General features: G+C 48.9%; 1 protein-coding gene, 1 long non-coding RNA gene and 5 other non-coding genes across 7 annotated transcripts; all 7 read right to left on the reverse strand.

The window, feature by feature from the left end:
- Positions 1–32,822: 32,822 nt before the first annotated feature.
- Positions 32,823–34,978, reverse strand: LOC127581518 (histone H2B.v1-like). Its single transcript, XM_052035977.1, is given in 4 exon segments — positions 32,823–32,975; positions 32,977–33,157; positions 34,149–34,582; positions 34,973–34,978. Coding segments are annotated over 4 exon segments (774 nt in total).
- A 3,937-nt stretch (positions 34,979–38,915) lies between these two features.
- LOC127581387 (uncharacterized) lies at positions 38,916–46,602 on the reverse strand. Its single transcript, XR_007957949.1, has 3 exons — positions 46,473–46,602; positions 45,830–45,910; positions 38,916–40,141 (listed from the first exon to the last, which is right to left on the reverse strand). It is a non-coding gene; the product is annotated as an uncharacterized LOC127581387 (long non-coding RNA).
- Positions 46,603–49,525: 2,923 nt separating this feature from the next.
- Positions 49,526–49,597, reverse strand: trnam-cau (transfer RNA methionine (anticodon CAU)). Its single transcript has one exon. It is a non-coding gene; the product is annotated as a tRNA-Met (tRNA).
- A 909-nt stretch (positions 49,598–50,506) lies between these two features.
- trnan-guu (transfer RNA asparagine (anticodon GUU)) lies at positions 50,507–50,580 on the reverse strand. Its single transcript has one exon. It is a non-coding gene; the product is annotated as a tRNA-Asn (tRNA).
- Positions 50,581–50,974: 394 nt separating this feature from the next.
- On the reverse strand, positions 50,975–51,055 carry trnas-aga (transfer RNA serine (anticodon AGA)). Its single transcript has one exon. It is a non-coding gene; the product is annotated as a tRNA-Ser (tRNA).
- Positions 51,056–59,182: 8,127 nt separating this feature from the next.
- Positions 59,183–59,254, reverse strand: trnam-cau (transfer RNA methionine (anticodon CAU)). The gene has a single exon. It is a non-coding gene; the product is annotated as a tRNA-Met (tRNA).
- Positions 59,255–60,664: 1,410 nt separating this feature from the next.
- On the reverse strand, positions 60,665–60,746 carry trnas-aga (transfer RNA serine (anticodon AGA)). Its single transcript has one exon. It is a non-coding gene; the product is annotated as a tRNA-Ser (tRNA).
- Between the last annotated feature and the right edge of the window lie 11,343 nt (positions 60,747–72,089).

A 72,089-nucleotide genomic window follows, 5' to 3' on the forward strand; every position in this document is an offset into this window, starting at 1 on the left:
GGTAAAAAGACCTGCCGCACACAACTCCTTTGATTTTCCCACCTCTCATCTTGAAAACATTTAACCTTGTATCAGACATTTCGTCCCTAGGTAAAAGGGATCTCATGATCTCATGATCTGTTATCAGTTCTCCCCTCAACCTCCGACGCTCCAGATAAACCAACCCAAGTTTGTCCAACTTCTCCCAACAACACATGCCCTCTATTCCAAGCAGCATCCTGGAACTTTGGCACGAGCTTCAAAGACTTCACATCCTTCCTGTAACTGGACGATCAGAACTGAATGCAGCACTCCAGATGCGGCCTGAACAGAGCTACAAACAGCAGCGAGATAACATCCCGACTCTTGGACCCAGTGCCTTGGCTAATGGAGGTAAACATTCCACACGCCTTACTTGCCAACCTGTGCAGCCACTTTCAGAGAGCTGTGGCTATCCAACACAAGATCCCTCTGTCTATCACCACTGCTGAGGGTCTTGTCATTAACAGTGTACTGTCACTTTATATTTGATCTCCAAAAGTGCAACACCTATCATGTGGCCGGATTAAACTCCACCTGCCAATTCTCCGCCCATATTTGCAAATGACCTATATCCCACTGTACCATTTTTCAATCTTCAACAGAATCCACAACACCACCAATCTCTGTATCGTCTGCGAACTTGCTAACTCTCCCATCCACATTATCATCCAGGTTGTTTTGATATATCACAAACAGCGGAGGTCCCAGTATGGTACCCAGGGAACATCAATAGTTACAGAACAGCAACCAGAATAAGACCCATCGATCAGTACCCTCTGTATTCTATGGGCAAACCACTTCTGAGTCCGAGTGGCCAAGTCACGGTGGAAGTCACGCATATTCACAATCAGAATCAATTTATGTTCACCTTCTAAAATGCCGTGAAATGTGTTGTTTTGACGCAGCGGTACAAAGGCATAAAACCATGAGAACTATTCAATAAATATATCGTACAAAATAAACAACAATCAGGTAGTGTTCATGGATCGTTCAGAAATCTGATGGTCTCGGGGAAGAAGTCGTTCCTGGATCGTTGAGTGAGGGTCTTCATACTTCCTGATGCAAGGAAAGGAAATGCTATTTCTCAGATGGTAAGGCTCCGCAGTGATTCTTGAGGCACCGAAGTCGTCGATGGTGGGGTGGGGTGTTGTTATTCCGGTGATGGAGCTGGCTGACTCAACAACCCTCTGCAGCCTCTTTTTAACCTGTGCATTGGATCGTCCGTACCAGCAGTCAGAATGCTCTGTTCGCTCATCATCGAAATTTACGAGACCACAGAACCATAGAAACATAGAACCATAGAACCTGACAGCACAGAAAACGGGGCATTCGGATATTCTATTCTTTGCCGAAACTTTATTCCGCTCGTACCATTGACCTGCACCCAGTCCATAACCCTCCAGACCTCTCCCATCCATTTATCTATCCAATTTATTCTTAAAACTTAAGAGTCAGCCCGCATTTACCACGTCAGATGGCAGTTCATTCCACACTCCTACCACTCTGAGTGAATAAGTACTTCCTAATGCTCCCCCAAACCATTCGCCTTTCACCCTAAAGCCATGTCCTCTCGTACTTATCTCTGTTATTCTAAGTGGAAAGAGCCAACTCGCATTTACTCTGTCTATACCCCTCATAATTTTGTAAACCTCCATCAAATCTCCCCTCATTCTTCTACTCTCCAAGGAATAAAGTCCTAAAATGTTCAATCTTCCGTGTATCTCAACTCCTGAAGACCCGGTAACATACTAGTAAAACTTCTCTGCACTCTATCAATCTTAATGATATCCTTCCTATAGTTAGATGACCAGAACTCCACACAATACTTCAAATTTGGCCTCGCCAATGTCTTATACAACCTAACCAAAACATCCTAACTCCCATACTCCTATACTCAAAGCTTTCAGAGGGATCTGGACCAACTGGAAAAATGGGTCAGAAAATGGCAGATGCAATGTAACGCAGACAAGTGTGAGATGTTGCATTGCGGAAGGCAAAATCAAGGTGGGACAAACACAATAAATGGTAGGGCACTGTGGAGTGCGGAGGAACAAAGCGATCAGGGAGTTCAGATACATAATTCCTTGAAAATGGCGTCACAGGTAGACAGGGTTGCAAAGAAAGCTTTTTGGCATCCTGGCATTCATAAATGAAAGAATTGAGTATAGGAGTTGGGACGTTATTTGGAGGGTGAGAGGGGCTTTGGAGAGAGTGCAGAAGAGGTTCAAAGCCCTATCGCTCCCCTGCTCTCCCACACAACACATCCCCCTCCTCTCCCACCTCCCACTCCCCCACACACTCTGACACCCCTCCCCTCCGAGCTCCAGCTCTTCCTTCCCCAATTCCGCTCCCCAACCCCATCTTTTCCTATCCCCTCCCCACCACACTCCCCTCCCCAAACACCCTCCCCCTCTTATTCCCATCCCCACCATTTCAACACCTCCCCTCCCAAACCACAACCACTCTCCACTCCCACCTCCCTCTCCTATTCCCCTTCACTCCCTCCCATTCCCTTCCCCTCCCCACCATCCCATCCTTCTCCCTCCACCACCTCCTTCATCCAGAGCGACCACAGCCCTCCCCGGTATACACAGCTCACCCCGATCTCCCGCGGACAAGCAACTCTCCCCTGAGGTCTCCCCCTTCTCTCCGCTTGTTCGGAGGTGAAGGGTTATTACTCTGGCAGGTGGTCGGTGATCCGTGCTGGGATCCACTGTCTATGATGTATATAAATGACCTGGGTGGGTGGTCAGTAAGTTCGCAGACGGGCACAGTACAGGCAGAAGAGGTTTCGTTTAATTCAGCACCGTGTCAGCACTGTGGGCCGAAGGGCCTGTTGCTGTGATGTCCTGTTGTGGGTTTTCTCTGCGGTTTCCCTGCGCTCATTGTCAATGCGGCGGACCATCACTGGGTGTCAGTTTTGTCCACAAGTCAGGAGACCCTGTGATTGCGGAAGAACAACACCGGGTGGGAGTGTAGCCCACAAATGGGAGCTGAATCCAGCGACGAGGAGGGGTGCAGGGAAGGTAGGGGGTGACAGAGAAAGGGAGGGATGGAGGGGAAGGAGGGGTGACGGAGACGGGGATAGGAGTAGGGGAGGGAGGGGTGACGGCGAGGGGTGTAGGGGAGGGAGGGGGTGTCGGAGACGGGGAGGAGTGCAGGGAAGGGAGGGAGGGGCTCCCAGAGACGGGGAGTGGGGATCCGATGGGTTTGGAACTGGGACGCCGTGGGGTTGGGCACCGGGATGGACGGAGGAATCTAGCCGCCGAGGTCTCCCTCCCAACACTCAACCTACAACAGAGAAGGTCCTGAGAAGCCCGGCGTTCCTGACCCGCTCCTGTTTATTTCGGCACCTGCTGGGTGGCGTGGCGGGTGGGTGAGGGTGGAGGTTTGTGAGGACCCAGCTCTCCCATCACTGAGACTCCACGATTTGTCTGTCCTGCGAGTACCCCACCCTTCCCACTGGGAGACACCTCACATACGTTTAACCATTCACCCACTGAGAGAAGCCTCACACAACGAGTGATCCACACCCAACGAGACACCCTATACCCCTCACCCAACGGGACAACCCCCACCCAACGATTGACGCTTCACCCCTCACCCAGTAGGAGAACCTTCACCCAATGGGAGAACCTTCACTCCTCACCCAACGGAGAGCCCTTTATCCAACGGTCAACGCTTCACCCCTCACCCTACGGAAGACTCTTCAGCCAGTGGGAACCCTTCACCCAATGGGAGATTCCTCACCCCTCCCCAATGGGAGACCCTTCACCGAATCGGAGACCTTTTACCCCTCACCTAATTGGAGACTCCTCAACGTTCACCCAACTGGAGACCCTTCATCCCTCACTCAACGGACAAAACATTCACCCAACGGAAGACCCCTCACCCAACACAAACGGGGAGACGCCCCCCTGCTGTGGGACCCTACTTCACATCGCTTCCTTGGCCACTGGAGACGGTAGATGCCGGAATCAACCTCTGCCTCACTGTGCCCATCTCCGTACACCTCCCCCAGACCGAACACCTTTCAGTCCACCCGCCAGCCAAATGATTCTCGGCGCTATCCGTGAACGAATGCCCCCAGCCCTGCAGACTCAGCTAGGTTCACGGATGGGATCCTCGCTGCGGCCTCTCAGACCCCGAGCACGTCAGCCCAGTGACCTTGGTGGGGGGAGGAGGGAGTTCACAGTTCAACATGGGGGGAGAGAGGTGGAGAGAGAGGGAAGAGAGAGAGGGGAGGGAGAGATGGAGAGAGAGGGGGATAATCGGGCCAGAGAGGTGGGAGAGAGAGAGGGAGACAGTGGGGAGAGAGGGGGAGAGTATGGAGAAAGGGAGAGAGAGGGAGAGATAGGGGACATAGAGAGGAGGAGAGAAGGGGCCAGGTGAGAGGAGAGAGGGGGAGAAAGAGAGTGAAGGAGGAGGTGGAGGGGGGAGAGAGAGGGGGAGGGAGAGGGAAGATAGACGGGGAGAGAAAGGGGAGAGAGAAGGGAGAGAGGAGGAGGGTTAAAGGGGGGAAAGGGGGAGAAACGGGGAGGGGGAGATATGTGAGAGAGGCAGGGAAAGTGGGGGAGAGAGTTGGAGAGACCGGCAGGGGAGAGGGGGGCTGAGGGAGAGAGGGAGAGAGAGGAAGAGAAGGAGGAGAGGGGAGAGAGGTGGAGGGGAGAGGAGGAGGGATAGAGAGAGAGGGGAGAGTGGGGATAGAGGAGAAGGTGGAGAGATGGGGAGAGAGAGGGCTGGTGGAGAGGGCGGAGAAGGGGAGAGAAGGCGGAGAGAGAGAATGAGTGCAGGGGAAGAGAAAGAGGGGAGAAGAGGGGAGGGAGAGGGAGAGAGAAGAGAGGGGCGGAGAGATAGGAGGAGAGAGAGGGACAGGGGAGAGAGGTGGTAGAAAGGTGGAGGGAGAGATTGGGGGAAAGAGGGGTGGAGAGAGAGACGGGAGGACAGAGGGAGTTGATCCTAGGACATTGCGAGGCCCACATAAGTTACTATCCCCCACCATCCTCGGATTCTCCGACAAGCGCAGAGGGGGCAGGAAGCGGGCCGAAGCCCCTGCCTCAAGGGAAGAGGGGATGATGCTAATTCCCACGAACCCCTCCCTTCCCAACACCAGGCTCTCACCACTGACCTCCACCTCTATCACAGATCCAGCCCCACTCTTTTTCCGATGGGGGGAGCAGGCCGATGGCCCCTATGTAGCCACTGAGACTCTCCCGTCGGATCAGGTGACCCCAGAGCATGGACTGTCCGCAGTTATAGGTCACAGGGCAGAGTTCAGGGGGCGTCCGGAGAGTGACAAGTGAGGGGAATACGGAGACGTGGGTGTAGTGTTCATGGGGGGGGGCGGCGGGGGGAGAAGCAGTCGCAGAGGGAGGGGCGCGCAACAGCTCCTACCCTGGACACAGCCCATTGAGGGGCATCAGCTGCTTGTGTTCTCCCTGTATGAAGCTCCTGACTAGGCAGATGATGTGAGATCGTGCTGTGTACCGGGGTAGACACACGAGACCAACACCCCGTCCTCCTGCGGGAGGTGTGTGGATGGTGGAGCGAGAGAGCGCGGGGTCAGTCGGATACAGGGATAACCAGCCCGGCACAGCAACACCCCACGACACACAAAAACACCCACAACACCCCAGCCTCCAACACCTCCCACAAGACGCCAACACCTCCACAACTGCCCACAACACCACAACACAACCAACACCACCTAAAGCACCAACCTCCAACACCGCCCACAACACCCCAACACTTCCCAAGAACACCCCACAACACCACAACATCCAACACCGCACACACCACACAAAATACCCCGGCACCTCTAACACCTCCCACAACACTCGAATACCTCCCACAAAACGGCAACACCCCATCACCGCCAGCAACACCCCAACACCTCCAGCAGCGCCCACAATACCCCAACATCCAGCGCCGCCCACAACAACACAACACCTCCAGCACTGCTCATAAATCCCCAAAACGAGTGGGGGCGGAACAGTAACGTAGCAGTTAGCGCGACGCTATTACAGCGCCAGCGATCGGGGTTCGATTCCCGTCGCTGTCTATAAGTTTTACGTTCTCCCGTGTCTGCCTGGGTTTCTTCCAGGTGCCCCAGTTTCCTCACACATTCTAAAGACGTACGGATAGGTTAACATCGGTTTAAAATGGGCGGCGCGATCTCGTTGGGCCGGAAGGGCCTGTTACTACGCTGCAAATAAATAAATAAATAGCTGGATAAATAAATGAATAGATGGACTTCCAACACCGCCCACAACACCCCAAGACCTCCAACACCGCCACACCTCCATCACAGCTCACAACACACCAGCATCTAACACAGTATATCACAGTACAAGCCCTTCGGCCCACCATGTTATGCCGACCTTTGATGGTGAATCAGATCTATCTAAACCTTCCCCGCGTCATTGCCCTCCATTTCCCAATCATTAATGTGACTAAATAAGAATATCTTTAAGGTCCCCAATGTATCCGACCCACAACATCCACGCATCTACCATTCTCTGTGTAATAAATAATCACCTTGGAGAATATGGATGCAAGTGACCGTATTGATGATGTAGGTCGATGTTCGTCGAGGGCATTAGTACATTCATATCATCCTGGAAAATATTTTGGCTTACAGTCAGACCGTCGCAAATGGAAGAACTAAAGTTGGTAGATCTCAGACAGCAACGTGCCAATGTCTATAAATAATAATTTCTCCCGATATGTATTTGGTTCACATTTTCTATCTATTTGTTCTGCACTAATGGAAGTAATTCAATAATCATGTGAGCATGGACGACAACTGATCCTGACCCCCCCCCCCCCCCCAGCCTCACTCCTTCTTTCACCCGCTTCATTGCTCGAGTGGAAAGAATTCGTGACCAGAAATATAGAACAGAGTTAATTTTATTTCACGTGGACAAGTACAAATATAATTCGACGCATAACTTTGAGAATTCAACATTTATTGACTAAGCTTATGATCGATTGCTGATAGTTTGAAACACATATATAATAGTCCGTTTCAACAAAAGGATCTCCCTTGTTGTCAGATCGAAGGTTCTGAAATGCTTAATTTTATTAATTTAATAATTAGATTGATGGGATAATTGATCACGTTTCTCATCTTCTCTGGAAACTTACTGTGAGTCACAGCGTAAATTTACGTGTTAGTGCAACAACTGAGCAGCTGCAGCATGAATGCAATGAAGAGAAAGTCATTAGTTGCGAGGTGCTGAACCATGTAAATTTAAGATGCATGCAAAGTGTGGGCTCCATAATGGAACGTAACTGACTGAAGAGTACAACAATAAATTTCCTTCTGTTCTCCATTTGTAGATTGTTCCGTTTCTCCCCAGTGCTCAAAACGCGGAGTTCTATTCGGCCTCTACTTGCCAGTAATATAAGTCTGACTGTTAGGAGATTGAACAAAAGCAACAAGGAGTTAACGTAAATTCGACCATGTGGAATACGGTCCACGTGGATGAACTAAAGAACTTCTATTTCCAAGCACACCCGCGTGGAACGTTGTCCACCGGATACCCCTGGTCAAACACCAAATATCTGGGAATGCTCATTATGCAGCTCAGCACACTCAATATAACCTATCACCAGAGCTGCTCGTTTCTCGGTGTAGTGGTTGACTTTCAGCTTCTCACAAGAAATTGCCACAAATCGATCAAAGCCGAATATCACCGTGAACCAGACAGAAATTCTGTGGCTGCTCCGTGCAGGGCAGCGTTAAGAGGGCACACAGGTGTGAGGTTTAAGAATGTGAGTGTGAAATAATTATTCCCAATGATCAATAAAATGACACGACGAAACCAGCCGAGAGGTCTGCCGCCGCCATGGCATGGCCACGAGGTGACTACCAACGCATTTAGAGAGACCGTATTTTCCTCGCAAGAGAATGGCAATCGCCACCAGACCCCCTGAGAGGAGGAGACAAAGAAATTGAGATTTAAACAGAAAAGTGGTTCCGCCGTTTGAGTTCAAATTAGCTTGACTAAATAATAACGATGTTTTATCGACGGAACAGTGGTATTGGTATTGATTTATTATTGTCACTTGTACCGAGGTACAGTGAAAAGCTTGTCTTACAAACCGATCGTAGAGGTCAATTCATTACGCAGTGCTGTTACATTGAGTTAGTAAAAAATGCATTGATGTAGTACAGGTAAAACAATAACAGTACAGGGTAAACTGTCACAGCTGCAGACAAAGTGCAGTGCAATAAGGTGCAAGATCACAACAAGGTACATCGTGAGGTCATAGTCCATCTCATTGTATAAGGGAACCGTTCAATAGTTTCAGAGGGGCTGACTTGTTTCAGAGGGGTGGAATAACAACCAAGACGATAGAACTATTCGTCCACATATCCCCCATCAGCTTCAGACACCAAAGAAAATTCGAGGAGGAAATTCGAGTGGATGAGTGGCTTGATGATTTCAGGATCGTAGCGACGATTAATCCGAAATTAACTGGTTACATATCGAACAGCAGAAACGCCTTGCGCCTGAGGACAAGGCAGAGTCAAAGGTTTCAAGGCATTGGGCCTGGTGAAAGTATAAACGAGATTTGGCTGTGTCCCAAGGACACGACTGAATCAACGTGTACTTTCTGATGGCGGAACAGAAGCTGCACGTCAGGAAACGTAGTTCTTCGTCGCTAGTGAGTAAATTTGTAACGACTGCATACACGGGAACATTCCAAAGTTCACACGTTCGTTGCTGTTTTAAATACAAAATATTCTCCTCCGTGTCGTTGAAACTTCATGTATTAAGCAGATTTTGCCCAGCAACCCCGTTCCAAAATCTTCTCCGGAAACAAATAACTTTGGATGTGCAATTACTGTTTTAATATTATAAAGCACTGTTGCTCTTTTTTAACGATCTTTCCGGACATGCGTCCTTTAACATCTTTCTGTGGCAACGAGATTTTACATTATTACATTAGAATTTACATTAGTTGACTTAACATCCTTCCGAATGGATGTATGGCCGTTAACAATCCAAGTTAACTGCCTGAACAAAACGGTACTTTTGGGATCTCGAATAACCTCAACAGCAACGCCGGCTATGCAAATAGCAATAGCTGTATGTGCAACACGCTATATTGCTAGAGTTAGGTTTGTAAGCACCTAGCACATTTATGCCATGGAGATTTTGTATCTTTCAGTTGTTCCCCATTGTGATCTCTGCAGTGTCTTCTTGTATGCAAAATTCTCATCGGATGTCGATTGAAATCGATTAAAAGCAGTGTTCTCTAAAGCAGAGTTTCGAAACTTTTGAGCCATCATATCGTGAAACATGTCGGGAGGTCAGCACTGAGGAATTTCCATAATGGCACGGTGTATATAGTGAGATTTCAAACCCAATCGCAGCACATGGAAAGCTTCACTCTGACGCATCTGCAACTAGTGACCACTGTATATTTGCAAATATGGGGAGATAAACTTAAGCAGAATTTGAGATTGACAAACCATTCACTCCACCATACCTTATTGTTACATCTGGCGATTGCATTAGGCACCTGTTTAGTTTGGTAAGGACATGCGTGGATTCAGTCTTATGGGATGGCACTGGTGATGTCGTTGGGAAATTCCATGGGTAATAAAGAGAGATCAGTCCGCTGGGGTGTCTCTTCATTCGGCCATTGCAACATATCCTGAAATGCTATTTGCTCAGATCATCGACGGGGAGTCCGGGGTTTGTTTTGATCTCTTTATCTGCAAATGAACTCCACCTGTTTGCAAAATAAACGGGCTAAACTGCTCTACGCAGCTTCATTCTGTTCATACATCACGGGGAGAAGGCGCTAGATTTTAGTTTGTTTCGTGGGTTTCAGAACTTATGTTACCTTTATTTTGGGCTACACAATTGAATAATGTGCCCTTCAGGGGTTAAGAGAAGATTCTCGAGAGGTTATTGATGGTCTCAGATGTTGAACTGCGCAGTTGGATTTGGGATGCTGCTGTCATGGGCAAAAACAGGTTGATATAAAAAGATGTTACCGGTGGCGTGAGTTGTGGATTCAAACATGGGAACCAGAGTGCGAGCAGGATACCAGCACAGGCAAGTAGTTGCATGTTACCAAATATAGGAAATAAACACTTCGGGGTACTTACAGGAATGACAATGTTATGGGGAGATGCAGAGCAGTTGAGGTAATAACTACTTTTAGCGTACGGTAACAGGCCTTACATGCCCAACGAACCCACGTCGCCTAATGACACCCTTGTTAACTGACTAGCCCGTACGTCTTTGGAATGTGGAAGGAAACCGCAGCAACCGGAGGCAACACACGCAGTCATGGGGAGAACGTAAAACTCCTCACAGACAGCGGCCGGAATTGAACGCCGATTGCTGGCGCTGTAATGGCGTTGCGTTAATCTCGCCACTACCGTGAGTAAGTCTGACAAAGCCTCAGTAAGTCTGACAAAAAAGGTGATGACATGAATGCAGTGGTGAAGGACGATGTTACATCAGAAGCACAAAATGTAGATCCCGCTAAGAAGGTGATGAGCAATTGTGAGGTTAAGCATTCATTATGGACGCACAGTACTGACCTTACGCTACAGGACGGGGAGGGTTTACATGGGTGCATAAAACAAAATCACAAGACTATTTGCGGGACAGGAGGGCATAACTTTTAAGGAGAGGATGGATAGGCTGGGACAATATATCCCTGGCACGAACTAGGAAGAGGGGTGACAATATTGAGGTTGATAAGATTACGAGGAGCCAAGATGAGGTGAATGCTCACATTGTGCTTTTTCCCCAGCCAGGTTCTTCTAAAACTAGAGGACGAAGGTTTAAGGTGAGAGCAGAAGAAAAATAAAGAGAACCTGAGAGGCAACCTTTACACAGAGCTGGTGGGCAAGTGTATGGAGCCTCCAGAGGACGTGGTAGAGGCAGGTTGAATTGCAATGCTTAAATTAAATTTGGACATTTGGAAAGGTTTCGAGGGATATGTGCAAAACGAAGGAGAACGGTACTCCACCAGGCAGGCATCTTAGTCGGCGGTATGAATTGGGCGGGGGAGCCTGTTTCTGTGCTGTGTGACTCCATGACTCCATGAAACATTCAGATAAAATGATAAATTCAGAATCAGAATCAGCATCAGAATCAGGTTCATTATAACTGACACATGTTGTGAACTTTGTTTTGCGGCAGCAGCAAAACATAGCAATTGCTCTGAGTTACAGAAATAAATAAGTAGTGCAAAAGAGGAATAGCGAGGTAGTGTTGGTAGGTTCATGGGCCGTTCAGAAATCTGGTGGCGGAGGGAAAGAAGCTGTTCCTGAAACGCTGAGTGGGGGTCTTCAGGCTACCGTATCTCCTTCCCGATGGTAGTAAAGTAAGGTGGCATGTCCTAGATGGTGAGGGTCCTTAATCATGGATGCCGCCGCCTTGAGGCACGGCCTGTTGACGATGTCTTCCATAGTGGGGAAGGTAGTGCCTGTAATGGAGCTGGCTGAGTCAACAACATTCTGCAGCCTCTTTAGATCCTGCATATTTGAGCCTCATAACAGGCAGGGATGCAACCAGTCAGAAGGTTCTCCAACGTACATCTGTCGAAATTAGCAAGTCTTTGATGACATACTCAATCTCATCAAACTTCTAATGAAGTAGAGCCGCTGGCATGCCTTCTTCGTGATTGCATCATAGTGTTGGGCCCAAGAAATATTCTCTGAGATGTTGACACCCAGGAACGTGAAGTTGCTCACGTTTTCCACCGCTGACCACTCAGTGAAAATTGGTGTGCTTTCTCCCGACTTCCACTTCCTGAAGTCCAAAATAATTTCCTTGGTCTTGGCGACGTTGCGAGGTCGGCGTTGCGACACCACTGAACCAGCCAGTCTACCTCAATCTTGTATTCTTCCTCATCGCAATCGGATATTCTGCGAACAGCAGTGGTGTCATCAGCCAATTTATGGATGACGTCTGAGCTGTGCCTAGCCACACAGTCATGAGCGAAGAGAGAGTAGAACCGTAGGCTAAGCGCTCATCCTTGAGGTGATGCTGCATTGATTCTCAGCGTGGAGAAGATGTTACTCCAGATCCTCATTGACTGTGGTCTTCCCGTAAAGAATTCGAAGATCAATTTGCAGAAGGAGGTCCAGAAGCCCAGAGTTTGCAGCTTGTTGATTAGTATCGCGGAGATGATGGCGTTCAACCTCGTGACGTAATCGATAAACAGCAGCCTGACGTATGTTTTCCTGTTGTCTCGGGTTCCAAAGCTCCGAGGAAAGCTGGTGAGATTGTGTCCGCTGTAGACCTGTTGTGGCGGTAGGGAAATTGCAGCGGGTCTAGGTCCGTGCTCATGCAGGAGGTAATTTTCACCATGACCAACCTTTCAAAACATTTCATTACATTAGATGTGAGTGCTACCGAGCGATAGTCATTGAGGCAGTTCACCCGTCTCTTCCTGGGCACCGGTATGATTGATGCCCTTTTGAAACAGGTAGGATCCTACGACTCTGGCAGTGTAATGTTTCAGATGTCCTTGAACACTCCATCCAGTATATCGGCGCAGATTTTTAGTACCCAGGCTAGGTAAACCGTCAAGGCCTGACACCTTGCGAGAGTTCACCCTCTTGAAGGATATTCTGACGTCGGCCTCTCAGACAGAGATCACAGCATCTCCAGATTCTGTGGGTATTCGCACAGGTGTAGTGTTACATGCATAAGAAGTGTTGAGCACATCAGGTGGTGACACATCATTGCTATTTATGCTGTTTGGTTTCACCTTACAGGAAGCAATGGCATGCAACGACTATCACAGCTGTCATGCGTCCGACTGTGTCTCTAAATTCACACGGAATCGGATTTTCGCTCTCAAGATGGCCGTCTGTAGGTTGTACCTGGACTTCTTTCAGGGTCTCCGGTTTTGAACGCCACAGATCTGACCCTCAGCAGACTGCGAATCCCCTGATTCATCTCGGCCTTCTGGTTTGGGAAAACTCTGTATGTTCTCGACGGCACTCACTCATTCAGGCAGGTCTTGATGAAGTCTACGATGACCTTGAGTTATTCTTTCATATCCGAAGACGAATCCCTTAAGATGGTCCAGTCCACTGATTCAAAGCAGTCCTGTAAACGCTCCTCCGCCTCCTTTGACCATACCTTCGTAGTCCTCACCGCTGGTGCTGCGGTCCTCCGTCTCTGCCGATATGTCGGGAGTACAAGTACATCGAGGTGATCGGGTTTGCCAAAGGGCGGGTGCGGGATGGCACAGCAGGCGTTTTTATTGTTGGTGCAGCTGCTATCGAGTGAGTTGGATCATCTGGTTCCACAGGTGACGTGTTGGTGTTAGTTGGTCAGAGAATTCTTCAAGCTGGCCTGGTTAATGTCCCCCGTCCTGATCGGAAGGCATCAGGGTGCGCTGTCTCGTGACTGTTGATCACGATGCTCTGCTCCTCCAGTGCCAAACTTGACGTTTGACAGGGGTAGAATGTACACCGCTACCAGGAGGCGGCGGAGAAAATTCTCGACAGATAAAACGAATGACACTTCATCAGCAGATGTTTCAGGTCGAGGGAGCAGGACTAATACAAAGCAGCCACGTCTGTTCGCCACGATGAATTAATCATGAAACAAACGCCGCCTGCCTCTGCCTTTACCTGATGGCACCGTTCCAACCATGCGGTGGATGGGTGAAGCTTTCAGGCTGGAACGCTGTGTCTGAAGTGCGGGGAGTGAGCCATTACTCTGTGAAGGACTAACAACGGCCCCTGGTGTCTCTCTGGAACTGCAGTATTTCTTTGAGATCCTCCATTTTATTTTGCAGGGACTGCAAGTTAGCCAGGAGGATAGTGTGTGTGTGGGTGTGTGTGTGTGGGGGGGGGATGTGTCTTTGGACTCCGCGTGGACATTTTACTTGCAGTCCTGCCCTGAAGCCCCGTCTTTCGAAACAATTAAGTCGTTCCCTGAACATTCAGCTGCTGCACTCATTCCCTGCGTGGTCTGCAGTCCCGAGTCTGTCACTTCTTGACATATCGAGTTTTCTTTTAAACGACTAGAAAAAATGTTGTTTCCTGCAGCGTCCGGAGTATTTTGTAATACCCTTGGGAGCTGCACACAAAAAGACGCCTCTTTCCGGCTCAATCTTTCTTGTTAGGAGAATTCTGGTACTTGGGCGCCATTTACCTGGATTTTTCTTCCAAGTCCCATCACAGCATGGACAGATTGTATATATGGGTGATGATCCATCCTACCTTGGTCAAATTGCTGGAATTCTAACCGATAGCAAAATCAAGTAGAAGATGCTCTCTGATACCTTCCTGATAATAATTAGGTATAAACATCCAAAAGTGAGGACATGGTACCTCTGCGAGTCTTGACTGCATAGAGGATGAACATCCGTCATAAGGCGAAGGTCAACATGACGCATTCAGTGGCCATGGGCTTATATGGCTGCGGTAATGCTTAGCATCCAAAAAGTTGCCATTGAACTTGAAACATATTTAAGCTGGGGAACTCAGTGACAAGGTGAGAGTGGTTTATTACATGCATGGATTAAGAGGGCGCGTGAGATATGGGCAATGTGTACCAATGAATCTGTGAGTGCAACCATGGGCAACGTCATTACATGGAAAAGTCCAAAATGTCAGATGCTGGAGTACTGAAATGAAAATTGACACAGAATTCTCTGTCAGTAATTATAAGGTATAAGTGACCCTGGCATTGTCGTTAGATCATCCAGTATACTGAACGGTCTTAATCCCGAGGGTAGGAAGTCTAAAATAGAAAGGAAGTTCGCGATATTCTGTTATTATTTCTCTTAGTCTGCAATCCTAGGTGTTGATGCAATGTGGTTAAGTATGTGAGTGCAACTAATGTCCATGAGCATTGATGTAATTATCTCAGAGGAAACCTCTCTCCTCTATAAAAACAGAACTTGTTGTGATGTGTCAGTTCAGAGTGGCTGCCGACTTTGTGGTTTCCAGAGCAACAGAAGTCACTGCGTCTTACAGAAATGGAGCACGAGATAATCATTCCGTCAGCGTGAATTTATTACTCTCTTCTTGCAGGCGTCGGTGTACCCGGTAAACCTCTGTCCCTCAGCTTCAGTGTGGAATTTATTGTTAGCTGTGTTACGTCCCGTCTCTTGTATTTCTCTTCATCGATATATTTTGGACCAATTTCTCCCGTTGCTCGCGCTGCAACTCACTAAACTCAGCTGAACCATGCAATATTTTTAGCCTCTGTTCCGTCTTGTAAAGGATTTTTATATATTTAGTCTTCAAATATTGTAGTGTTGTGCGAATTAATGGCCATGCCTTGAAACTGATAGGTGAGATCAAGCCACCGAAACCTGTGAACGAGTTACTTTTGGGTATATTCTCTATTTGATATTTGTAGTGACTGGTCGCGACAAATATCGAGAGGACGGCATTGTCCAAATTTCGGTTCCCAATAACATACCTCACTTCATCTGTGATACTATAACGTCTGGTGGCGGGTAACTGTTTTGCAACATTTATAAATATCGCCGCTGCTTCAGAACTGTTGAATGTTGTTTCACCTCCCACTTTCACCTCGCCTTCGTTAATATATCGGTGCGGATAAAAACGTTTGTATTTTCTGAGACTGAATCAAGTTGTTTTCTCGAGACGTTTAGTTATCTGAATTTCATAATGAATAGAGACATGCCTCATCATTTACTGCCGTATGTTTATTGCACACATTTCAAAGAAAATGAGAAAAGAATGTGCACGGGTGCTCGTTTCGTAGTTTTTATAAACACTACCATGACATGGATTAGAACACGATACAGCCTGAGAAATGATCACAATTCACCAGGCTGGTGAACGCATTGCAGACTCCAAGAATTGCTACGTTCGATATTCAGATAGAAAATGCGTAGAGACAGAGTGAAAATCTATCAAATGAAGGTGTCTTAAAACGACAGTTGGAAGAAGACAGCGGGATGGAGGGCGGGAGTTGGATGGTAGTAAAGTGGAGGCTCATGGACTGGTCATCCCCTCATTGACACAAGGTTCTGGTGCAGATCTGCTGAGGGGATGTGATTTAAAGAAGATATTAAGAGAATGTGACTTTATACAGGTCTTATAATACCGGGGATTTAAGGAAGTTCGGAATCTCCTCTGAGTGAATTATGTTTTCTTGCTGTTCGAAAACATACACTTGTTGAGTGGAATCACTGACTCCCTTAGAATAAGGAACGCAGTGCGTTGAAATAGCATGAGCTCACCGACCCTCATTTACTTTATTCTAAACTGAACGTCTTATGTCCCCTTGGTTCAATATCAATTCCAGATTTTCCATTAGCAATCATATGTATCAATTGCTGGATTAGCGGCGACGGAGTTGATTATAAATTATTTAAAACTTACTGTATATCGCAGTGATTTATAAACGTAGGTTCGCAGCCGTTATTCATGTGAGATATGCACAGAATGGAAGTTTGTTTCTGCTTCCGGGGAGTACTGCTGAAAATTGACGAGAATTGGTTCAGAAGTATATTCTTGACAGATTTGTACAACTTCGATTTTCAGTGTGATCGATAGATAGATAGATAGATAGATAGATAGATAGATAGATAGATAGATAGATAGATAGATAGATAGATAGATAGATAGATAGATAGATAGATAGATAGATAGATAGATAGATAGATAGATAGATAGATAGATAGATAGATAGATAGATAGATAGATAGATAGATAGATAGATAGATAGATAGATAGATAGATAGATAGATAGATAGATAGACAGATAGATAGACAGATAGATGGATAGAGAACGTCAGTAAAGAGGGAGAGATCCTCACTGTTTGCGGATGAGGAGGAAATACCAATAGAACCGTGAAAGACTGGGATACGACTATTCCTTGGCAGGAGGCTGGTCACGTAGTGTAGCGGTTAGCAGGTTCAGTTCCGGACTCTGTCTGCAAGCAGTTTGTACGTTCTCGCAGAATGGCAGTGTGGGTTTCCTCCGGTTACACCGGTCCCCACCCCCCACGTTCCAGAGACGTACGGGTTAAGAAGTTGTGGTATGCTCTGTTGGCGCCAGAAGCGTGGCGACCCTTGCGGGCTGCCCATCGAACAGCTATGCAAAAAGGTGCATTTCGCTATGTGTTTAGATATATGTATGACTAATAAAGATATCATATCTTATCATTATTAATCGTTATTCTGCTTTGATGGATCCGTTAATTTCCCAGTATAACAAATACATAAATTTAAGGCCGCAGCTAAACCAAGGAAAGACGTGATTCCTTGTTGTGTTCCTCATTCATTTTCTGAGGTTGTTTAGGTTTGAACATCCATTGCATCCAATGAGCGATTTTTGGAATCAAACACAAAGTAACAGAGTTCCTGGTTGTCTTTAGCAACTGTGAATTTGGTTGCAGCGATGTCTGAATTACTTGGTCTCTCACAATGTGCGGCTGAGCTGCAGGCTTCGTTGCAAATTTCGTATTCCCCGTTCCTGCTATAGATTCTTCGTCTTATCCGTGACTTCGGTGAACGATGTTTTCCAATCCCTCTGCTGCTTACTCACATTTCCAGTCTCACTCAATGTAATAGCCTCCAGTTATCTTTTTCAGCTCTCAGCCATCTTAATCCGGAAGGTAAAACGCCTTCCCCACACGGTCGGTTGCCCCCGTATCTGGTCGTTCCACCTCCCCGTTGAACCGTTCATTCTTCCTCGGTCTCAACAAAAATCGTAATGTATTCCTTCAGATCTTTCACCGCTTACGACCATTAAGCGTTCATTCTATCTGACCAATGGATCCAGATATCTGTATTCTTTCGTGTGGTGCTGACTTCATTTTCAATGTCTGCATTTATTGTCAGGCCCTAAATGCCCCTGACCTGAACAGACGGTGAGGAGTCTACCACGTTGTTGAGTCTGAAATCACACGTACGCACACAAGTAACAAGGGCCGATTTACATACCCGAAAAAACATAACGGTATCAGCCATTTATTTCGGTAAAACAACAGATGTTTGGTCTTAAGTGACGTTAAAGGAAAGGTACAGCTTTAATTAAGAGTTTGCATTTTACTTCCTGGTCCACAACGCGAGAATTCAAAATCGCAACTCTGAATACGGTTAAAAAGGTACCCCTGCAGAATTATTGAGCTTAGATATCCGCAATCAATATCGCTTTCTCGCTTGATGATCGCACCTGTTGTCTGGAAGCACTCACAGACTTAGTCCAGCATCAAATGCAGCAGTAATGCTGAGAAATATCCCAGTTCCCTTTGAAATGTTGTTTTGTCGCAGGATGCGGTCAGCAACATTTTTCTGTTTCAACTTCTCTCTCTTACAGTTAACCTTGTGGCAATTGTGATTCTGTCCAGAGGAAAATGCGGGCTCTCCAAATGCATCACTCTTTACTTAGTGTTCATGGCAGCGGCTGATCTCCTGGTTGTTTTCTACAGTCCCATATTGAACTGGATTGTTGTGATTTATTTCCCGGATTCATTCCTGCGCATCACTCCAGTGTGCAGTATCATCGGGGTCTTGATCTCGGCAACAACGTTGGCGTCCGTCTGGCTGACCGTCGCCTTCACCTTTGATCGGTTTGTGGCAATTTGTTGTGAGAAGTTGAAAACCAAATATTGCACCGCGAGAACGGCGACTGTGGTTATCGGGACAGTGAGTGTGTTGGGGAGTGTGGAGAGTGTTCCCTGGTATTTTGTATATGTGCCCAGCTTTATAGTTAACAGTGTTCCATGGGGTTGTAGCTTTGCCGTTGCTTTCTTTACTTCTCCTGCATGAGGTGCGTTTGAGTTGTTTCATATAATCCTGACTCCCTGTATCCCTTTATTCTTGATCTTATTGCTTAACGCCCTCACAATCAGACGTATTGTAGTGGCTAGTAGAGTCCGCGGGGGGCTCCTGGGCCGCAGCAATGGAGAGAATGACAAGGACCCGGAGAGGGAGAACCGAAAGAAATCCATCATTTTACTCCTCAATATAACCGGCAGTTTCATATTATTGTGGGTAGCAACGGTTGTCTATAACTTGTACGCACGAATTGCAGACATTCAGTTCAACTGTTCTCTTTCTGATCCGCTTTATCTCACAGAACAGATATCGGTTATGCTACAGATTCTCAGTTCGTGCACCAACACGTGTATTTATGTCCTGACCCAGAGAAAATTTATAAAGGAACTAACAGACGTGGTGATGTATCCTATGAGCTATGTTGGTAAATTAATTAAACAATAAAATATGCCAAAGATTCTTTTAAAGACCCATTTTATTTGATTATCATCTGCACTATTCTGTTGGAGTCCGGAAGTAATCATAACCCCCACTGTGTTTGTTATTGAACTTCTGACCGCGGGAAACGGTGTTAAAGAACTCGCATGATTGCAACAAAATTACCACAATACGTTTACAACGAATTTATATCCTGTCACTCGTCTTCGTTGCTCTGGAGAGTACAAGAATGAGAACACCCCAAGCAACTGATAACACAATGCAGAGAGTGAGAGAGAGGGTGGGAGAGAGAGAGAGAGAGAAGGTGAGAGAGAAGGAGAGAGGGATAGTAGGAGAGAGGGAGAGAGAGAGAGGAAGAGTGAGTAAGAAACAGAGGGAGAGAGAAGAGAAGCGAATAAAAGTCTGGATCCATACGAGTTTAAGATTAAAATAAGTGTTGAAGTATGAATGGTATCCTCAGGATTCACCACGACGTATCCGACATTCAGTCAGATCAGGACGGTTCTTTTATCTTAACACCACTTTCATCCATGAGTCCCCTTGATCCCCTAAATATCTTACATTTATCCGTCCCTCCCTTGATTATTGTGAACCACTGATGTCCCATAACTCACCAAAGGACTGAATTTGAAAGATTCACTGGGTGATACTAATCTCTGATCGGAATGTCAGACTGGTTATTGTAGAGCTGTGAGCCCTCCTGCTCGGATCTCAATCCAGCCGTGTGAGATATGAATTCCGCATCCACGATATTAAGCCAAGTTTAAAGTAAATGCGTATCAGCAATACTAGCTCTCATTCTCCTTAAATCCAGGACCAGTTGGATGGATCACTCCTTGCATGAGAGACACGCGCTGCCGGAACCAATACAGTGAAAATTAGCTCCCTTCCCCTTGTAAAAGGTAGGTCTTTCCTCAAATAGGGGAAACTAGCATTAAACTCATCATTCCACATGTCATCACGCCAGTGCTCTATATAACTGGAGTAAGATCCCCCTACTCTCTGAGGTAAATACTTTGCAATAGATGTTAATGAATATATCGAGTGAGTCCAAATTAATTCCTGAACTTGTCAAAGTGTGTACGGTGTTTCATATGTTTTAATATCTATTTCCCTCCACAGATGCTGTCTGACCCGTTGAGTTCATCCAGCACTTTGTGTGTTGCTCCAGATTCCATCATCTGCAGTCTCTTTTGTCTTCAATCTGCTGGAGGAATTCAACGTGTCTGGCAGCATCTGCGAGCGGAAAGGAATGGTCGATGTTCTATGTCGAAGGCCTGCATCAGGAGTCGTGTTGGGTTGTTGGGAACTGACACAGGGTTTCGACTGGAAGCGTCAACAGTTCCTTTCCCAATCAGATTCTGATGGACCCGCTGAGTTCCTCCAGCAGATTGTTTGTTGCAGTAGCTTCAGAAACAAGGTAACAACCCCCTCCGTGTTTCTCCCGCTAGGCATAAATCATTGCCACTGAAATTCCACGACAGCAATCGCCCCCTCCCGTGTATGCTCCCCCATTCAAGTTGTTGGTTGATCATCCAAGTTCACTTCCCTGTTCCATCTCGTCACCTCCCTCAGGAAAACGTCAGTGGGTAGAATTCACTCAGACTCGCACTGAATAGTCAAAGCCCAAAAAAAAACCAAATGATGCACAACATTAGACATAATAAGTTCCAAGGACGTTGCTTTATGAAACTCGCTCACCCTGGTGAAAGGGAAGGGAAAATATGGAATCCCGGATTCTGCCTCAATGGTTTGGATCAGGTGGTCACAGCCTTATGGTGAAAACACAGAATATGATGAAAACACACAGCAGGTCGGCAGCATCTGTGGAGAGAGAAAGAGAGGTAACGTTTCAGGTTGGAAGCTGAAGGATCTTCGAAGTAAAACGTTAAATCAGTTTCCCCACAGATGCTGCGAAACCTTCTGAATGTTTCAGAATTTTCCGTTCTTGCTTCAGATTTCCTGCTTCTGTAGTTTGTTATCCTTTCACGGAAAAAAAATATCCAAGTTTGCTAATGATATAAAACTGCTTGTCAGTGCGGTTTGTGAAGAGGATTCGGAGCGGGTTCAGGGGGATATCGACAGGCGAAGGGAAAGGGCGACGATATGGCGGATGAGATGCAACGTGGGAAACTCTGAGGTGATCTTAAGAAACTGTATCCGATCCCGAGGCCTCGTTAACATAGTCCTGTTGATGTTATTGTTTAAAAGTTGGAACTCTTCCAGTGCAGAAGGGCCAGCAGCTCACTTTGTCTCTGTGAAAATAAACTTTTGACTTTGCAAACACATCAGCTGCGGATTTTCTTATTTTTCGTGTTTGCAGGTGCGCACCAAAAATTCATAACTCTCTTCACCGGGATTCAGTGGTTGGTGATTTCACGGCTCCAGTTTACGGGAGTGACTGCGATCACAAGGCTGTGCTCCGGGCTGATTCCAATCATCAGCTTTGTGTACTTTCTCGGATACCCTCTGGATTTGGATACATCTCCTACAGAGAAAATCCACCCCAAACTTTTGCAAACCTCTGAGTCTCCATCCTCCGAGGATCATTAACCGAGTCTATAAAGTTTCTCCTGAGAACTGAGGTGCTTAAGTCAAGGCTACGTCCTGTTAAATGCCCCCCTAACCCACGTCTTTGCCCTGTCGCTCCATGTTTTCCACGGGAACAACCCTATTTTTATAAATGATGGATCACCCGTATCATTCCCCATCCTCACATTGTGTTGACGAAGTTATAGATTCCCCCAGTCGTAAAATGCGCAGTTGGAGAACCATCGTCAAGATGAAGACAAATTAAAGAGGGTGGTTTCGATCCATCGACCTGTGGGTTATGGGACATGCACACTCCCGCTGCACCGCTCTGCTTTTGGGGACACCTCGTGTTATGTAGCTCTGTTTTGAATGTTGCTTCTTCCCTTCATTCCTTTTATTTATCATTTTCTCCTCCAACATCATATTCTTTCCCTTGCTGCTTTCTTTCTTCCCGGACTTAATTCCTTCTTTCTTCTTATACTTTCTCTTTCTCCCCTGCATGTTTCTTACTTTTTTGTGCCAACTCTTTTCTGTGCCATCTCTGTGCGCCCTTTGCTTCGAAGCGGTCAGATACCTGGTTCCCGACAAGTCAGCAATAAGTGTTACATAATTTATTTAACCCACTTTCTGCTTTTTTTTGGTGTTAACGGAAATGTTTCAAGGGCAGTGAACGTCTTACATGCAGTCGAATGTCACTGTCTCCCACAGGTCATAGTGCTGTGTGCAGGTGACGTGAGACTAAGGCATAAAGTGTGTGCGCAACGTCGGAGGTGGTTTCTCCCTGTCTGCTCTCAGCCGCTCGGAATTTCACAGCGGCTCCGTGAGATTTCCATCACTGGTGAAAATTCATGTCCACGAGTGTGGTGCTGTAGGGGATTGAACCCGGGGCCTCATACACGCGAAGCATGAGCTCTCCCACTGAGCTATGTCCACGACAGAAGTGAGAAGCTTTAGAAGTAAACACCCGTATATCTACCGCTGAGTACAGAACACAGAAATTGAAACACAGAGAATAGGAACTTGTGCACCAATCAGAATGTTCATGGTTGATCTTCCAAGTAAAATACGCTGTTCCGTTCTCTCCCCACATCCCGTCATAACATCCGTAGGCAGAAATCATTTAGATTCAAACTGAAAGATAAAAGACCCCCGAAAAAGTATATGGAGTTATAACATTTGCGCTATTGGACCAGGTAAGTCAGTTAGTACAAAGGCAGTTGACTCTCGATCACTTTTGTATCGGGAGATATTTATGTCCCCTTCCCAAATATATTCATGGGTTGAGGGAAAGGCAGAGCGAGCGCGGTGAGGGTCAGTGTTGTCCCGCGACGCACATACCACTGAACTGTATATTTTAAGGCGAGTATAAGTCCTGGCTCGAGTCTTGGATCTAAGGTGGTTTGAGTTAGTTTATAAAATGTTAGGGCTGCGGAGGATTAGGCGCATATTTCCACCAAACATAACGCCACACGTCAGCCTCAAATAAAAACAACAGAGGACGGTGGAAACGCTCAGCAGGTCGTCCATCGTCGGCGGGGAGAAATTTCCAGTGAACGTTTCAAGTCGGTGACCTGTCACTGGAGCGGTTAAGACTCAAAATCAATTATCACAGGTCCAATGACAAATGACGCTACAACATCAAACGCGACGATTCCAGAAGCTCAAAACACAGTCGGATGAGTTCCAAGGAGATTGCATCATGAAATCCGTACATTTGACTAGAAGGGAAGAGGGACATCGGGGGGTCCTGGGTTTCAGACCCCGCAGGGAGGGCTCCAACTGGAGCCAGTGAAGCAGCAGCCTGGCTACAGAGAGCGCAGTGTAGGCCTGAGAGGGCTCGATCCAACAAACCGAAAGTACTGACCGATTGCACCACAGAGACACCCTGAAGGAAGCGGGAATAAAACAGCCATTCCCGGTTGGGAGGCGGTGACCAATGACTGATGCTGGGACCCGGCTTTTCATAATCTGCATCTATGGTTTGGATCGGAGGTTACCAACAATATCCGAGAGAAAATGGTGGGAAAGCTCAGTTCCACAGACTCAGAATCGACTAAGGAAATCACCCCCATTGAGAGACCGCATGTTTCAAATGGTCTCGATCAGTGAAAGATCCTCCCACATGTGGGAACCTTCGCTTCATTTCCCAAGAATTCTGTATGTTATAACAAATTAACTTCTCGATCTCCTGAGCTCCAGTTCTGTTGGAGCGAGTGTCACCCTCACATTCAAACTAACAACCTCACATAGTGATACCGAGAACTATGCATAGTAATTCATTACAGACCTGCCCAATAATCTCAAACAGTGTCAGTCTGAAAGCTGCATTACCTATCAAGAGCGCAGCGTTCGATCAATAAATTATTCTCTGATAAATATTGGGGCAGAGATAGAGTGTGTAGTCGGGACATCTTCCCCTTTGCAGTGTGTGCAAAATCCGACGGAAAGGAGTAGGATATGAGTAAAGTGTTTAGAATGGATCTGAGGGATATTTTCATTCACACAGAATACTATCAAACATTTAACATTTATCCGGACGAGAAGGAAAATGGGCAAGTCATAGATGGTTACAGACCGAGTGTTTATCAATGAGATTAGTGCAGATGGATAACCAATTGTCTACATGGACGTGATGAGCTCAAGGGCCTGTATCTGAGCTGCGTGACTCTATGACTCTCGATGTACCTCTCTAGTATTATCAGAATCATTAAACTGACACTGTGCATAATGAATTTTAGAAACAGCCAGAGGTAGCTGAATATGATTGTGCTAAATGAAGTTTGAGCAACAAATGGAGATAATTGTACAAGCGAGCCAATTACAGAATTATGGAACAACAAGCAATGAATTCTACGAATACCACACTGTCAAACTGTTCCAGAGACTGACAGGTACAGAATTAACCGCACACTCTCACACTGTACCAGAGACTGACAGGTACAGAATGAACCCCACACTCTGACATTGTTCCAGAGGCTGACAGGCACAGAATGAACCTCACATTCTCACACTGTGCCTGAGACTGACTGGTAGAAATAATAAGATCCTCTTTTCATAAGCGCATTATCAGTTTTTTTACCCTCTGTGGCGACTCACCGTCTAGTCGGGCGAACCGGCTCGGCAGTCGGGTCGCGCGGCGTCGGAGCGACGAGGCCCAAGATGGCGGCGGGTCTCGTCTTTCCGAGCGACGGGGAGAACCCGCGCGCGGGAAAGTCTTGATGACGTAGGACTTACGTCATTGCCGGTTGTTTTGTGCGGGAACAGTCTCCCTTAAAGGGCCCGCGCAAGGCGGGAAAATAAACCAGTTCGTGTTTGGCAATCCTCCGACTAGCGTCTTGTTTTATTCCGCGGTAGCAACAGCTACATTGGTGACCCCGACGGTCCAAACGGCTTTTGGACCCGCGCAATGGACGACAGCGCAGCAGCCAACGCAGTGGACCTCAAGCTGCCCACCTTTTGGACATTTCGGCCCAGCGTCTGGTTTGACCAGGCCGAAGCGCAATACCACCTTCGGCAGATCACCTCCGACTCCACGAAGTACTACCATGTGGTTATCTCTCTGGACCAAGAGACAGCTGCCCAGGTTGGAGACTTCATCCAGTCGCCTCCGGAAGAAGAAAATTACCCGGCTTTCAAAGACCTTTTGATTAGGACCTTCGGCCTCTCCCGTCGTGAGCGCGCCGCCCGCCTGCTTCATCTGGATGGCCTGGGGGACAGATCCCCATCCGCCCTAATGAATGAGATGCTGGCATTGGCCGAGGTTCACAAACCATGCCTGTTGTTCGAACAGGCCTTCCTCGAACAGCTCCACGATGACATCCACTTATTGTTAGCTGACGCCGACTTCAGCAACCCCCGTGAGTTGGCCGCCCGGGCAGATGTCCTGTGGAGGGCCAAGCGCGAGAGCGGTTCGTCTGTCAGTCAAATCACCAGGCCGCGAGCCCAACGCCCGCCTCGCCCGGCTCCAGCAACCGAGCAGCCACGCCCCAGGAACGCAGAGGACGACACGGGTGACCGGCTGTGCTTCTACCATCAGAGGTGGGGTGTGGAGGCCCGTCGATGCCGCCCACCCTACATGTTTCAGGGAAACGCCAGGGCCAGCCGCCGCTGATGGCTACGGCGGCTGGCCGCCGACAGAGCCTCCTCTTCGTTCAGGACAAGAAATCTGGACGGCGTTTCCTCGTTGATACTGGAGCGGAGGTCAGTATTTTGCCCCCGACCGGCCGCGACACTCGTGACAGGCCACCAGGTCCTCTACTCAATGCCGCCAACGGTACAACGCTACGGTCTTTCGGCACCCGTACACTTCAATTACAATTTGGCGGCAGCCGTTTTACCTGGACCTTTACACTTGCCACCGTCGCCCGACCACTCCGAGGAGCCGATTTCCTTCGGGCCCACAACCTGTTAGTCCACCTGAGAAGGAAGCGGTTCGTCCACTATAGCACTCTCCAGACCTATCCCCTGGGAGAAATCAGCCCACCAGCCCCGCGCCTGGACTCCATTTCCCTTTCTGGCGACGATTTCGCCAAGCTCCTAGCCGAATTCCCATCGATTTTGGCACCTTCGTTTACAAATTCTAGGCCCAAACACGGGGTAGGACACCACATCATTACTACAGGGCCACCCCTTCATGCCCGAGCACGACAATTACCTCCAGACAAACTCCGTCTGGCAAAGGAAGAGTTCAGTCACATGGTGGAGCTGGGGATTGTTCGCAGGTCAGACAGCCCCTGGGCCTCCCCCCTGCGCATGGTCCCCAAAGCCACCGGAGGGTGGAGGCCCTGCGGCGACTACCGCAGGCTGAATGACACCACCACCCCGGACCGCTATCCCATCCCTCACATCCAGGACTTCGCAGCGAACTTACACGGGGCCCGCATCTTTTCCAAAGTGGACCTCGTTAGGGGATACCACCAAATCCCGGTCCATCCGGATGACGTCCCCAACACTGCGATTATCACCCCATTCGGACTGTTCGAATTCCTTCGGATGCCGTTCGGCCTTAAGAACGCCGCGCAGACCTTCCAGCGGCTGATGGACGCGGTAGGCCGAGACCTGGACTTCGTGTTCATTTACTTAGACGACATACTGATCGCCAGCCGTAACTCCCAGGAACACCTTTCCCTCCTCTGCCAGCTGTATTCCCGCCTCCGCGTTTTCGGCCTCACAATCAACCCGTCCAAGTGCCAATTCGGACTTGAGTCTATCGATTTCCTCAGCCACAAAATCACCAGCGACGGGGCAACACCGCTACCCGCCAAGGTGGACGCCATCCGCCATTTTACCCGCCCCGACACAGTCAAAGGCCTACAGGAATTCCTTGGGATGGTCAATTTTTACCATCGGTTCATCTCTGCAGCAGCCCGTATCATGCGCCCTCTGTTCTCGCTGCTGGCTGGTAAGGGCAAGGACATCACCTGGACTGACGAGGCTGCGGCTGCTTTCGTTAAGGCCAAAGACGCCCTGGCAGACGCCACCATGCTTGTACACCCCAGGACTGACGTCCCGACTACCCTCGCGGTAGACGCGTCCAACACCGCGGTGGGTGGGGTACTTGAACAGCTACTCGAAGACCGCTGGCAACCCTTGGCATTTTTCAGCAAGCACCTTAGACCGCCCGAACTGAAGTACAGCGCTTTTGATCGGGAACTTCTAACACTGTATCTGGCGGTCCGGCATTTCCGATACTTTCGAGAAGGCAGGCCTTTCACCGCTTTCACCGATCATAAGCCTCTGTCCTTTGTCTTCTCCAAAGTCTCCGATCCCTGGTCAGCTCGTCAGCAGATACATTTATCCTACATTTCCGAATTCACAACTGACATCCAACATGTCTCCGGAAAGGATAATGTCGTTGCTGATGCACTTTCCAGACCAACCATCCACAACCTATACTTGGGTGTCGACTACACGGCCCTAGCTGACGCACAGCAAGCCGACGACGAACTGCCCAGCTACATAACCGCAGTTTCGGGACTGCAGATCCGAGCTTTCTTGGTTGGTACAGGTCAGCTGACCCTACTTTGCGACGTTGCGACTGGTCAGCCCCGCCCTATAGTCCCTGCAGCCTGGCGAAGACGCGTTTTTGACTCGGTACATGGGTTGGCGCACCCGTCCGTCAGATCTACTGCCCGACTGGTCGCCAGCAAGTTTGTCTGGCATGGCCTGCGCAAACAGGTCAGTGAGTGGGCCAGGACTTGTCCGCACTGCCAGACGACAAACATTCAGCGACACACCAAGTTCCCACCACAGCAGTTCGAGCCTACCCGTAGGAGGTTCGACCACATACTCTGATGGCAACGTCCAGCTGACTAGGATGCCGTGTGGCCACGGGGCCAGGCCCATCCTTCACAACAGCCAGGACAGGTAGAACCTTGGTACGTAGTGACACTTGCTGCCCACGTAATTGTGTTCCACGCAGAGCCTGATGCAGCCACAGACGAAGGTGGTCATCAGCATAAGGGCGACATTGGGGACACCTTTATCCCCATTGTCCAGGGACTTGTGCATGGTGACCCGTCGGACCCGCTCCATCCTGGATCCCCAGACGAACCGGAAAATGGCACGGCTGATTTCAGCACCACACAGCATACTATTATAATCACAATTAGTCCCACAGCTCCATGCAGCAGGTATGATGCCCACAACCCTCCTAGTAGCCACCCCGACCAACTTGTCCGTCCTGTGAATCCCTGCCTAAAGCTATCTACTTGCTTATGAATGCCCTGAATGGCATGGGAGATGTAATACACATCTCTCATGTTGGTGATACATTTGTCCTCAACAATGGCACATACTCCTCCTTGCAGAGCCAACTGGTAGTCCACAGCATACCGGGTCTGCTGGGCATAAAGTTGAAGTTCTGCCAGTTCCCGGTTCACTGCCTTCAGGCCCTCCATAGTACTGTTACCCAGTGCAGCTAGTCCACAAATAAGGTAGTTCCGGATTTTTTGAGGCTATAGTTCCTGCCGAAGCCTCCAGAGAGAGAGTACTCAGGAATCCATAGCCTAACGATGTTAAGGGAGATCCCAATGACATAGTCCTCACTAACTGACCGTACCACGTCTTAGTCGGACATGAGCCTTCTGGGGGCAGGGGACCGTGACTAGCTCGATCGTTCCCATTGCAAACCGGGGTGGCTGTGGTGTAAGTGCCATTAAAGAGGAACACATACCCTTCTTTAGCCCGGTAGCAGGTTACATTACCCAATTGCTGTGGACTGGGCATTTGAGAATACCAAGAGATCCCAGCAACATTTCTCCAATGCTTCCTCAGGTAATTCTCCCTGGTTAGCCATTCTAAAGAGACATTAGACAATCTCATGTGGGTCCCGTTCCCTTCTCCACAAACCCATCGCTCTCCTGAAAGTGACGTAACACACCAAGTGGCAGCGCACTGACAGCTAAATCATCCCCCCTTAAACCCACAGTTCCCCTCTGTACTGGTAGTGGTGGCACATGCTATCGTGTGCTGTACAATCGCTAGCCCACAAACCCACCCTTTGCCGGTGAAGCAGTGGGAGAAGGACTGGTAGTGGGTTGTACTACTAGGTCCTGTTACTCTTCCTTGCAAGCATTTACCCGGCAGCACCCTCCTGTAAGTTCTCGTCTGCCCAGCACACTTTGTTTTTGAAAATTCATACTTCAAGAGGGCCCTGGGGCTCCAGCTTGGTCTGGCTACAAAAAGGCCTTCCACTGACTCTGCCAAGAGGTAACAAACGGTGTGATTCCCATATAGCTGCATATGTATTTTGTAAAACAAATTATCCTCTAACGCCCACACAAGAGTACTGGTAATGGTAAGGATTCCGAATTTAAGAAGTATTATCTTTCCTCCAGTGGCCATCGTTTACAGTCACTCAGATGAATCCAGTGTTCCTGGCCTTTTACTTTCAGAGCTGTCAGTGTTTGGAGTAGTATCTGGTAGGGGCCTTTCCACCGAGGTCCCAGTTTAGGGTGCTCCCAATCCCGTATCAGTACCGAGTCTCCGATTTCCAGGTCAGGCAATTCCGTGTTCTGCCCTTCAGATGGTTTAAAGGCACTCTCCACCTGCGAATGAAGAAACTTTAAAGAGGATGTAAGTTGTCTGAAATACCTTTGTAGTTCATCCCCCATGATATTAAGGTCAACTTGTGTGGGGGGTTGGGTGGCAGCGTCCCATGGGGTTCTTCCCGGACACCCATAGACGATTTCAGCAGCCGATACCCCTTTATCCGAGTGGGGGGGGGGGTGATTCTCATATGGTATAATGCTAAGGGAAGAACCTTCAGCCAGTTTAGACCTGTCTCTGACACTAATTTGGTTAGTTTATTCTTAAGGGTGCTGTTAGCTCTCTCTACTACACCTGCTGACTGAGGGTGGTAGGTGCAGTGGAACTGCTGTTCGATATGCAGTGACTCGCACAATTCCTTATTTATCTTCCCTGTGAAGTGGGGGCCATTGCAGAACTTATCGGTCGGGGTACCCCAAACCTCTGTAAGCAATAACTTTACCACAGTTGAGGCCTTATTGTTGGCGGTTGGAAAAACTTCAATCCATCTACTAAATGCATCAACAATAATAAGACAGTACTTGTAACAATGTACACGCACTAATTCAATAAGGTCGAGTTGTATGCATTCAAAAGGACCACCTGGCAAGGGGGTTTTGCCTGGGGTGCACTTCACCCCTTTCCCAGTGTTGGTTTGTTGGCATATCAAACACGACCGTAGTTTGCCTTGTGCTGCTTCCTCCAATCTGGGGTGCCACCAGGAACGTAATGAAATGTTACTCATTCCCTCCTTGCCAAAGTGGGTGTCAGAATGTAGGCAATCAATAAACATTGATAACAAAGAATCAGGTATACATACTTGACCGACTGAAGTAACCCAGAGGCCGTGCGCCTTCCACATTTGTTTTTCTAAGTCAGGGGCGTCCCCCTGTAAGTGCTGCACAGTGACCATATCTGGGGTGCCCGGCGTTGCTATCTTTAGCTTGCAAACAACTGCTTGTTTTTACACAGTGGAAATGATTTTAGACCCTGGCGTGCTGCCAATTTCGCTTCTGTATCTGCCCTGTTATTGCCCTGGGTTACTGGGGAGGCATCTGAAATGTGAGAGGAGCATCTAATGATGGCCAATTTGTTTGGGAGGAGGATGGCTTGGAGGAGGTTCTTTACATAAACCGCATTCTGTATGGGGCTACCTGTAGAGGTCAGAAATCCCCTGTGTGCCCAGAGTTGGCGAAAATCATGGGCAACTCCAAAAGCATAGCGGGAGTCAGTGAAGACATTAGCTACTTTGTCCTTGGCTAAAATGCAAGCTCGGGTCAGGGCAAAGAGTTCTGCTTTTTGGGCAGAGACTGGGGGCTGCAGAGATTCAGATTCCATACTCTTTCCACTATGTCGTTTCCCACGGCATAGCCACAAAGGCAGGTACCCTGTTCAGAAACGTAGGAACTACCGTCGACGTACAGGTTTAAGTCGGCTGACTGGATGGCCTTATCTGAAAGGTTTGGACAGGGTGCAGTTAAAAAGTGGTTACGCATTAGACAGTCATGAGGTCGGTCCGCAAGATCCTCAGCTGGGGCCTCCAGGAAGGTGGCAGGATTAACAGTCGTACAGTAGACAAAAGTGAGGAGTGGGTTATTCAGGAGTGCTACCTCATTTTTGTTTAAGCGGCCCTGGGTAAGGTGTTGCGTCTGGTGAGAGGTTAAGAGTGCCGTTACGGTATGGGAGGAATAAAATAAATGCAGGGTTATATTGGAGGCTGCTGTTACTAGGGAATAAATGGCTGGAAGCATTTGTGAGCACGGTGGGTCCCCTCGCAACTGGGTCCAGCCGAGTGGAGTAGTATGCCACCGGTCTTTTCCTATCCCCATGGAAATGAGTAAGGATGGCTGTAGCGCAGTCCTCTAGGACATTCACAAAGACCTGAAATGGGCGATCATACAAAGGGCGTCCCAGGGCCGGGGCGCTGGCAAGGGCCTGTTTGAGGCTATCAAAGGCCTCCCCTTTGTTCTTTCATAAGTTCAAAGGGTCCCACAGACTGGCTTGAGGCCAAGGGTGTGAGGTGCTTAGTAAGGAACGCCACGTTAGGTAGCCACTGCCTGCAGATATTTACTAACCCTAAGAAGGCGCACTACCCTATGAAGTAGTGGGCGGTGGGGTGGCAATGATGGGTGCAATACGTTCGGGAGTGAGACACCGCTCAGTAGCACAAGAAGGGGCCCAGAAATTTCACCTGGCGCTGGGTTCGTTTTACTTTCTGTGGAGATGACGCCGGCGCATAACCTCGCTGCTCTTAAATTCAGTGCCCCGACCAATGAAGGCCAAAATCCCATGTGGCTTCTTAACCACGCTATCTCTTTGTCTCAAGCATCATAGAACGTGTACACCAAGGTGCCTGTTCCACAACACTCCCTCGGATTACACGATGTGTAATCGTGCCCTCCCAACATGTAGCCCAGCACATTTATCAGGATTAAACTCTACCTGCCATATCTCTGCCCATCTCACCAACACATTGACCTGTGGCTTCAGACTACCCTCCACACCATCAATAACACCACGAATATTCACATCATCTGCAAACTTACTGATTGCGGTTCCTTCATCGACTTCCAAACCATTCACCTGTGTCACAGACAGCAAGGGCCTCGGTACCAAGGACAACAAACGGCTCTTTCACCGACCACCATCCCGGCAGAAGAAAGAGCCGCCCCTCCCGTTCATTGTCCTGCTACCGTCAGCGGCGACGACACCCTGCGGGGCTGCGGAGCCTCACTGGAAACGGTGCCGGGAGTCACTGCTGTTCAGCTAGTCTGGGCCCCGTTCTCATGTCCGGTATCGCGACTGGAGTTGGTTACAGTAAAATACATTTAAATGCTATTTTTTCTCAATTTGCTCTGCACACGATACACAGAACTTAAATAGATTGTATGTCACCCATTAACTCTAGAGTGCCGTTTATAATTTCACACACAGCTCCCTTCCCCACACTCATCCCACCAGCTGATCAGCCCTTACACGGACACCGTGAGTGGCTCTGAAAAGAGCCTTTGGGTCACCGTGTTCACTTTCTGTCTCTTCACTTGCTGGCGCCGCCGGTTTTCTTGGGCAACAGCACGGCCTGGATATTGGGCAGCACCCCGCCCTGAGCGATGGTCACCCCTCCCAGCAGCTTGTTGAGCTCCTCGTCGTTGCGGACGGCCAGCTGCAGGTGGCTGGGGATGATAAGGGTACTTATTGTTGACCCGGGCCGCGTTGCCGGCCAGGTCCAGGATTTCAGCCGTCAGATGCTCGAGCACAGCAGCCAGATAGACAGGAGCTCCGGCACCCACCCGCTCAGCATAGTTGCCCTTCCTCAGGAGCCTGTGAACACGGCCCACAGGGAACTGCAGTCCGGCCCGGGACGAGCGAGACTTGGCCTTGGACAGAGCTTTGTCCAGACATTTCCACAATCTCAGCAAGTGTATCCCAGAGAATGAGGGAATCCTCCCGCACTTGTCCTGCTTGTACCTGCTGGGGGAATGCAGTGGGGCGCTTCTGATTGGTGGAACAGCGCCTAATATTACTGGTGGAAGGAATAACCCAATCAGAGAGCGGTCGTATTCACCAATGAACAGAGGGCAGCTGGAGAAGCGCGGAAAATAACTGTCAATTGGCCAAAATAAATTGAAATTTGAAAAGCCCGCCAAAAACTCCTTTGTTCAACGACAATCTAAAATCAAATTATAAAAGTGTATATGTGGAACCTGTCTCCATATCTTCTCCCGTCACTGAGACCCAGCACGTTTACATGACACTGTAATTCTAAATGATATTCCGAGAGTTTCTGGGAATTTAATTCTCTGATTTCTTTCAACTTGTAACTGATCGATTATCAGCTTCTGTGAGCGGCCGGTCACTCTGTGAGCAGTATCGGGGTTTGGACGGGTCTCTTCTTACAAACTGCGGCGGAGTCGAGCCTGGAGTTTAAGAAGTTGTTCTGTGCAAGAACCTATTGTGGTCTCGAATAGAAATAGGATGCAGAGCAGTGACAGCGAATGGGACAGAAGTTAATAAACCGCATTCCCCGTGAGAATTAAACCATTAACAACGGCAATTGTCCGCTCTTCATACAATCAACGACCAACAACCTACGGGAAAGAAGTTGGTAAAGGTTCTGCATTACTGCAGTGGGGTGGGATGGAATTTAACTGAGACTCCGGAATTATACGGCACAGCACAACCTGAAATTCTGATTAACACGAAGACAATTAGAATTAGCTCCCAAAGAAGAAATTGCCAGAATAATTCTGTTGTAATTTAGTGTCTAAATATTTGTATAACTTTCATGGAAACTGTGGGTGACTCTTAAAATAGCCGTTGGGTTTTTGGTTTGGTCTGTCAGCAATTTGTGGAGCTTCACTTGGAGCTGGTGTACTTGGTCACCGCCTTGGTCCCTTCCGACACGGCGTGCTTGGCCAGCTCCCCGGGCAGCAGTAGGTGCACGGCCGTCTGGATCTCCTGGGAGGTGATGGTCGACCGCTTGTTGTAATGGGCCAGGCGGGAAGCCTCGCCCGCGATGCGCTCGAAAATATCGCTGCCGAACGAGTTCATGATGCAATTGACCTTGGAGGAGATGCCGGTGTCGGGATTAACCTGCTTCATCACTTTGTAGATGTAGATGGAGTAACTCTCCTTCCTCGCCCTCTTGCGGTTCTTGCCCGCAGGTTTGGGCAAGGCTTTCTTGGTGACTTTCTTAGGAGCGGATTTCTGCGGCTCGGCTGTTTCTTCAGTCGGTTTCAGAGCCAGAAATAAGCGGAACCAGCTCGGAGCGCGGATTAAATAGGCAGCCTCCCCGCCCTATGCTAATGAGGGATGGGGAACCAGGAGTTTCCATTGGCTGTTTAGAGAGACTAATCACCCACAGACAGATCTTTTGATTGGATATCTGCGGGAACAAATCACAATGCCGCTCTCCACCAATCAGAAGCCGCCCCACTGCCCAGTGTTGGGTCCGGGTAACACTGCGGACTGGGAACTGGCGCCGGTCTGGGGCAGTTGTTGCTGCCGGTTAATGCGCCAGCAAGGGCGGAGGACAGAGGGAGGGTATTGGGGGGAAATTGAAAGGGAAAATGTAAAAAGCAAACCCGAACATGTTTATTTCATGAACAAGGGCTGCAGGGACCGAAGCTGAGAGATGTTCCGTGAGGCACGTTTCTGTGTAAATTTGCAGGTCAGAGTCGAGTTTACTGTCATCTGCACAAGTCCATGTGTGCACAGGTGTAATGAAAAGCTTAACTGCAGCAGCATCACAGACACGACATTCACAAGAAAAACGTCAAGTAAATATTGTCCACAATTACACAAGAAATTATACAAACAGAACAAAATGAAGCAAAGACCACTGTGGTGTAAAGTGGCCATAGTGCTGCCGTACTGAGATAGTGATAGTGATCAGGATTGTGTAAGTTGGTTCAAGAACTGAATGGTTCATAGGAAGCTGCTGTTCTTAAACCTGGTGGTGTGGGACTTCAGGCGTCTGTACCTCCTGCCCGATGGGAGCTGGTGGTTGTCCATTCAAATGTGAGGAATGACCACACCCAAGAAATTAGAGGTCTCTCAGTGTAACTTCAGTTGTGGGGAAATTTTCGAAATCGATTCCAAAGGACACTGTTAACTCCATTCAGAAAGGCAGAGATTAACCTGGGTCAGGTAATGGGTGAATTCGCTGAGGTGCTAACAAGGAGGGGTGGTGAGGTTTTCAGCAATATCTTCAAGAGATTCCACAAACCAGACTGGTCACAAAATTCTGTACCAGCCAGTCACTTATATAGTGTGAGGTTCATTCTGTACCGGTCAGACGCTGGTACAGTGTGAGAGTGTGGGGTTCGTACTGTAGCTGTCAGCCTCTGGTACAGTGTGAGAGAGTGAAGTTCATTCTGTACCTGTCAGTCTCTGGGACAGTGTGAGAGTGTGGGGTTCATACTGTACCTGTCCGATGCTGGTACAGTGTGAGAGTTTGGGGTTCATTCTGTACCTGTCAGTCTCTGGTACAGTCTGAGTGTGTGGGTTCCATCCTCTACCTGTCAGTCTCAGGTACAGTGTGAGCGTGTGGGGTATATTCTGTACCTGAATTACTGTGGTACAGTGTGAGAGTGTGGGGTTAATTCTGTACCTGTCAGTCTCAGGTACAGTGTGAGAGTGTGGGTTTCATTCTTAAATGGCAATCTCGGATGCAATGAGAGTGTGTACCTGTCAGTTCCTCATAGAGTGCAGGAATGAAAGGTGTATTCAGGTTTTCTTCCTCACAAATGAATAATCTGATTAAATCTATTTGTTCTTTGAATACCCTAAGAAAAAAACTATATATTATTCCGTCAGTATCAATGCTTCTGGCTGCTGTTACGGACTCAGTGAAAGTCCCTTTAAGATAGAGAGTGTCTGTGTATGTGTGTGTGGGGTGTGCTTACGTCAATAGAAGATAAAGGACGTAATGACGTTGTTGAAGAAGTTAGAAGAAGAAGGAGAGAAAGGGAGAAGGGAGAGAGACACCAGCCTGCCTGTTTTCTCTATCGATGGATGACAAACAATAACTGTATCTGCCACTGAAATCCATATATGGAAGTAATCCGGTGGAGTTCACTTTGTTGCTGACCTGTAGAAGGAAACAGGTATTTGTGTGTGTGGACGACCACGATTTGGATGCTTTTCGGGGTGAGGAAGTCACTACCGAGTAAACACTGAAGTGTCATTTGGATTCCATCGTGGAACATTTGGATTTCGTATTTACTCTCTCTATGTTTCTCTACGTCTATGTCTGATCTTCAGACAACGGTGGTTGTTGAAGAAGCCCTTGCTCATGTTTCACCTTATGGCTTGCGGAACTGAACTTTAAGAACCATTCCGGAACTGGGAGTTTTGGACTTTGCCACACACACACGCACGAAGAGTTTAGTTTTGGGGTTAACGTTCAAGGTTTAACATTTTTGAATTCTAACATACTAACATTTTTACTTTTATTTTACGTATTATCATAAGTAGTGATTAATAAAATAGTTTTTAACACTGAATCATGCTCAGTGTGTTTCTTTTGTTGCTGGTTCGTGACACTGCACTGAACACACTTTGGAACTGTGCATCTGCAGATATTCAACGCAACACTCTTCTTCGGAGAAATAATGTGACTTTCCTCAAGACCCCGTGTGGAAGTTTTGAACTGGTCTGTGCTGTGTTGCAACATTTGGGCTCAAGGAACTCAGTCTCTTCTGACTGTGGATGTGTCATCCACAGGTATTGGTGATGGGACCTCTGTTTGATCAGATGACAATGCACATGGGCTGATTCACTAGCTGATGACAATTGTTTGTGCAGTTGTGGATGGCAATGAAAGTTGTCAAAGGACGGAGCAGGATAAAGACCCTTTGGAAATATGGGCAGAGAAGAGGTTGGAATTTAAACCTAACAGGAATGAGATGTTGTCCTTTGGGAGGTCAAACGTTGATGTATACAGTAAATAGCAGGGTACTAGAGAAGAGCATTAATGTACTGAGGCATCTTTGGCTGCAAGTCCATACCTCCCTGAAAGTGGTATTACATGGAGACAGGCTGGTACAGCCGTTGTAGGGTACAGCTCAGGGTACTGATTATAATACTTGGGAAGTGATGTTGCAGCTGTAGAAAACTTTGGTTGGGCCACATCTGGAGAACTGGGTGCAGTCCTTGTTGCCAGGATACAGGAAGGATGTGGAGGCTATGGAAATGGTGCAGAAGTGGTTCACCAATGTACTGCCTGCATTCAAGAGTATTAGCTGTCAGGAAAGCTTGGACAAACTTGGATTATTTTCTCTGGAGGATGAGGGAAGATCTGAGAGAAGTACATAGGATTATGAGAGGCACAGAATGGGGAGATGGTCAGGGTCTTTTTGCCAGGGTGGAAATATCTGATGCTACTGGGCATCGGTTTAAGGTGAGAGGGTGAACATTTAAAGGAGATGAATGAAGCAAATTTTATTTTACATAGTGTGGAGTCAGTGCCGGGAATATGCTGCCAGTGGAGGCGGTGGAAGTGATACAAATGCAACACTGAAGAGGCATTTGGACAGGTACATGAGCTGAGAGAGGGAGGAGAGATGGAGACCATGGTCAGGCAGATGTGCCGTCTAATCTGGAATTATGGAGACATAGGCATCGCGGGCCAAAGGCCTGTTCGCAGGTTTGTTGCATTTGCAGCAAATCATGAGGAAAACTAACAGAATGTTGTCTGTTATTGATGGGGGAATTGAATACAAATGTGAGGAGGTTGTGCTTCACATGTGGGGCAGTAGTGAGGCCACATCTGGAACACCTGTACAGTAATGGGCTCTGGATTTAGTGAAGGGTGTTAATGTATTGGAAGCAGTTCAGAGAAGGTTTACTGGACCAACACTGGCACTGGGCCTGTTGTCTGATGAGGAAAGGTTGGACAGTCTGGGCTTGTATCTGCTGCAGTTTAGAAGAGGGAGAGGGGACTTGATTAAACCAGGAAGAGGTCCTGAGGGGTCCTGACAGGCCACGGCGGTGGAGGAATGTTCATAGTATGGGAGAATCTTGAACCAGGGACCGCTGTTTAATGATAAGTCATCTCTCATTTGAGCCAAAGCTTATTTACGATATTTTTAAAGATGTTTTATTTTGCAATTATCTTTTTTTTGCCTCAGAGATTGTTGAATCTTTGGAATTCTTTTCCCCAAAGGGTGTTGGGAGCAGAGTGTTTGAACCTTTTATTGAGATACGTTATAAGGAAGGGGGTGAGATGTTACTGTGGGCAGACAGGAGCCTGGAGTTTGATGTTAAACTGAGACCAGCCGTGAATGCATTAAATGACAGAGCAGGTGGGAGGGGCTGAGTGGGGACTCCTGCTCCTAATTCGGATGTCAGTGTGTCCCTGTGGGCTGGTGACCAGGACTGGACGCAGCGCTCCAGCTGTGGCCCAACTTGCGTTTCTACAGCTCCAGCAGAGCTCCCTGCTCTGCAATTCTGTGCCTTCAGCCAACAAAGGCAAGTCTTCCATCTGCCTCCTTAACCCAGCGACCCACTTGTCCTCCTACCTTTGTCGTCCCGAAATCAATTTCCCTATCTGTCCGCTGTAAATAACACAGTGCCACGAGGTCGATTCGAACAAATACCTTTATTAGCAGTGCACCGCTAGGACAATTCTCTTCAGCACTCACTAAGAGTCGCTTCCCAAGTTCTCTCAGTACAAAGGGGTAGACAGAGATTTATACAGGTATTGTCACGCACACTTTAATGAGTCAGGTGCCGGAGTTCTTGGTTGAGCAGGAAACGGACAAAGGGCTACTGCAGATGGACAAAGAGCAGCCTCATACCACAGGTTCAGCTAATCATTTTGCAATCGGGTGAGACAAAGGTAGGTATCACCTTCATTGTTTGAGACAGCCTTCCCATTTCCCGTTAAGATTGACCATCATCTCCATAGTCAATCATAATGGGAATCCAATTAAGTTCCAGACACAGCAATTACCACACAGCACCCAGCCCAGGTAAGCAGTGGTGTGGCTGTTCTGGCCTGAAGGACACTTTTTAAATCAGTATTTCGAGCAGCCATAATTCTCATCCGTCTTAAGATATGAATACAGTTATCGTTTATTAATCCTACACCTCCTCACCTTCAGGGACCTGTCCACATGCTTCCTAGGGTCCCTCTAACCCTCCACACTTCTCCACATCCCACCATGTACTGTGTGTCCCCTGGCCATTTTGGCTCCCCACCTGCATCACCTCACTTCCCCAGATTAAATTCCATTTACCCCCTGTCTGTCCATCTGCCCAGCCCACTGATATCTCCCTGCAGCCTTCAGCTTCCCTCCTCACTGTCAGCCACATGGCCAATTATTGTAACATCTGCAAACTCCTCCATCAGCTCCTCACACCGACAGCAGAGTCGTCCTTTCCCATCAAATGCATGGGCCCAGGTCCTGGTCCCCAGGGAGTCCCACTGCAGGCAGCCTTCAGGCACAGAAGCCCTTGTCAACTGTTCCCCTCACTTCCTGTCACTCACACAGTCTGGCATCTAACTTGTCACTTTACCCTGGATCCCATGGGATCGACCTTCCTTGTGGGATTTGTCCAACAGCTTGCTGACATCCATGTGGACCACATCATGTACACTCTACATAATACACAACAGTACAGCACAGGGCGGCACGGTAGCGTAGTGGTTACTGCGACGCTATTACAGCGCCAGCGATTGGGGTTTGATTCCCGTCGCCGTCTGTAAGGCGTTTGTATGTTCTCCCGTGTCTGCATGGGTTTCCTCCGGGTGCTCCGGTTTCCTCCCACATTGCAAAGACGTACGGGTAGGTTAATTGGGTTTAAAATGTGCAGCGCAGACTCGTTGGGCCGTTAGGGCCTGTTACCATGCTGTAAATAAAAGTAAAAAAAATATAATTTAAAACAGGAACTCCAGCCCACAGTGTCTGTGCTGACAGTGATGCCAAATTAAACTAATCCCTTCACCTGCGCAGGATCCTTATCCCTCCAATCCCTGCACATGGATGTGCCTGTCTTACCCACTGAATGCCACTCTCAGGTCTGCTTCCACTACCACCCTGGCAGTGTGTTCCAGGCACATACCACCTGTGGAAAATTAATTAGTGCACACATCCCCTTTAAACTTCCTGCCACTCACCATTAAGCCATGGCCTCCAGAGTTCGACATTTTTACAGGGAAAAAGACCCTAACTATCTCCCCCAGTTCTCCTGTTATAATTTTATAAACTTCTGTCAGGTCTCCCCTCAATCTCCAACACTCCAGAGAAAACAATCCAAGTTTGTCCAAACTCTCCTTAGTGCTAATACCCTCCAATCCAGGCAGTATCCTGGTAAACCTCTTCTGAACCCTGCACAAAGCCTCCACATCCTTCCTGCAATAGTGTGACCAGAACTGCACTCAATACTCCAAGTGTGGCCTGAAAATTGTTTTCTCCAAGTGCAACATTTGAACATTTGGAGAGGTATAATATGATTAGGAATAGTCAACATGGCTTTGTCAAGGGCAGGTCCTGCCTTACGAGCCTGATTGAATTTTTTGAGGATGTGACTAAGCACATCGATGAAGGGAGAGCAATAGATGTAGTGCATATGGATTTCAGCAAGGCGTTCGATAAGGTACCCCATAGAAGGCTTATGGAGAAGGTGAGGAGACATGGGATCCAAGGGGACATTGCAGTGTGGATCCAGAACTCGCTGGCCCACAGAAGGCAAAGAGTGGTTGTTGAAGGGTCATATTCTGAGTGGAGGTCGATAACCAGTGGTGGACATCAGGGATCTGTTTTGGGACCCTTCCTCTTTGTGATTTTTATAAATGACCTGGCTGAGGAAGTGGAGGGGTGGGTTAGTAAGTTTCCGGATGACACGAAGGTTGGGGATGTTATGGATAGTTTGGAGGGCTGTCAGAGGTTCCAGAGGGACATAGATAGGATGCAGAGTTGGGTTGAGAAGTGGCAGATGCAGTTCAACCCAGATAAGTGTGAAGTGGTTCATTTTGATAGGTCAAATATGTTGGCGGAATATAGTATTAATGGTAGGACTCTTGGCAGTGTGGAGGATCAGAGGGATCTTGGGGTCCGAGTCCATAGGACGCTCAAAGTGGCTGCGCAGGTTGACTATGTGGTTAAGAAGGCATTTGGTGTATTGTCCATCAAACGGGGAATTGAATTTAGGAGCCGAGAGGTATTGTTGCAGCGATATAGGTCCCTGGTCAGACCCCACTTGGAGTATTGTTCTCAATTCTGGTCGCCTCACTACAGGAAGAATGTGGAAGCCATAGAGAGGGTGCAGAGGAGATTTACAAGGATGCTTCCTGGAATGCGGAGCATACCTTAAGAAAGCAGGCTGAGGCCACTCGGCCTTTTCTCCTTGGAGCAACGTAGGATGAGGGGGGACCTGATAGAGGTATATCAGATAAGAGGCATTGATCGGGTAGATAGTCAGAGGCTTTTCCCCAAGGCTGAAATGGTGGCCACAAGAGGACATAAGTTTAAGGTGCTGGAGAGTAGGTATAGAGGAGATGTTAGGGGTAAGTGTTTTACTCAGAGTGGTGAGTGCGTGGAATGGGCTGCCGGCAAAGTTTGTGGAAGCAGATACAATAGGGTCTTTTAAGAGACTTTTGGATAGGTACATGGAGCTTAGAAAAATAGAGGGCTATGGAAAAGCCTGCAAAATTTCTAAGGTAGGGACATGTTCGGCACAGCTTTGTGTGCTGAAGGGCCTGAATTGTGCATAGGTTTTCTATGTTTTCTATGTTTTCTCTTTGGGGTGAGCAGAACTGAAAGCAAAGCTTAAAAATAAAGTTTTGTAAAGCTGCAACATATCCTCCTAACTCTTGAACTCAGTGCCTTGACTAATAAAGGCAGGCATGCTGTACACCTTCTTTACCATCCAATCAATCTGTGCAGCCACTCTCATGGAGCGATGGACTTGGACCCCAAGTTCCCTCTCTACATCAATACTGTTAAGGGTCCTGCCATTAACTACGTACTGTCCCTGTAGATGTTATCTCCCAAAGTGCAATACCTCACATTTGGCTGCATTAAAATTCATCTGCTGATATCGGCAAATGAACCATATCCCACTGTATCCTTCGGCAATCCTCAACACTGTCCACAATGCCACCAATCTTTGTATTGTCTGCAAACTTACTAACCGACCCATCCACATTTCCAGCCAAGTCACGGACCTCCCACCAGAATAAGTCCCATCAACCACCACCCTCTCTCTCCCATGGGCAAACCCACTCCAAATCCAATAATCCAATCCTGAAGCCGCTCTCAGTGGTGATTCCTGCCGTCCCTCAGAATCCCCCCCAGTAATTACCCAGCACTGCTGTGACGGTGACCGGCCTGTAATAACTCAGTCTGTCCCTGTCTCCCTCTGTAGCCACAGATACCACGTCAGCAGCCTTCCAGTCCTCCGGCACCCCACCTGTAGCCAGAAAAGGGATGGGAAATGATGGGCAGGGTCTCCATTTCCACCCACGCTGCTCTGAACAGCCCGGGACGTGATTATCAGGGCCGCTGAAGTCTTTGTGTGTAAAGGTGCTGAACAATGTTTCCTCCCTCTGATCCGTCCCTCTCTCCCACTCGTCCTGCTCCTGTTCCACATGTTCCCATCCAGCCCCTCGTGTGTGCTCCACCGGTCAATGAGGTCACGGCTGGTCTTTGACCTCAGCACCACCCTCCTGCACTACCCACAGGTACAGCGACTCCCTGGATGACTAAATATCTCCCAGAAACTATCAGTCTCAGCCCAGCATATACTGAACCTGGGTCTCCACAGTCCACAGGTCAGGAATATCAAGGTGAACCTTCCTCTGATGAAGGAAGCAGCTTCTGGACTTTGTCCTCGAAGCTCCAACCCCTCATTCTGAGACTGTGACCCTTCACTACAGACCCCTCAGACAGCAGAAACACCCTCCCTGTATGCGGTCTGTCACACCCTCCAACAATTCTGCAAGTCTCCATTGGATCTCCCCTTCTTCCCCTCAACCCCAGAGAATACAGGCCCAGCCCACTCACTGTCCTCTCACACAGGGGACCTGCCCTCCCTGCAACCAGTCCAGTCAGTGTGGGGAACATTCACTGCACTGTCTCTATCGCAGATAGATCCTTCCTGAGGTAGTGAGACCAGACCTGGACACAATGTTCAAGGTGCGCTCTCACCAGGGCCCCATATAATCCCAGTGAGACATCTCTACTCCTGCTCTCCAATCCTCCTGCATCACAGGACAAAATACTGTCGGCCTCCCTAATGACCTGCTGTTCCTGCATGGTCACTGCCAGTGGTTTGTTTACAAGGACACCCAGGTCCCTCTGAACATTTCACTCTGTCCCCATGGAAAAAGTTCTCTCCTTTTCCGTGTTTCCTCTGGGAGTGGATGAGCTCACATTTCCCCACATTCTGTTCCATCTGCCCCGTCCTCACCCATTCACTTATCCTGTCTACACCCCAAACCCTCTCTGCAACCTTCTCACTGCTGAAACTGCCCCCCAGCTCTGCAACACCAGCAGCCTTAGAGTCACAGAGTTATACAGCACAGAAACAGGCCCCTCAGCACAAGTCATCCATGCCAACCAAGTGGCCTGCCTGAACTGTTCACATTTGCCTGCATTTGGCCCATATCCCTGTAAACCTTTCCTCTCCATGGAACTGTCTAGATGCCTTTTAAATATTGTAACTGTACCTGCTTGTACCACCTCTTCTGGCAGCTCGTCCCATATACGCGCCACGTTCTGTATGATAAACCTGCCCCCAGGTCCCTTTTAAATCTTTCCTCTCTCACTTCAAACCATTGCCTCTAGATTTGGACTCCCCTCCCCTGGGGAAAAGACATTGGCTGTTCATCTGAGCTATGTCCGCCATGGTTTTATAAATCTCTCTGGGGTCACATACACTTCAGGGGTGAGAAACTCTTAGACTATCCAGTAGGACATTACCCAGGCCTTCGAGTCCCAATAACATCCTCAAATCTCCTTTGCACCCTCTCCAGTTGAAAGACCTGTGTCTGGCAGCAGGACACCCAGAACTGTACACAGTGCTCTAAATGCAGCTTTCCCAACGGCGTGTACAGCTGTAACATAATGTCCCAGTTCTGGTGCCCAATATCCTGACCGATGAAGGCAAGCATGTCAAACGCCTTCTTCACCACCCTGTCTACTTGTGTTGTCACTTTGAAGAATGAGGTAACTACACCCCCAGGTCTCTCCGTTCTACAACACTCCCAGGGCCCGACAACTTAATGTGTCAGTCCTGCCCTGGTTTGTCTTACCAAGATGCAACATCTCACATTGATCCAACATTCCATGGCCCACTGACATAGTTGATCAAGATCCCTTTGTAATCAGAGATTGACCTAACGATCTAACTTGTTGTGACCTCGCACCTTATTGCACTGCACTTTCTCTGCAGCGGTGACACTTTATTCTATACTGTTATTGGTTTTACCTGTACTACCTCAATGCACTCTGTACTAACTCAATGTAACTGCACTGTGTAATGAATTGACCTGTACGATCGGTTTGTTAGACAAGCTTCTCACTGTACCTCGGTACAAGTGACAATAATAAACCAATATCATATCAATTTCTTCACTGTCCACTATGCCACCCAGTTTAGTATCAGCTGCAAACTCACTGACACGGCCACCAAATCGTTCATATAAATGATTCTGATACAAACAACAGCAGACCCAGCACTGATCCTTGTGCTGCACCTCTGGTCACAGGCCTCCAGGCTGAAAAATTACCCTCTGTCTCGAGCTATTAAACCAATATTGTGTCCATTTGACCAGCTCACCCTGGATCACATGTGATCCAACCTCCCAGACTAGCCAATCATGCAGGACCTTGTCAAATGCCTTGCTGAAGTCCATGCAGACAATGTCTACCGCACTTCCCTCATCTATCTCCTTGGATGCCTCTTTAAAAAAAGAACAACCAAATTTGAGAGACACAATTGCCACAGACAGAGCCTGGTTGACCATCCATAATCGTTTCCTGTCTTTCCCAATGCAGGTAGATCTCGGCTCTCAGACCACCCTCCAATAACTGGCCCATCGCTCTGTAGCTCCCAGGCTTTTCCTTGCAGCCCTTCTTAAATTACAGCACAACATAAGCCACCATCCAGTCTTCCGGCCCCTCACCCGTGGCTATTGATGATACAAGTATCTCCACAAGGGGCCATATAATGTCTTCCTGACCATCCCACAAAGTCCCAGGATACACTTGGTCAGGCCTCAGGGCGATATCTACCTTGGTGCATTTTAAGACCTCCAGCTCCTCCTCCACTGTCACGTGGTCTCTCTTCAAGACATCTGTCCCGAGCTCCCTGCCATTCATGTCCTTTTTCATTGTCAATACAGGTGAAAAATATGTGTTCAGAACCTCACCCATATCCTACGGTTCCACATACAGATGATCTGGTTGATCTTTAAGGGACCATGTTCACTCCTGCCATTCAACTGTTGTATTGGAAATGTGTGTCTGGGCCTTGGGCTCAGTGTGCGACTGAATGTCGCTGCTGTCTGCAGTGTCTCCGTGCTCTGTAACGTACCTGGTGTGTGAGAGACGGAGCGGCTGCTCTGTTCCTTGTGCCTCGGGAGCAGGGAACATCAGAGTTGATTGAAGTCTGTCCCTGTGGAAAGGAGAAGGAAACGGGATCAGTGACGGAGAGGTAAAAGGCAGACGGCTGTGTGAAGCGGCCGGTACAGCCAGTGCCAGTGTGTGAGGCCGCTGTAGGGCTGCAGCTCTCAGCTTCTGCCGACCAGCAGAGGGCGGCAGCTCCGCACCAAGTGAGGGACACACACACTGCCACATCCCGGCACGGATCCGGGAACGGGACTGCCCCTGGAGCAGGGAGATTGACACAGCTCGCATTTCCACTCACCTCTCCCGGCGGACTCACCGCTCAACCGGAGCGAAACAGCCGCTGTTTAAAGCGTGTCGCCCGCACTCCTCACCTAAAGCCTGAAACAGACGCTCAGTGTAAAACTGCCCCCACCCTGAGTGTCCGGCTCTGTGTCCACTGCTCACTGTCCAGTAACAATACACACGGGGAGACTGGAACCAGACCGGGGACTTTCCCTCTTTGTCCAGGGAGAGGAAACAGCAATGACCGTCACCCGCAGCTCTTTCCGAGTTCCGTCCTCCCGCCCTGCCCACCCCAGCCCGGGACCGGCCTCTCCCTCCCCACTCACTCCATGTTCCGGGCCCAGTCGCTATACCACTCCGCCTCTTCCCCCCAGCCGCCGCCTCCACTGCCCTGGGTCCGGCTCCATGCCGATCCCTGAGCCCATCTGCGGAGTGGCTCCCCGAGCGATGCGCTGCTGAAAGGAGGCTGCTGTCAGCGCCCTGCCCCCGGGCCCGGGAGCTCTCCATTCCCGGCTGCTTTAAACCCGCTCCCGCCGCTCGCTGAGGGAATGGCGCTCACAGGCGGAGTTGCAGCACACGGCGCATGTGCTCTGCCGCCCGCTGTCAATCAGGGCCGGGGGCGGGGCTACGCGGCGCAGCCGGACCTTTCCCCAGTTCACTTTGATCAGAGTCTGAGCGAAGGGTCCGGAGCTGGAAGAGGGACAGGGCGGCTTTACTCCCGGGACCGCCCGCTGTAAAACATGTCCATTTGGGATCGTTCTCTGCAAAGTGTTTCAGCTGTTCCTGAGGCTGAACGCAAAGTCCTTTCTTTTCGGGAGACCCTCCCGTCCCGGGCTCTCTGCAGACCGGCCTGTTCCACTTGCCGGATGTCCGATGAACTGATCACTGCAACAACAATCTCTTTATCGCTTTTACTTTTGTTTTATTCAAAATTTCTCTTGTATTTTTAAAATGCGATGACGCTGGAGGAACTCAGCAGGCCAGGCAGCATCCGTGGAGAAAATAGCCGGTCAACTGTCGGCTTTGTACCCTTTGGAAACAGAAATAAGCATTTCTCCATCTGGGGATTGAATCCTGGTCTCCCACGTGACAGACGGGGATACTGACCACTATACTAAAGAGGAACCGATAGAAGGACGTAGCCTGTCATTCGGTTGTCAGGGTACATGAGAACTCACAGTCACCTTGATGTGTGTCCGTTGACGGCAAAACCGGCGTCTTTCAGACACCCACCTCACTGTGTGACTGGAGGGGTCTCAGGATTCTCCAGCGATTCAGTCACTTACTGTGTTCAAGAACCGGCCGGAGATGGGGCTCCCATTATGGTCTAACTGCATGTGGTTGAGAATGAGATTCCTAATCAGGATTTATTTTCCCATTTACTGATGAGAGAGGCAGGAAACGATTTATCGCTCTTCGACCATTTCAGGATCGACTCTCACATCAGTCCGATCCCGGTAGAATCATCACACGGTGATGTCCGACTCCGGTCTGTTGGAGGGTGGCGACATCAAGTGGACGGAACAGGGACTGCAGCAGAGTGAGGAATGACCCGTCAGAAAGCAGCTCGGGGACTGGCGATCGAGTCACAGAGTCAAACAGCACTGGAGACGGTTCAGTACCCGCATCTCCTGCAGCATCTTCGAGAGATCGTGGTATAGAGGTGAGCATAGCTGCTTCCTAAGCAGTTGACCCGGTGTCGATTCCCGGCCATCGCAGGTTCCAGAGTTTTAATTCCCGACATCAGAACTGTCACAAGTAAACAACGATCTGTACAGATCTTTCTGTGAGCAGGTCAGTGTGTCAGGGAAGGAATTCCCGTCCCTCACCTTTTCCCGGTAAACCAATGAACAGATCATTGCAGATTCCGGTCTCACTCTGTCCCAGATTCCCACAGCAAACTGGAACACATGTGGTCGCCCCATTACAGCAAGGATGTGAGGCTTTAGAAAGGGTGCAGGAGAGATTTACCAGGAGCTGCCTGGATTAGAGGGTATGAGCTGAAAGGAGATATTAGACAAATTTGGGCTGTTTTCTCTGGAGCGTCCGGGGCTGCCAGCAGACCTGATAGAAGTTTATACAACTATGAGAGGCACGGAGAGCGCAGGCAGACAGATGTATTTACTCGGGTAGAAATGTCAAATACTGAGGCCATGCGTTTCAGGTGAGAGAGTTTAAATGTGTATGTAACACGTGTTTTACACAGAAACTGGTGGGTGCCTGGAACTGCCTGCCAGGTGCAGTAGTGGAAGCAGATACAATACTGTTACTTCGCAGGCTGCTGGATAGGTACATGCATATACAGGGAACGGCAGGATATAGACAGGGATTTGGGGGGATGTGGATCATGTCCAGGCAGAAGAATTTAATCTAATCCTGCATCGTGTTCGGCGCAGACATGGTGGGCCGAAGGGCCTGTTCCTGTGCTGAACTGTTCTATGTTCTATGATCCCGACATGTCCCAGATGACGTGTTCACACTGAGTGACGTCAGTCTGTTCGCCACCCGCTCCCTGTCTATGTTTACCCTGGGCAAGCTCTCTCCTCACTCCCCCTCCGTTCCCACACGGACTACACCCGGTGCTTCTGCACTGACAGGTGTAATACAGGGTCACAGTGTCACACAGCACAGACATGTCCACACCGACCATAACATTCCCGTCTGTGCTAAACCCGTTTTCCAGTACTTGTCCCACAACCGTCTCTGCCTCAGCGGTTTAAATGTTAATCTGGATACTTCATCGGTGTTGTGAGAACTCCTGCCTACGCCGCCCCCGCAGGTCGCGCGGTCCAGACACCAACCGCCCTTTGGATGAAAACCTTTCTCATACCGTCTCCAAACCCCTCCCCCCTGTCGCGGAACTAGACATTTCTGCCCGTCACCCGTCTGTCATTGTGGCTCCGTGTTTCCCCCTTCCCATGGCTAAAACCGGCCTGTCCTGTGTGTCCCACAGCCCCGACACGTGATGTGTTTGGTCTCACCCTGTCAGAGATGTTCCCCCCGTTCCCACCACTGCCCATTCCTCACCTTCTCTGCTGCTGAACATTCACTTGTTCTCTCTCTGTCCCGGTTCTAATGACGGGTCCCGGCACTGAAACGTTAACTCACTTTCGATTTCCTCCTGACCTGCTGAGTGTTTCCAGCATTTTCTGTTCTATATCAGAGCACAGCCTCATACAACAGAGAACACTGTGTATTGGACCATCGCTGAGCTCAGCATGGACAATCGGTCTCCCCAACGAACCTGTCCACATGGAATAATGGAATGAGAGGAACTTTAATATTGAAACGCGAGATTTTCATTTTAAGTGAAGTGCACTGTATATTGTGGGGATGTGAGACGTGACAGCGTCCTGTTGTAAAATGTTCAGCTGAAGAATAGCAGAGGATGGTTTCGATCCACCGACCTCTGGGTTATGGGCCCAGCACGCTCCCGCTGCGCCACTCTGCTGTTGGGCAAACAGTTGCATCGTTCTGTATTCCCTCTTTTATTCTTCCTGCCGTTTTCCTTTCCGACTTCACACAGTTTCTTTTGCTGCCTTCTCCTCTTCCCCCCCCCTCTCTCTCTCCCTCCGTTCCTTACTTCCTGTCCCACACTGTTACCATCACTGTGCTCTCTGTGCTCTCTCCCGGGTACAAGGTAAAATTAAGGGGCGCATCTCTGGGTGTTGGCGGTGCAATGTGACAGATGATTTATCCATGTCAGATGTCACTTTCCCAGCTCTCTGTGGCTCGGGACAACATCAGGTTTGGATTTCACAGTCCAAGTCCGTTCTGAGGTCGGTCAGAATTCTTTGCAGGGACTTGTTCCGGGAATTGTTCAAAGTACAAGATCACCAGCATGAAGATGCCAGGGATTGAACCCGGGACCTCATATCATGCAAAACATGCTGTCTCCCACTGAGCTACATCCCCACTCTTGCTCTGTAATTTCAGAAGTCCACTCTTCTGGGTCTCACCCGTCGTGCATAAAACAGGATTATTGGAACACAGAGCACAACGCTGGCACCGGCCATTTGGCCCATCCCGCGCCACAATTCAGTGCGTCCATGGCTCATCATCCAAGTTCAAGCCCCTGTTCCCCTCTCTCCACACACGCCGTGAAAACCTTTTGGGGGAGGGGCCATTTAGAATTAAATCCTAATAAGACATTAGATCTGGCAAGTCCGTTATGTCCAAGTATGTCGCCGGAGGAAAACTGCACATTCTGGTAAAAAGAAAACGGAGCATCAGGACTCCGGCCTTTGACCCCGCAAGGAGTGCTCCCACTGAGCCCAGTAGCAGGGAGCGCCCGCCTCCGGACAGCGCGGTGTTACCCAGCTGACAATGACACAGATAGGAAAAGCTGCCGGATCGCCAGCGTCCCTGGGTGGGCTCGAACCACCAACCTTTCGGTTAACAGCCGAACGCGCTGACCAATTACGCCACAGATACACCCTGCAGGAAGCGAGGATAAATGGTCCATACCCGGGTCGGTAGGCGGTGACTAGGGACCGGTGGTGGGACCCAGCTTTTCACAATCTGCATCAATGGTTTGGATCAGGGAGTCACGGACAATATAGAACAGAAAACGATAGAAATACTCAGTACGTCGAGCAACATCTGTGGAGAGAGAACCAGAGGTAACGTTTTAGGTTGGAAACAGGGTCGAGAGTGACCAGGAACACTGCACCGGAGAGAATTTCCAGGTCAACATTTCAAATTCATAACGGAAGCATTGAAAGACAATAAAAACTGTGTTATTTATTACATAGAATTTTCACTCCGGGACCAACAATCAACATCCCCTCAAGATTACACCGGCTACTCCGGCAGGACCCGCTGCTCCTGTAGTCGGCAGGATTCGATCCTGGTGGAGAAACCCCAATGGATTTCTAGTCCATTGCCTTGACCATTCGGCCACGACTACCGCTCTCCTCACAGCTCGGCAGACAGAAAAACATTGGCCATGGTCTGGGATCAGTGTGCCCCGGGATGGACGGGGTCAGCACCGATCCTAGACTCAGAGACACAGGACTGATCCTGAACTATAAACAGAAACTGCTGGAAACACTCAGCAGGTCAGGCAGCATCTGTGGAGAAATAGTTAACGTTTCAGGTCGATGACATTTCACCTTGAACTCCGGGAGGGAAGTTAGATGGAGGGAGTCTCACTCAGAGCAGGACAGGGTTTCCTCACCTCGCTACCACACCTCAAGCCTCCCAGTTTGCTCTCAGTCTCTGAATGTGGGCGTCAGCAGCAGGGGCAACTTTTATTGCCGTTCCCCAGCTGCTCTGGAGAAGGTGGGGCCGGGTCGCCTCCCTCGGCCGCTGCGCTCCGTGTGGTGAGGGATCTTGCACTGGGTTCTCAGTGACGGGGCTCCAGGATCCTGACCCGGCGCCCAGGCAGTGATGGCGATGCGGGGACTTTGCAGGGTGCCCTGGGCTGGGCGGCCGGGCCTGTTTCACTCTCCTCCTCCTTTCTGATCCACCGATGGGTTCGCCGGGCCCATTGCTGTGGGGTGGAGTCACATACAGTCCAGAGCGGGTGAGCACGCGGGTTTTCTTCCCCCAGCACCGGGGATTCAGCAGGTGGGAGAGACTGAGATCGGTTGGTGGGGCTGAGCTGATGTTTCCGTCTGCTGTCACAGGGTATTGACCTGACACTTCTGTCTTCTCTCTCCATGGGCTTTGCGTGACCTGCTGAGTTATAGAACAGGTTTTGTTGTCATGTCCAATTTCCAGTTGCCGCAGTATTTATGGACAGTTTAGACCCGATTCTGGACATACAAGGGCGGACATGGACTGGGTCGAGATTGACATCAGTGCATTAAATTCTCCCCTGACTTGCACAAGTGTATTTTAATGAGTATTAAGGGGGTGGTGGAGCCTTGGTTTTCAAGTACAGAGACCCTTAACGTGACAACAAATGCAGATAAGGGTGTGATGCATCCTACGGAGGAGATCCTTCATGAGGCGGTGCAGGGAATTTAACAGCGGGGTGGATTTGTTCCAAACGTTTAGAGTTTGAGTCGGCCCACACTGGAGGGCTGCGTGTAGTTCTGTTCGCCACACTGCAGGGAGGGCCAGATTTCGCGAGACAGATTGCAGAGGAGATTCACCAGGATGTCAAATGGCGATGGGACTGGAAGAGGAGAACATGGACTGGAGGTAAGTTATCGGAAAACGATGGACGGGCTCAACACCAGAGGAACAGGGAATGTGGCCTGAGACAGAAGAGGGAATTCCAACGTCCAGTGCACGCGCTCAGGGCACAAACGGGAATATTCTTGTGAAACAGGGAGAGTGACTGAGACTGGATGAAGATATGCCATCGTTCTGCGCAGAAGAAGAGGACCGAGTCTCTGTCGGGAATGGAAGGGTGTGAGGAGAGAGATTACACAGGGTAAACTTAGACACGAGAGAGTGGTGAATAGTTGGACGTCAATCAGTGTGAGCAGATCATCTGGGACATGTCGGGATGTGTCTTGAGTTTTCTGTAGGCATCTGGAATAGAGAGAGAGTGAGAGCTGGAAAATGCGTTGATCCGTTCATTGATTGACCGGGAAAAGATGAGGGATGGGAATTATACCCCTGATCTCCTTTCAAGAAGTGACGAAATAATCTCATTATCAACCTATTTTATTTAGAAAATATTGTATCAATGTTTACTCGGAAATTAAACCCTGACAGTGCTGACGCGACGAGTCTCATCTTTTGCAGTTTCAGATGTATTCAATGCTGTGCAAGGTGCAGTACCTGTTCCGTCCACGTGATGGTCCCACCCTCCGACGCATTGCATTTACACAAAGCAGAGGAATTATTCAGCTGAGAGTCGACATCTGCAACAGCTGATGAGCTGTAAATCGAGTTTCTTGCAACTCACATCAGCTGTGAATCAATCAAAACTCTACCTTTTCAATGATACATAGTTTACGCCAAAATAAAGTCACAAGTTTCTAAGAGCAGAGATTTCTAACAATACCCCAGAGCACTCCGATCTCACAATAGTCGCGGTGTTTCTGTCGCTGGCACAGTGTAGTTTCTGGTCAATGGTCACACCCGGGGTTTTGATGTTCGGGGACTCAGTGATGGTAAAACAAGGGAATACCGATGTTGGATAGTTCGACCCTCTCCAGTCGGTGATGGTAATTGCCTGGAACTTCTGTTGCGAGAACATTACTCGTGAATGGTCAACCCATCCCCGGATGTTTGGTGCACGCAGGAATGGGATGCTTCATTTGCTGAGAGTGGGAAGCCAATTAAATCGTCAGCGATCATCCCCAAGTGTGATGGAAGCAAAGACGTTGATGAAACAGCTGATTGTGGCTGGGCCTGGGGGAGAAATCCTGCAGTGATGTCCTGGGGCTGGGAAGATGGACAGCTGACAACTGCAACAGTTCTCCACTGCACGGGAGATAACTCTGACCTTTGCAGTATCTTCCTTTTGGTTCCCGTTAACTTCAGCTTTATCAACACTCGTTGATGCCGCGCTTTGTCAAAGTCTGCATTCTTTTCAACTGCAGACACGCTCTGAGTTATACTGGAGGAAGTCATGTTGGAAACGGTGAATAATTGTTGGTCACCTTCCAAAAATCTTTGGACTCTGGAAGAGTTCCCTCTTGTACAGGTAATTTCTGTCCCACAGAGATCCCAGTGGTCCAAAAATCTGAATCTCTCCCCAGGCATTAACTCTTCAGCCGCGAATTTGTCTGCCATATCGCCCTGTTCTTACCCTCAACTGCCGTGGCACGACGAGTAATACAGATATTACAACCCTTAAGGTCCTCCTTTTTATCCTGTTTCCTAACTCCCGATATTCAGTCTGCAGGACCTCATCCCTTTTTCTGCCTGTGTCATTTATCCCAATGTGGGCAATAACTTCTGGCTGCTCACCCTCCCTCTTGAGAATGTTCTGCAACCGTTCAGAGACATTCTCGACCCTGGCACCAGGGACGCATCACACCGTCCTAGAGTATGTTTTACAGCCACAGGATCTCCCGTCTACCCCTAACTATCTAGTCTAATTTAACTATTGTAGTTCTGCTTTCACCCTTCCTTGCTGCGCTTCAGAGCCTGTCATGGTGCCACAGTGGGTCAACACTCTCTGGAGTTCAGTGAGTGAGAGATGATCTCATTGCCACTCACACTCTCTGGACTCACGGGTTCATGTCAGAAGCCGATGGATGATTTTTAGAACTGATAGGAAGTGAAAATTAAAAAAAAATCATATTGCAGAAACGTAAAACAGCCACAGGAAATACTGAAGTACTGAGCAGATGAGGCCACCTGTGGGAAGAGAAAGGAGTTAACGTTTCTGGTCAAAATCCTTTCCTGCATCTTTCAGGCACTTTTGTTCCCTTTTCAGTTCTGACGAAGGGTGTTTAACCTGAAACTCTACTCCTCTTCCCACAGGGTCTCCGTATTCCGTGCACATTTGTTCTTGTTTTGCAGCTCAGCAATGAGACCATTCGGCTCATCACGTCCATGCCGTCCACAGACTTCCAGGAGCAACCAGGACCACTGTGCAGGAGAGAATTTCCAAAATAGAATTGAACATGATGTCGGTAAGATAATTGGCCCTTTAAAATGCTCCTCGTGTGCAAGTGAATGGAGAAGTTGATGGGAATAAAATGGGATCAGTGTAAACCGGTGATTGATGTGTGGACCCTGTGTGTCGAATGGTCAGTTGCTGGGCTCCATGACTCCGTGACCATGACTCTGTCACACAAGAGCTCAGATTGTAGTGACTAAGCAGAGCGGTTTGTGAAGACATTGGCAGCACTGGGAGATTTCAGCTGTGGAGGAAAGAAATACATGGAGAAGCGGAGGGAACTTACTGTCTCTGGACCAGAGGAAGCTTCAGGGAGAGGGAACGGCTGTTTACCGCCATTTATAAAACAGTTAAATTTTGCAAACGGAAGTAAATTCGAGGGAGAAAGAGAAGGAATCGGGCATTATGGAGAGAGAAGGGGAGAAAAAGAGAGAGTGACAGAGAGACAGAAAAGAAAAAGACGGTGAAGAATGGAGCGGGTCATGACAGGAGCAGGAAAGGGCAGAGAGAGAGCCGAGAAAAATAGTGCAAGCGCACAACAGATCAGACATTTGCAGAAAGAGAAACGGGATTAACGCTTCAGGTTGAAAATGCGCTGTCAGAACCGGGCAACAGGGGTAAAAGTTCGTAACAAGCTGCAAGGCGAGTGGGGAAGGGAGGTGTGGGACAAATGGGGATCTCTGGGATGGTGAGACCGGGCTGCGGACAGGATCAGCTGTCACTGTCGTTTCAGAACTCCGTTCATAACACGGTTTCCACTTCCCACAAGTAGGGGATGTACGTGTGGGACCAGATTCGCAGATTTAATTGTGATGTTTCATACCATTTATTTCGAACGTTTAATAATTTTCACAATCCGATTCAGCGGGTATTTCACCGCGTTCTTCAGTTCCTGTCGGAATTTGCTCTCAGTCACGGCGTAAATACACGTGTTGGTGCAGGTTCTGAGAAGTTGCAGCATTCCCGATGTGGATTCTGTGAGATAACGGGGATCAGTGGAAAAGTAAATGTGAATATGTGAAATTCGATGATGGATATAGAACACCACCTGTGTTACCCACAACAGAATGAAACTGCCGATTATAATGAAGAGCAAAACGATGGATTTCCTTCGGTTCTCTATCTCCGGGTCCTTGTTATTCTCTCCATTGCTGCGGTCCCGGACCCCCTGTTTTAAAGAGCCGCTGTTTAAACTGTGTCCCCACAACGTGAACCTGCAACAGACGCATTTTGTAAAACTGTCCCCACCCTGAGTGTCCGGCTCTGTGTCCACTGTTCACTGTCCAATTAACGACACACACGTGGAGACTGGAACCGAACCGGGGACTTTCCCTCCTGGTCTGGGGAGAGAGAGCAGCGGTGACAGTGACCGGTGCTCCTGGCCCCTCCGCCTCCCCCGCCATGCCCACCCCCAGCCCAGGAACGGTCTCTCCCTCCCCACTCACTCCATGTTCCCTGCACAGTTGCTACTCCACTCCTCCTCGTCCCTCTAGCCGCCGCCTCCACTGCCCTGGGTCCGGACTCAGTGCCGATCCCTGAGCCCATCTGCCGAACCGCTCCCAGAAAGATGCGCTGCTGGAAGGAGGCTGCTGTCAGCGCCCTGCACCCGGGCCCGGGAGCTCTCCATTCCCGGCTGCTTTAAACCCGCTCCCGCCGCTCGCTGAGGGATTGGCGCTCACAGGCGGAGCTGTAACACACGGCGCATGTGCGATGCCGCCCGCTGTCAATCAGATCCAGGGGCGTGGCTACGCAGCGCATGCGCTCCTGTCCGCCTGATGTCACAGAGCGAAGCCCAGCCGGACCTTTCCCCAGTTCACTTTGATCAGAGTCTTAGCGAAGGGTCCGGGGCTGGTGGCTTTAAACTCGGGACCCGTCCACTGTAAAACGTATCCACTTGGGATCGTTCTCTGCAAAGTTTCAGCTGTTCATGAAGCTGAACACAATGTTCCTTCTTCTCGGGAGATAGTGCCGTCCCGGGATCACTGCAAACTGCAGACCGGGCTGTTCCACATTCCGAGTCTCCGATAAACTGATCACTTTAACAACAGACTCTTTGTCGGTTTTAGTATTCAAAAATTCTCTTGTATTTCCCGTTAACTTTGGAAATAAACATCACCCCGTTGGGGAATTGAACCCCGATCTACCCCGTGACAGGCGGGGATACTAACCACTATACTAACGAGGAAGCGATGGACCAATGTAGCCCATCTTCTGATTGTCAGGGTACAGGAAGACTCACAGGATCACACTAATATTAGTTCATTGTTTTTAAAACTGGCGCCTTTCAGACACCCAACTCACTGTGTGAACCGGAGGAGTCTCAGGATCTCCAGCGATTCAATCGCTTGTTGTGCTTAAGGAGTGAGGCATGACCCGTCAGAAAGCAGCTCGGGGACTGATGATTGAGTCACACAGTCAAACAGCACTGGAGACGGTTCAGCAACCGCATCTCCTGCAGCATCACGGAGTGATGGGGGTATAGTGGTGAGCATAGCTGCCTTCCAAGCAGTTGACCGAGGTTCGATTCCCGGCCATCGCAGCTTGTTGCTTTTTAATCTCCTGACATCGGGACTATCAGAAATGAACGTCTTACATTTCAACGGTCGGTACAGAAGCGGAGGGGCCGAGTGTTCTGATCAGGCTAACTTGCTGAATTCATGTAGTTTGATGGGTGTGTTTCAGGGAGATCCCATCGCTGTTTCATTAATTATCACTTACTGTAAGCAGGCCAGTGGGTCAGGGAAGCAATTTTTTATTTACAGCGTGGTAACAGGCCCTTCCGACCCAAAGAGTCCACACCGCCCATTTTAAACCCCAAATTAACCTAACCGTACGTGTTTTAGAATGTGGGAGGATACCAGAGCACCGGGAGGAAACCCATGCAGACACGGGAGAACGTATAAACTCCTGACAGTGATGGGAATCGAACCCTCATCGCTGGCGCTGTAATGGTGTCGCGCTAACCGCTACGCTGCCGTACCGCTTATCTTTTTCCAGGTAAATCGATGAACAGATCATTGAAGCTTCCTGCTCTCACTCTGTCCCAGATTCCCACAGTAAAATGGGACACATGCGGTCGCCCGATTACAGGAAGGACATGGAGGCTTTAGAAATGGTGCAGAAGAGGTTTATCAGGATGCTGCCGGGATTGGAAGTTATAAGCTATGAGGAGAGATTGGACGAATTTGTGTTGTTTTCTCTGGACCGTCAGGGGCTGAGTGGAGATCTGATATAAAAATATGAGAGGCATGGATAGGGCAGTGAGTCAGAATCCTTTTCCCAGGGTAGAAATGTAGGGCATGCATTTAAGGTGAGAGTGGGAACTTCAAAGGAGATGTGTGTGGCAAGTGTTTTACTCAGAGAGCGGTCGGTGCCTGGAGTGGGCTGCCAGCTCTGGAGATGGAAGCAGAACACGACAGTAATGTTTAAGAGGCCGTTAGATAGGCACATGAATCTGCTGCGTCTGGAGGGATATGGATCATGTACAGGCAGAAGAATTTAATCTAATGCTGCATCGAGTTCGGCACAGACATCGTGAGCCGAAGGGGCTGTTCTGTACTGTGCTGTTCTATGTTTTATGATCCCAACATGTCCCAGATGACGTGTTCACACTGAGTGAAGTCAGTCTGTTCACCCCCGCTCCCCGTCTATGTTTACCCTGTGCAATATCTCCCCTCACTCCCCCTCCGTTCCGACGCGGACTACACCCGGTGCTTCTGCACCGACAAGTGTAATACAGGGTCACAGGGTCACACAGCACAGATATGTCCACACCGACTATAACATTCCCTTCTGTGCTAAGCCCGTTTTCCAGCACTTGTCCCACAAACGTCTCTGCCTCAGCGGTTTAAATGTTAATCTGGACAATGCATCAATGTTGTGACAGCTCCTGCCACCGCCGCCCCCGCAGGTCGCGCGGTCCAGACACCAACCACACTTTGGATGAAAACCTTCCCCAGACCGTCTACAAACCCCTCCCCCCTGTCTCGGAACTGGACATTTCTGCCCGTCACCCCTCTGTCATTGTGGGTCCGTGTTTCCCCTTTCCACGGGTAAAGCCGGCATATCCTGTGTGTCCTACAGCCCCGACACGTGATGTGTTTGGTCTCACCCTGTCAGAGATGTTCCCTTGTTCCCCCCACTGCCCACTCACCACCTTCTCTGCTGCTGAACATTCACTTGTTCTCTCTCTGTCCCGGTTCTAATGACGGGTCCCGGCACTGAAACGTTAACTCGCTTTCGATTTCCGCCTGACCTGCTGAGCGTTTCCAGCATTTTCTGTTCTATATCAGAGCACAGCCTAATACAGCAGAGAACATTGTGTGTTGGACCATCGCTGAGCACAACAGGGACAGTCGGTCTCCCCAACGAACCTGTCCACATGGAATAATGGAATGAAAGGACCTTAAATATTGAAACGCGAGGTTTTCATTCTAAGTGAAATGTATATTGTGGGGATGTGCGACATGACAGCGTCCTGTTGTAAAATGTCCAGCTGAAGTATAACAGAGGATGGTTTCGATCCATCGACCTCTGGGTTATGGGCCCAGAACGCTCCCGCTGCGCCACTCTGCTGTTGGACAAACAGTTACATCGCTCTGTATTCCCACTTTTATTCTTCCTGCCGTTTTATGTTCCGATTTAACAGTTTCTTTTGCTGGCTGTTATTTCCTCTCACTTGCTGCTTTATCTCTTCCCATTCTCTCTCTCTCTCTCTCCCTCCGTCCTTTCTTCCTGTCCCATACTGTTACCACCACTGTGCTTTCTGTGCTCTCTCCCGGGTACAAGGTGAAATTAAGAAGCGCACCTTTAGGAGTTGGCGATGCAATATTACAGGTGGTTTATCCATGTCAGATGTCACTTTCCCAGCTCACTGTGGCTCGGGACAACATCAGGTTTGGATTTCACAGTCCGAATCCGTTCTGAGGTTGGTCAGAATTCTTTGCAGGGACTTGTTCCGGGAATTGTTCAAAGTCCAAGATCACCAGCATGGAGATGCCGGGGATTGAACGCGGGACCTCAGACATGCAAAGCATGTGCTCTCCCACTAAGATACATCCCCACTCCTGCGCCATAATTTCACAAGTCCGTTCTTTTCTGGGTCTCACCCGTCGAGCATAAAACAGGATTATTGTAACTCAGCGAACAAGGCTGGCACCGGCTATTCGGCCCTTCGGGTCCACCATTCAGTGCGACCATGGCTCATCATCCAAGTCCAAGCCCCGGTTCCTGTCTCTCCCAACACGCCGTGAAAACCTTTCGGGGCAGAGGAAATTTAGAATCAAATCAAAACAAGACATGAGACCTGGCAAGTCCGTTAGGTCCAAGGATGTCACCAGAGGAAACACGCACATTCCGGTGAAAGGGCAGAGGAACATGAGGACTCCGGACGTGAGATCCCGCAGGGAGGACTCCCACGGAGCGCAGCGAGGCAGCAGCAAGGAGCGCCCGCCGCCGGACAGCGCAGAGTATCCCTGCTGACAATGACACGCACAGCAAAAGCTGCCGGATCGCCAGCGTCCCTGGGTGGGTTCGAACCACCAAACTTCCGGTTAACAGCCGAACGGGCTAGCCTATTGCGCCACAGAGACATTCGGAATGAAGTGTGAATAAATGGGCCATTCCCGGGTTGGGAGGCCGTGACTAGGGACTAGTGCTGAGACCAGGATTTTCATAAACTGCATCATTGGTTTGGATCAGAGAGTCACAGGCAATATAAAACAGAAAACGGTAGGAACACACAGTACGTCGAGCGACATCTGTGGAGAGAGAAACAGAGGGAACGTTTCTGGTCGGAAACATGGTCAGGAGTGACCAGGGCCACTGCGCCAGAGAGAATATCCAGGTAACGTCCCAAAGTCATAACGCGAGCATTGAAATACAGTGAAAACGGTGGTATTTATTCCATGGAATTTTCACTCCAGGACCAAACAATCAACATCCCCTCAAAATTACACCGGTTACTCCCGCCAGACCCGCCGCTACCGTAGTCGGCAGGATACGTACCTACGCGGGGAAACCCCAATGGATTTCTAGTCCATCGCCTTAACCACTCGGCCACAACTACCGCACTCCCGACAGACCGGCTGCCGGAAGGATGTTGGCCATGGGCTGGGATCAGTGCGTCCCGAGACGGACGGGGCAGCACCGATCCCGGAGTCAGAGAAACAGGACTGATTCTGAACTATAAACACAAACTGCTGGCAGCATTCAGCAGGTCAGGCAACGTCTGTGGAGAAACAGAGTTAACGTTTCAGGTCAATGACCTTTCAACCTGAACTCCGGGCGGGTAGTTGGACGGAGGGAGTCTCAGTCAGAGTGGGACAAGGTTTTCTCACCCCGCCACCACACCCGCAAACCTCCCAGTTTGCTCTCAGTCTCTGAATGTGGGCGTCTGCAGCAGGGGCAGCGGTTATTGCCGTTTCCCAGCTGCCCTGGAAAAGGTGGGGCCGGGCCACTTCTTTGGGCCACTGCGCTCCGTGTGGTGAGGGTGTTCCTACTGGGCTCTCAGTGACGGGCCTCCAGGATTCTGACCCGGAGCCCAGGCAGTGAGGGCAATGGGGTGACTCTGCAGTGTGGCCTGGGCTGAGCGGCCGGGCCTGTTTCACTCTCCTCCTCCTTTCTGATGCACCCGACGGGTCTGCCGGGCCGGCACCAGACATCCCCATTGGTGTGGGCTGGAGTCACATACAGTCCAGAGCGGGTGAGGACGGCGGGTTTTCTTCCCCCAGCACCCGGGATTCAGCAGGTGGGAGAGACTGAGATCGGTTGGTGGGGCTGAGCTGATGTTCCGTCTGCTGTCATAAGCTATTGACCTGACACTTTGGTCTTCTCTCTCCAGGTGCGCTGCGTGACCTGCTGAGTTATAGAACATGTTTTGCTGTCATGTCCAGTTTCCAGCAGCCGCAGTATTTATGGGCAGTTTGGACCCGACACTGGATATACATGGACTGGGGGGAGACTGACATCGGTGCGTTAAATTCTCCCCTGACTTGCACAAGTGTATTTTAATGAGTATTAAGGGGGTGGTGGAGCCTTGGTTTTCAAGTACAGATACGCTTAACGTGACAGCAAATGCAGATAAGGGTGTGACGCATCCTACGGGGGAGATCCTTCATGAGGCGGTGCAGGTAATTTAACAGCAGGGTGGATTTGTTCCAAACATATTAGAGTTTGAGTCGGCCCACACTGGAGGGCTGCGTGTAGTTCTGTTCGCCACACTGCAGGGAGGGCCAGATTTCGCGAGACTGGATGCAGAGGAGATTCAGCAGGATGTCTATTCCTTTTCAAAGGTTGTTCCCTTTGGAACAGCGGAGATTGCGACCTGATGTAATTGGGGTACGTGAAGTGACAAAGGACATAGGAAGAGTAGACAGAGAGAAGACGCTCCCGTTGGCGATGGGACTGAAACAGGAGTACATGGACTGGAGGTGAATTATCGGAAAACGATATGAGGGCTGAACACCGAGGGAACAGGGAATGTGGCCTGAGACCGAAGAGGGAATTCCAGCGTCCAGTGCGCGCGCTCAGTGTACAAACGGGAATATTATTCTGGAACAGGGAGACTGACTGAGACTCGGAATGAAGACATGACATTGGTCTGTACAGAGGAAGGGGACAGAGTCTCTGACGGGAATGGAGGGGGTGTGAGGAGAGAGATTCCACAGGGTAAACACAGACACGAGCGAGTGGTGAATAGGCAGACGTAACTCAGTGTGAGCACATCATATGGGACATGCCGTACATCTGCAGGCATACAGGTTCCTGTAGGCACCTGGAATAGAGAGAGTGAGAGCTGGAAAATGCGTTGATCCGTTCATTGATTGACCGGGGAAAGATGAGGGATGAGAATTATATCCCTGATCTGCATTCAAGAAGTGACGCAATAATCTCTCTTACACTCATTCCCAACCTCGATATTTGAACAATTTTGTATGAATTTTTACTCGGAAATTAACCCTTGACTGTGCTGACGCTGCAAGTCTCATCTTTTGCAGCTTCAGATGTAGTGAATTTAAATGTATCCGCCGTTGCAGTTCCTGTTCCGTCCACTTGATGTCCCCATCCTCCACAGACGGCATTTACACAACGCAGAGGAATTATTCAGCTGAGAGTCGACATCTACACCAGCTGATTAGCTGCGAATAGAGTTTCTTGTTACCCACATCAGCTTTGAATCAATCAAAGCTCTATCTTTTCAATGACACACAGTTTACCCCAAAATTAAGTCACACTCCCGGCAAGTCTTTAAAGGAGAGATTTCTACTAATACCACAGAGCACTCTGATCTCATAATAGCCATGATGTTTCTGTCGCTGGGCCCAGTTAGTTTCTGATCAATGGTAATGTTATTCCAATTTAAGTTCCCTCCCCTGTCTGCTGCACAATCACACAGTGCCACGGATTAATTCTGTTAAATCGCGTTTATTAGCAGTATACTATCAAGGGAGAATCCTTCTCTAACTCTCATTCAGAGTCTTTATCGGAAGTCTCCACAATACAAAGGAACAGACATTAATTTATACAGTCCTTGTGACGCACACTTAATCGATGTGGCTCCACCAGTTTCGATCAGGCGCCTAAGATACAAAGACAAACATCACATCCATTGTTTAGTATAATTGGTTTGCAATAAAGTTCTGGACACAATCATTACCACCTGGTCTTGCGTCAGGGGCTTGCGTGGTATTTTTTTCATTAGTTCTAAGTACGGTCACAATTTCCTAACCCTTTCCTTCTTCATTCCCTCCTTTTATCATATCATGATGACCTAGAGCGGTGACGAGAACGGGGCCGAGAGTTTATTGATAAGGATCTTTCAACAAGTATTTAAACGGGCCAGCACCACACAGCATATTATAATAATAACGAATAACCCTACTGTTCCGTGCAGCAAGTATGATGCCCATGATCCTCTGAGTAGCGCCCCAACCAACCCGCCCCTCCTGTAAGTCCCTGCCTAAAGTTAGCTAATTGCTTCTGAATGTCCTGAATGGCAAGGGAAATGTTGTAGGACTCATCTCTCACATTGGTGACACATTTGTCCCCTACTATGGCACATACCCTACTTACTGAGCCAACTGGTAGTCCACAGCATACCGGGTCTGCTGGGCATAAAGTCGGAGATCCGCCAGTTCCTGGTTCACTGCCTCCAGGCCCTTTATGGTACTTTATGGACAGCACAGTCAGTCCACAAATAAGGTAGTTCCGTTTTTTTGCGGCTATAGTTCCTGCCGACTCCCCAGAGAGAGAGAGCACTCAGAAACCCATAACCTAATGACGATAAGGGGTAGCCCATCGTAACAGGATCCCTCCAGTCCTCACAGAACTCCTCACTTACAGACCACGCCACAAGTCTTCGTCGGACATGAGCCTTCTGGGGGCAGGGGACCGTGACAGGCCCAATCGTTCCTATTGCAAACCAGGCTGGCGGAGTGGGGGTGGCAGTAGTAGAAGTACTTTTGAAAAGGAGCACATAGCCTTCCTTGGCCGGGTAACAGGTTACATTACTCCTTTGCTGTGGACTGGGCATCTGAGAATACCGAGAAGTTCCAGTAACATTCCTTCCATGATTTGACAGATAATTCTCCTGGTTACCATTCCAAAGAGACATTAGACAAATTAATATGGGTTCCGTTCCCTTCCCTACAAACCCATCGCTCCCCTGCAAGTAATTTAACACACCTAGTGGGGACACACTGACACCCAATCCACCCTCCCCTAAATCCACATATTCTCTCTGTACAAGTAGTGGTGGCACATGATATCGTGTGCTGTACGATCGCTATCCCGCAACCCCTCCTCTACCGTCAAAGCAGTGGGGGAAGGACTGGTGGCTGGTTGTGCTACTAGGATCTGCTATTGTTCTTTGCAAAATTACCCCGTAACACCATTCCGTATGTTCCCTTCTGCCCTATACACTTTGTTTCTGGATATTCATATTTTAAGAGAGACCTGAGGCTCCAGCTTGGTGTGGCTACAAAAAATCCTTCCCCTGATTCTGCCAGGAGGTAGCAAACGGTGCGATTCCAATGTAGCTGCATACGTGCTTTATAAAACAAATGTTCCTCTAATGCCAACGCAATATTACCGGTAATGGTAAGGAGTCCCAAATCTAAGAAACATCATTTTTCTTCGGGTGGCCATCGTTTGCAGTCACTCAGATGAATTCAATGTTCCTGGCCATGTAATTCACAGCTGTAGGAGTTTGGAGCAGAATATGGAAGGGGCCTTTCCACCGAGATCCCAGTTTAGGGCGCTGCCAATCTCTTATCAGTACCGAATCTCCAATTTCCAGGTCATGCAACTCCGCATCCTGTCCTTCCGGTGGCTTAAAGGCGATCTTCTCCTGTGAATGAAGAAACGTAAGCTCTCTGAAATACCTTTGTAGTTCATTCCCCATGATGTTAAGGTCAACCTGGGTGGGGGTTGGTTGTCAGCATCCCATGGGGTTCTCTCCGGACACCCATAGACGATTTCGGCAGCGGATACCCCGATGGCCGAGTGGGGGGGATAATTCTCATGTGGTATAATGCTAATGGGAGAACCTTCAGCCAATTTAGACCTAATACTAATCTGATACTAATTTAGTTAATTTAGATAAGATATAAGATAGAAGATATGATCTTTATTAGTCACATGTACATCCAAACACAGAGTGAAATACATCCTTTGTGTAGTGATTTTTGGGGGGGCAGCCCGCAAGTGTCGTCACGCCTCCGGCGCCAACATAGCATGCCCATAACTTCCTAACCTGTACGTCTTTGGAATGTGGGAGGAAACCGGAACACCCAGAGGAAACCCACACAGACACGGGAAAAACGTACAAACTCCTTACAGTGGCCGTATTTGAACCCAGGTCGCTGGAGCTGTAAAGCATTATGCTAACCACTATGCTATCGTGCCTTCCTTCTTCTTCAGCGTGCCGTTGGCTCGTTCTACTATACCCACTGCCTGAGGGTGGTAGGTGAAATGGAACTGTTGTTCGATATTCAGCGCCTCGCACAATTCCTTATTTATTTATCCCGATGAAGTGGGGACATGTTCTGAACTTATCTGTCGGGATACCCCAAACCTTCGTATGATCACGGTAAGCAATATATTTACCACCACTGAGGCCTTATTTTTGGTGGTTGAAAAAGCTTCAATCCATGTACTAAATACATCAACAATAATAAGACAGTACTTATAGCAATGTACACGCGGTAATTCAATAAAGTAAAGTTGTATACATTCAACTGGCAAGGGGTTTTTTGTCTGGGGTGCACCTCACCCCTTTCCCAGCATTGGTTTGTTGGCATATTATACACGATCGTATTTTGCCTTGTGCTGCTTCCTCCAATATGGGGTGCCACCAGTTACGAGCTAAAATGTTACTCATGCCCCCCTTGCCGAGGTGAGTGTCAGAATGCACGAAGTCAATAAGCATTGGTAATAAAGAATCAGGTGTACATATTTAACCGACTGGAGTGTCTAGAGTGGCGCAGAGTTCCTACACCCGTGCGCCTTCCATACTTGTTTTTCTGAGTTAGGGGCGTCCTCTTGTAAGTGCTGTACAGTGACCACGTCTAGGGTGCCCTGCGTTGTTATTGTTGGCTTGCTTGTTTTCCTGCAGACGAAACGATATTAGTCCCCTGGTGTGCTGCCCATTTGGCCTCTGCATCTGCCTTGTTATTGCTCTGTGTTACTAGGGAGGCCTCTGAGAGGTGAGCTGAGCATTTAATAATGGCCGGTTTATTAGGGAAGAGGATAGCTTGGAGAAGGTTCTTTATGTAAGCCGCATTCTGCATGAGGCTACCTGTAGAGGTCAGATATCCTCTGTGCGTCCATAGTTGGCCAAAATCATGGGCGACTCCAAAAGCATAGCGGGAATAAGTAAAGATATTAGCTACTTTGTCCTTGGCTAAAGTGCAAGCTCTGGTCAGGCAAAGAGTTCTGCTTTTTGGGAGAGACTGGGGGCTGCAAAGACGCAGACTCCACAACGTGGGAGTCGTCTACTATAGCGTAGCCGCAAAGGCGGATGCCCTGTTCGGAAACGGAGGAAGTACCGTCGCAATACAGGTTTAAGTCTGGTGACTGGAAGGCCTTATCCGAAAGGTCCAGTCGGGTGTAGTCAAAAAGTGGTTATGCATTAAACAGTCATGTGGTGGATCTTCAAGATCCTCAGGTGGGGAATCTGGTAAGGTTGCAGAGTTAATGGTGGTGCAGATTGCAAAAGTGAGTAGTGGGTTATTCAGGAGCTCTACCTCATATCTGTTTAAGCGGGCCTGAGTAAGGTGTTGAGTCTGATGGGAGGTCAGGAGTGCCGTTACGGTATGGGAGGAATAAACAACCACTAAATGCTGCAGGGTTATATTGGAGGCTGCTGTTACTAGGGGATACATGGCTGGAAGCATCTGTGAGCACGGCGGGAGCCCCCTAACAACTGGTTCCAGCCGAGTGGAGTAATATGCCATCTATCTTTTTCTATCCCCATGAGTTTGAGTAAGGACGGCTGTAGCGCAGTCCTCCAGGACATTCACAAAAAGATGAAATGGGCGGTCATATAGAGGGCCTCCCACTGCCAGGGCGCTGGCAAGGGCCTCTTTGAGCTTATGAAATGCCTTCTTTTGTTCCTCTGTAGGTTCAAAAGGTCCCACGGACTGGCTTGAAGCCAGGGGTGTGAGGTGTTTTGTAAGGAGGGCCACATTAGGTAACCATTGTCTCCAGAAATTTACTAAACCTAAGAATGCGCGCATACCCTTCAGTGTAGATGGCGACGGGGCAGCAGTAATGGGTGTAATACATTCAGGGGTGAGCTGTCGCTCCGTTGCACTCAAAAGGGTGCCCAGAAATTTCACCTGACGCTGGGTTCCTTTTACTTTCTGTGGAGGTATTACGTATCCCCAAGAATAGAGTCCGCGATGTTGGCGAGCTCCGAGGAGCTTGCCAATAAAAGGTCATCTACATATTGGACAACGGTGGATTTGTCAAAAAGATGTAACTCTTGGAATTGTTTATGCAGAACCTGGGATAAAATAGTCGGGGAGTGTATAAAACCTTGCAGGAGGCGCGTCCAGGTGTATTGCTGACCTTGGAAGGTGAACACAAACAGTTACTGCGTGTCGGGAGATAGGGGAATTGCACAAAATGCATGCTGGAGGTCCGTAAGTGTAAAAATACAGGAGTCGGCAGGGATGCTACTGAGAATGGTGGCCAGGTGCGGGACCACGGGATGCAGTGGTTACATTATACCATTGACCTTATGCAGGTCTTGCACCAGGCACAATTCCGTCTGACCGGGTTTGGGGATGTTGCAGGGTGATTTGCAAGGAACCAGGATGTTCTGTTTGCAGAATGAATCTATGAAATGAGTTATTACGTCAACTGCCTCTCCCCGAAGGGGGTACTGTGGTAAGGAAGGCAATTGTGCTCCAGGCCTTACACGGATTTGGACTGGGATCACTGGGGTGAACCCTACCTCAGCTTTCGATGTGGCCCATAAGTCGGGGGTTGGGTCATTCGAAGCGAGTCGGTGGGGCTGATGGTGGCGTAAACAGCCTGCCACCGAGAAAGGGGTCAGGTCATAAGTCAGGGTATTTCTGGCAGTACCTGGGGAACCCTGTAGAGGCCTGTGTCTGCCTTTACCTCAAGCCGGTGGGCTAGGAAAACCAGCTCCTTCGGTTTATACCCCTCATTTACTGACAGGGTAATGTGAGGGGACATCAAGCCCGACTGATTCCACAATTTATTAGGCAGTTGAACTAAAAGTGCTGCCCCCTCCTTCCCTGCTACTTCCCCTAAAATAGTAACAGTCACCATGCTACCCAGGAAAAGGAGCATACAAAACTACCAGCTCCCTTGAAACCCCTGTGGGGTCATAAGCTAGCGTCACATGCGGGTCAGGGGCCTCCAAGGATGGATCAAAATCTTACCTCTTGGCGTCCACTGCCCACCACTGAGGAGGCTGGTGAATCCAAAGGATCCTATGGGGTTTAGGGCTGTTAATGGTAATTCCTTCATCTAGGCATTGTATTTTGAGTTGGAGGGGGCAGAGCAGGTCCCTCCCGGCCAAGTTAACCCTCAGGTCTGGGGTTACTGCGAATTGGATCAGACATTCCTCTTCTCCAAATCCCACACGTAAAGGCTCAGTTAATGGATAGGACCTTTCCTGTCCCTCCAGCCCGATCAATGAGAACCGTGAAAGTGGAAACTTTAAAATCGTGCTGGGCGATACAAAGCGCTTCGAGGGACGAGGTATTGGCCCCAGCATCTATCATAAAGGAGAATTGTTTTCCCTCACCTAATAAATTGACGATAGGTTCAACGTTCGCGTTATTGGTGAGGGTAGGGTACATGGAATGGTTGCTTCACGCAGCTAGTCGGGCGGAAAATGAGTTGCTAGTTGCGGTTTACCAGGGGGTCTGGCCTGCCGTTGGCAGTGGGGGCACTCCCGCTGCCAATGGTCAAGTGCCCAATAAAGGTAGCATCCTGTCAACCTGACGCTCGGCGGCGCGGGTTGTTCGGGTCCCCTGGGTCCTGCGTAATTACGAGGGGCCGGTGGTGGCGCGTAAGGGGGTCCGTACATTGGGGCTCTTGAGCTTTTGGGGTGTATTAGGTACTCGTTACCAGACCAGTCAATCCATCCTGGAATGCAAACCTGCGGTTCCATTTGATATCCCGTATTTTCGGTTAGGCAGGTCAGGGCCGAGGCGTCTTTGGACTATTTTCTGTTTTATCCTTGTGGCTTTCGAATCGCGCCCGTTACTCCAGAAGTGGACAGGGGTCTCCTCATAGTCTGTTGCGTATGGTCAGGCCAATTCATGTTATTAGTGCGCATAGGTGACACCACTCCCTCAGGAATACATTGTAGTAGGAGGGCGTTAAATTGGGGGGAGGCATTGCCTTGTTATAGGCGTCGTCCCCCTCATAGGTACCGTAAAGTGAACAGAAGCGGTCCCAAAGATCTGGGCCGTCCTCGCCCTGTTTCAGTCAGCATTCTAAAACTTTAGTTATGTCAATAGGCTGCTGGAGGGTTCTGCGAAGGGCCGTTCTAATGGTTCCTACCCGATCCTGAGGCCGGACGGCCGCTTGAAAGGTTGCCAAATCCGCATGGTTTCCCAGTTGTTCTTTCTATCTGTCTGCCTTATTAGTTGTAACAGCTATACAACGAAGACTAAAAAGGTCTTGGGGTGTGGCCTGGTACATCTGAATTGTCCCAACTACATAATCTATAAAATCCTCCGGGTTGGATTTATGATTGGGCGCCTGACTCATGATTAGGCACGTCTCCTGAGGCTTCCAAGAGGTATATATTTGGATCGTAGGATTAGCGCTCGCTTGGGCTGGATCGGGATTGGGAACAATCCTATTGGGGAACTGCCTTTTAGCTTTGACTCCCTTTACCTCATTCAACATAGGTGATGGGTCGGGATCTTTAGGGTCATCATTATGTGGTAGAATCGGAGTCATAATCGGTGTCCGACGGAGGATCTACTAAAGGTCTGTCCCCTACCAAAAAGTTCTGTCGCTTGTCTGTGGCCTTATAACCATTGGTATGCGGGCTTCCTCTCCGTCTAAGCTGATTTCTGGTTCGGGGTGCAATAGGGTCATGGGATTGTCCTTGGGACGGGACTTGGCTAGCAGTCGTTGGTGGTGAGACCGGAACAGTTTGCAGACTAGTTACTGCAGCATGCGAATGTTTCGGCACCCCCGGTCAAAATTTCCGTTACTGTGAATAGCTAAGCGACTATAATATTACTTGATTTCCAAAAGGCATAAAGTTAAAGACGACACATTTCTTTAATATGCTATGCAAGATTACTTTTCTATTTCCATCTTCTACAGTTTCAAAATTAAAAAAATGAAAAGAGCCCGAAGCAAAAGTTTTGGAGACCTGCATGGTCAGTAACACCCCCTTTGGCAAGTATCACAGCTTGTAAACGCTCTCTATAGCCAGCTAAGAGTCTTTCATTTCCTATTTGAGAGATTTAGACCATTGTTCCTTGCAAAAGGCTTCCAGTTCTGTGAGATTCTTGGGCCTTCTTGCATGCACTGCCCTTTTGAGGTTTATTCACAGATTTTTGATGATGTTTAGATCGGAGGACAGTGAGGGCCATGGCAAAACCTCCAGCTGTGCCTCTTGAGGTAGCCCATTGTGGATTTTAAGGTATGTTTAGGATCGTTATCCTATTGTAGAAGACATCCTCTTTTCATCTTCAGCTTTTTTACAGAGGTGTGATTTTGCTTCCAGAATTTGCTGGTATTTAATTGAATTCATTCTTCCCTCTACCAGTGAAATGTTCCCCATGCACTGGCTGCAACACAAGCCCAAAGCATAATCGATCCACCCCACCCCCACCCCGCTTAACAGGTGGAGAGGTGTTCTTTTCATCAAATTCTGCACCCTTTTTTCTCCAAACTTCCCTGCGTCCTCACCACAAAATTAAGCGTCAGAAGTTTGCAAAGGAATATCAAAACAAGCCTGATGCATTTTGGAAACAAGTCCTGTGGACTGATGAAGTTAAAATAGAACATTTTGGCAGCAACGAGCAAAGGTTATATGGGGGCGGCAGTGAAATTGGGGGGTAGATAGGGGCTGTGGGTCGAACCATCCAATCCTCCTCATTTTCGTCCGTATCATTACTTTGGAACAACAGGGGCACGCTAGACATGTCGGGAGGTACCTCTACTTTATCCTGATTTTCTCTATTTTTATTCCTACGTGTTTCCTTCTTTCCCTGGTCGTCCTCTTCCCTCTCCCTCCTACTTCTCTCAACATTCTGGTCTCCATACTGAGACTTCAGAACTTCCCAACTCTTAGGATTTCCTTTTTCATCACATACACTAATCCCCCTTCCACGTGCATTATGTTCCCAACTACCCTGTTTAGATCCATTTGTCAGGTCTTCGGCCGTTTGTCTCCAAATAGACATTAATATTTTCCATTTTTCTCCTGTATTGCCCTCCAAAATCACCTTTTCTGTCTTTAGGCACTTATCCACATCCCAAGTTCCCCATAATGGCCATATTTCATTTCCCAATTTCTTATTGAATCATGCCGACAATTTACGGAAGTTATTCTCATTTTCCGGGTCGTGTTTACATAATTTAGATGGCGAAGTATTGGACCAAGACTTATCGAGCGTAAGGTACAAATATTTCGACGGTAAGGTACAAATCGCTACGATTATCTATAAGATCCGTTTCTTTCCTTCACCCACTTGAGGTTCCTGACCTCCCCGTGGGGGATTTCTCCTCTTAAGAACCGGTCTAAGCCAGGGTGGTAGTACCGGAGAACCGATCTCAAAACTTAAAAGTCAAAACCTTAAGATTCATAACCTTAAAACCCAAAACTGGGGACTAAGACCCCTTACCGTTATGACTCCGACGACTCGAACCTCCTATTACCGGTGGCACTCAGACGGATTCG

This window comes from Pristis pectinata, chromosome 21 (genome assembly GCF_009764475.1).
Source record: "Pristis pectinata isolate sPriPec2 chromosome 21, sPriPec2.1.pri, whole genome shotgun sequence".
Taxonomy (NCBI): Eukaryota; Metazoa; Chordata; class Chondrichthyes; order Rhinopristiformes; family Pristidae; genus Pristis; species Pristis pectinata.